Here is a 72,089-nt window from a genome sequence, read left to right as displayed (position 1 = left end):
AGTATTATGCATACAGTGCCACCTAGCGGCGAAAATGCGAGTTAGTGGGTTTTCTCCATGTAAATTGTCGAAAAATCCCATACAAACTTCAGGCTCGTTGGTCCGGTAGCTAGACATGTCCGATTTGCTTCAAATTTGGAGCAAGTACTCCTGGTGAGACAAGGAATCGACTCAGGCATGGGCCGATAGGGGTCATTTTCTTCTGTCACTCTACGAAGGAGGCACCTTACCGTTTGACTTGCTAGTGCTCCAAACCATAATCCGACTGTCCATTCGCATGCTGGAAAAAGTAGGAATAATGTGGATTTACCCCTAGTACAATTTACAAAGGCGGTCGGAATATTTTTACCGGTCCATTTGGTAAGACGATAATGCAGTAGGTGTGTGAATGTTTAGAGAACATCTCCAACAGTCAGCGTGTTCTCAGCTGAAACGTTTGCAATAAAACAGGGTAACAGCATACTGCATGTCCAACGACCTACTGATAATGACAGACTCAGCCAACTGTTTATCAGCAATTGAAGCTGGCACATCCAAGCATCCGTGGATCCAGAAGATTGAAGCTATGATCCGACGTCTTTCAGTTAATCTCTGCTGGTCACGCTGGCATCCGCGTGAACGAAGAGGCAAAATACAAATAGCCGTTCCAGGAGCAGACGCCGACAATCAAATGAAAACAGCTATCAGAGGTACCGTTGATGGTCTGCGAATTCGGCCGAGTGCTTAACTGCTTACCCAGCTACGAATAGGGCATACCCGGCTGACACACGATTTCATGAAAAAGAAAACTTCGTCACCAGTGGGCGACTGCTATGGGATCACTGCAGATGTCCGCAATGTGATTCTCCACTGCAGAAAATACGAAAAACTTCCTCAAGTATCAAACTATTAAGGGAGGGGTGAGGGTTTCAGGCTTTAAAAGCGGCGATTTTTTAGTAATTTAGGCGAAGCGAATTGACTGAAACTTTTGCACATTATAATGTATCATTTCAACAATATTCTGTAAATTTTCTATGCAAACCTATGCGCAAGCAACTTGAAGACGAACCTTCTGTAGAACATCTCTGGAAAAACACGATTCGCGGTGTTAACTGCCATTCAAAAACTACTTCACCGATTTATTTCAAACTTTGCATACACATTCCATGTATTAAATGCCCAGACCCGTGCGCAGAACTTATAAAAGAAAAGTATAGAGACCCGCGAACGTTAAACATTTGTTCTGAGGCCTGGAGGGCCGAGTTTTGTGTACCAATCAACTCAGCTCAACATATTAGATAAATGTCAGGTATCAAGAAGGAATCTGCGATGGACGCCGCTGCCTGCTGGCTCGTTTTAGTGTCTGATTGGTTTGTAGTAGTTCAGACTACAGGCTAAATCTATAACTTCAGTAGGGATTGTGCACTTGATCTTTTTATTTTATATTAATCGTTCAAGTTTGTCCCATTGCTTCTGTTGTTTGCAATCTGTCCAACCTTAGCGGTATATCTGACCTGCTCAACTCTGCTGCAAATATCGTCACCTATTTAGACACGAACTTTTGTGCTTCTTGGCGCAACTCGTTCCCATTTATCTGCTAGCTAGTACTGAGAGTTCCTCGTCCATTTTGGCGAGCCACTAAGCTACCAACCACTCCGGAGAGATCATCTGTAGTGAAATTTCTCCAGACAACGACATTCCAATTTTCTCCGACTTTGTGTTCTTCCTCCTTACCTTTCGTTCCTAGCCCTTTGGGCGACCTTGACTGTGTAACTGGTCCACTTGCTAATATCGGGATAGGTGAAAGCTTAAATTTTTATTCGAAAGAATTCTTCAAAACCAATATTGTATCCTTAAACTGAAATAAATACGACATATTTTCTTTTAAAGGCGTTTTATTCTAAACCAAGCAGATTATGAGATACTTCCGATTAAAAGCGTGCATACTATAAGTTTTAAGTATGAAACCTTTTCAGAAAATTTTACCTTCAAAAAAGTTAAGTAATGTTCATTTTTCAGACCGCCCTCTGATAGAGATCACTCCAGGGTGCATCAAACCAATAGAACCCACTTCATTTGGTGTTTAAATCTTGCCTCGCAGTACATAGATGACCGCCGTGAGGTACAGCCATTGGATCGGCCTACCACTCTGCTTTTAAAGCCTCGTAGCGAAAAGGTAGAGAGGGCGTTAATCGAAAAAAAAAAGAATTTCTTCGTCGTCGGGCCTAGCGCGAAAATATATGATTTAGGTAGGCGTTGACATTTAATTTGCTATCATTATCGTTATTTATCGCGTTATTGTTAGGATGCATTCAATCGCCGCCTGCTGCCCTAGCCAGTAAGTGTCCCGTGTGTGCAATGATCGTCGCTCGTTTGGCGGAAGATGCCGTGGCAGCATGCAGACATGCGTGCAGAGCCATTCCGGGGGCGCGCGAGTGCGACCTTTTGTCATTTGTCTAGAAAGTTGTAATGGGATGGAGGCGGGTTGCCCAAAAAAAACACCAACTATTATTTAATGAACGCGCACAGCAAACGAGATATGATACATTTTATTGTTGTAATATTCACACTTTCGCCTGAATGCCCTCTCGGCACAGGCAGTATTTTGCTCGACGCTCAAATACAATGGGGAAGAAAAATAACGTTTCCCTGACAGTTGGTATTGCGTGCGTTAATTATGAATTAATGGGATGAAATTTATCGCTTTATAGACATACTTTTTCACCCTTGAGAAAAAGTTGTGCGCTGGTTCTTAGCGACAGGACATAGGGAGCGAAGGCTGAACAAGAGATGCCGAGATTTATGGCGTTCGGATGGTTAAATCGTAGTCGGCGGAGCAGTATCAACGATGGAATTAAAGTCGTCGCAGTTAAAAACAAAGTTCCGAGCATCTTTTAATAAATGTAGGTATTAGAAACGTTATGCAAATTTATATCAGAATCAACGCATCACATCTAAGCTCTAGACCGAAACTAAGCAGCTAAAACAACACTGACGAAACAACACAGAAGCGAATTTCTTCTGGAAGATTTTTGTAGCATCATAAATTACATTACACCATGTCACTTTTAAGTGTATAAAATGCTCCGATCTACTGTTTTTTTTTCAATTTTGACATACATCGACTTTCTCGAGCGCAGATCTTTTCGATTCGAACTCTGATTGACACGAATGTTAACAAAGGAGCGCCACTAGCACCAACCAACATTCCCAGTTTATCTTGAAATCAGTGCAAGATCGTTCCAATGTCTACATACACGTGATATGATTTACGACTCACTGAATAATTGCCCGAGTGAAAGAAAATTAATTCATGTTCTGCCATTTTCAGAGTGGCGACGGTCAACTAAGGCTGCTACCGGCGCCGCCGCACTGATTGCTACAAATGAAGCAAGTTTGAAAAGAACTGCTGGCGCTGCGGCGGTGGTGATCCCTTCGATCGAGGTAGCAGAAAAACGATCGCTGCCGTTTCGTTCATTTCTTTGAAGAAGCTAAAGTGACAATTTTGCCCGCAGCAGCATTGCGTGACATCTGCGTATAAATTCAGTAATGGGTGGAACGGAAAAGGTGTTAAATAATAACTAACCGAAGGCACCGAATGATTCTGGTGAGCATGTCATGTCAGGTTTGATTGCCAAGGGTGTATGTAATTTCGACAGATCAGATTGGTTGAATGATTCCATACCGGACATGCTTGAGAGATGTTCGAAAATATATGAGATGGGTTTAATCGACTGTTTTTCTTTAACATCACTTCAAACTAATTCGTCTTTAACCTGATCCATACCACATGCCGTCGCTGTTGTGCTATCTTATGACAAGCGCCATTTAGCACATTTCGAGAAAAACGATTTTTAAAGTTTGAGATTGAATATTCTGAAACTTATAAATGGTATAAACAATCCAAAGAAGACAATTGATCCTCCTTACTATTCTGCATTAATCTCTCAAATATTACGAAGATCGGTTGACTATGTTGCGAGTTTTTACAACGAATGTAAACAAAAGTCGCACTCACACGTGTCATAGGCGTGTATTGATGACAAAATTTGTATGACGTGTCATAATCATGCATGGAAAATTTTCCATAGAAAAAAATAACCATTTTTAACTTTTATTCATATCTCTGCGTTCATATGGTCTATAAACAATCGGTGAAATGCATTTTGAAGGAAATGAGTCAGGGAATCTAAAAAAAATGTTATATTTGATTACTGTGTCGCCAAATATGCTTTATTTCCAGTTTAAAACTAAAACTGATTTTCTCACAACTCGTGAAATTTTCCTTTGAAAATGTGTATGCCATTGTGTTCCTCAGACATTTTCACACATAAAAACATCTAAAACTTCAATATAACTTGAGCAAATCCCAAGATAGAGTGATTTGAAGCAAAAAACTCACAATTTCTCATCATGTTTCTCGCTATATCTAAGTAACCAAGTAGAATTTCAAAATTCTGAAAACGCCACTTTGTAGAGATTTTTCAAACAAGTAATGTGGCATATCTAACTCAGTTTACCCCAAAATGGCGTTTGTCATAAGATAGCACAACAGTGACGATGCGTGAAAAAATTTGCCAAATTCAATTTTTAAATGTATTATTTATCTGTACATTTATTATTCATCATAGCATTCCCCGTAGGGCTTCTGGAGCCAATTACCACTCGATTGAGAAGCGTTCTAAAAAAAATCTCATCTTTTGTGCCGGTCCAATACCCTTGCTATGCCTATTTATTGTTCAATATAGTAATAATCCATTTAAATGAGCCAAATATTATTTCGATAAAACGAATTTTGTATTTAATTTTTCTATCTACAACCACTAGAATAACCATCGAACAATTCCAAGTTATCGGCGCAAAAATTATCATTTACGCGAACCTTCTGACTTATAACGATCGGATCGATCTGAAACATATCTCGGAAAATGGAAAGCGAAATGAATGACTCCAAGCAGTGGTGTAGCCAAGAGGATGCTTTGGGGTTTAACCACCCCCCCCTCTCACAAAAAAAAATTGGATTGAAGTTAAACATTTATCTTGATGCTGACTGATTTAATTCAATATTACAATGATAATTATCTGATCTGAACATTGATAACCAATTGTTTGAAACATCATGAGGACCTTTGAAAAATTGTGGGAATGCGATTCTGATCTGTAACTGATCTATTGGTCTTGATCTCACAGTTTTCTAATAACATCAATATCATATACTTGCCTAAAAACATTCCAATAGAAGCTCATTCCAGAGTTCTGAAATCAATGATAACACTAGTTTACAAATTTTGGGTTAATTACATGACGTTAATAAAAAAGGTGTTTTCTAAGTCAATTTTGGGTCGCTGAGCACGAAAATCATATCCATTTTCTTTTTCAAAGAACCGTTTTTGTGATTTTTTGGAAAAGGTGTTTTTGAGCACTTTTTGCAGTTTTTGGTCAATATCTCAGGAACAAATGTTCCGATTAACGACTAACCATTCGAAAGGTATTGATGTGCCGATTTCAAAAATGTATAACATGTTAGGATAAAATATCAACAATTTAGGGTTAAGAGCAACCAAAGTCAGAAAAAGTAGTGTTTGGTAAAATTACTAATTTTTGGTGGATTTTTCATAAAAAAATAAATCAACAAAAAAAATCATTTAAAATCTTATGTGACAGGCAAACTTCTCACGTGAATTTTGAGCCTAAGATCATGTAATTCCGACAAAAACTGGTGATGTTATTAGGCACCGAGTGAAAATTTCTCTGTTTTTCACATATCTCTTTTGCTCTTAAATAAGATTACACTAGTTTACAAGAAAAATGAAGTTACGAGAAAAAGTGTTTTCTAGATTAATTTTGGGTCACTGAATACGAAAATACTCTATTTCTCTTTCAAAGAAAATGTATAATATGCGTAGATCAAATCTCGACAAACATATGATTACGGCTTAAAAGCCAACTGTCAAAATTCTCTTTGAAAGGAAATTTCAGACAAACTGTTACCCGCCAATCACAGATGTTTATAGTAAACAAACAAAAAAAGTTTTCTCTTGCATTAATTGCTATGAACTGCGTTTAGCCAGTAACGGTTTGTCCGGAATCCGGAATGTTTGTTGAGAAATGTACATTTATTATGATTACAATCGACCAAAGTAAAAAAAAGTCTGATGTTCGACCTTTTTTAAAAAAATGCATATTTCTAGTAATTTTTTTATAATAAATCAAGGACAGCAGAAAATTCTAATAATCTTTTGGCATAAATTTTAATCCAATGGTCACAAAACTCGGATGAAAAATGTAGATGGTATGAAGCACTGATTGAAAATTGTAACTTTTTATTTTTCGCACAATCATACTTTCGGCTGAAATAATCTTCTATACTTGATATTTATTGTTTGTGTTGGGTACTGTCTTCTCGAGCTTGCTTCCATCCATCCTGCGGCATTTGAATGGTTTTGGATATTTCATTGTACAACAAAGTGCGCTTTTAAAAATGTGGAAATATCGTTGGAAAAGTTTTGTTTTGTCTGTGGTGAGTACATATTTTACGAATTAAAGGAATTTTAGCCTTCTGCTTCAAAAGGCTTCACAGCAGATTCTCAGTTCACAGAATATTACGTAGCTAGTGCTACGATCCCACTGAGACTCCTTCCTGATAGGGACTCGAATATTTGACGACTGGCTTATGAGACCAGTGCTACACCCTCTTAACCGCCGCACCAGGGCAGGGTCCACTAAAATCATAAAATTTCCATTTCGCTCAATGTGCCATAGCATCAACATTTTTCATCCGATATTAGTGATATTAGACTTAAAATTAACGTAAACATATTATCCGTCATCTTAGATTCTAAAAAATCCGAAAAAAAATGTTTTTTGGTTAAAAAATCATTTAAAAATGAGTAACTTTTAAAAATGGTCAAAAATGCACTTTTTTTAAACTTTGGTCGCTTGCTGCACTAAAATTTTTACATATTATCGATACATATTATATGTTTTTGAAAAGGGCATCTCAGCACCTTTCAACTTGCATATTGACTAAATTAATTGAATGATTTCGACACGAAATATTGACTAATAAATACAAAAAGTGCTCAAAAACGAGTTTTTTGAAAAAATCACAAAATCGCTTCTTTGAACAAAAATATGAATATTGTTTTCGTGTTCAGCGACCCAAAATTAGTCTAAAAAATGCTTTTTCTTGAAACTTCATTTTTCTTGTAAACTAGTGTAATCATAATCATAATTTCCTATCATATTGAGTTCAGTTTTGAAGGGGTGTACTGTAATATGGATTAGGGTCTTTTTTAATAGAAAGTGACACTGGAATTGCTTTAATGTCAATGAAACTTAGAACTGCTCACCAAAAAATTGCATAACTTCCAACATTTGCTGAAAATGTTTTTACTTTGGGAATGAGTCGAGTTGAGACGAAAACGTTATAGAATTAGTAACGAGAAAACCACCTTCCAAAAGTAGGGAAATTTATGAAAAATGGCGTTTTCCGTTCCGCCAATTTCGCAGGTTTAGTATCTTCGATGAATTTTACAAACTTTAAACAGCATTTGATAAAATAAGTTTGGCGTTATATCCTCCAAGAAGTGGCGAATTTACTCTTCAAACAAATTTAGTTCCAGACTTAATGTCTTCAGCAAAATTTTGGGGAGTGCTATTACAAATTACTTTGTTGAAGACATCTAGGTTCCATGTGTTCAAGGTATTAACATATTTTAGGCTATCTCTATTTAATTTTAAATTAAATTATTATGATTTTACTGTTTGTGATAAATCTCTTCTATTGTTTATAAACGATAAAATTTACATTTTATCCAAAGTTTGAGTTTGTGAAGCTCACAATGTAAAGTTATTTTAGAAAAAAAACTAGACTAAGCAACACTTCGTAATTATCATTTTATGACTCGATATACTCCATATACGAAGCTTCATTCCTACAATAAAGTTGTTTTAAACGAAAGTCTCAACAAATTCGCTAAAGACAAGAGCTCTGTTACAATTTTTTGAAAAACTGGTTCTCCATAATTTTAAAACTTCAACGATGGCGGTTTCGTAATTATGCCATTTGGACAGAAAGTTACATTTTCACTAAATCCCCACCAAACCGAATTTCTGACTACGCCGCTGACCCCAAGTAAGTAGAAACAAAGTCGTTCTACACTCGTCTACTAGAAACTTCTTCGAATACTATACTATATTATAATACATTGAAGACCCGATTTTTGCGCTAGAAGACTAGATTAAATAATCAGAAATAGTTATTACACTACCCTACCCATAATCGCAAAACAGTCCCATATTCTACTGTATTCCCTATATACATGGGACCGACTTGCGATTATAGCCAGTGCAACAAGAGAAGGTAAGAATATTTTAACAGTTTATTATGAAGAAAAAAATGTGGGGATTTAATCAATGTCCCCTTTTCGTCAGCCTAAAATATGTACACCTTTTTCTGAGGAACTACACCAATTTTTAAGTATTTTCAAGGGGTATTTTATCGACTTCCTCCAAAATTCGGCGAACCTGTTCCCATTCGTGCGATAGTTTATATAGTTTATGTTAAAAGGGTATCCTAAATTAATTGGTATACTTAAGGGTTTATATGTTGCAGATAGAGAAAATTCATAAATTTTCAGCTTTTCCTCTACAATATTACAATAGCTTCTTAAAAAACCTGTTTTAATCCACCTAGAGGTGCAATTGTGCCTTTCTCATTTCTCCAAACTATGATTTAATAGCAGATTCGTACAATATAACATTATGGAAATGTTTTTCATTCTTATTACACTTGGTAAGTATATATAAGAGCACCTTTTTGCATTCATCACGGTATCGGTTTGAATCGGAGTTTTCTATGTGATCACACTCAACAACCCATAACTCCGGAGCCGGAACTCGGATGGAGATGGAATTTAATATCAGTTTCCGGGGACGCAACACCTTTCATTTGAGATTAAGTTGATCAAATCGGTCTAGCCATTTTCGAGAAACCAATATAACCGTTATTCTGAATTTGGATGCTTTCGGATCCGTCGATGGTGGCCAGTGTGGCCAAAGAGACTTTAAATGACTGTTGGTGACCTAGATCTACAAATTCAACAGTCGTGTTTACATTTCGGAAAAAATTTCACCTTTTTACATTCATCGCAGAATTCGTTAGAATCGGGATTTTCTGCGTGATCGTACGTATCACCCTGTAATTCAGGAACCAGAACTCGAATTCACACAAAATTCAACAGCAGCTGATGGACCTTTCATTTAAAATCAAGTTTGTTAAAATCGGTTCAGAAAATTCCGAGAAACCGATGTGGACAAATCAACAAATTTTGTTTTGTAACCATACTCTTCAACTCGTAATCCGGAACAAGATGTCGATTGAAAATGATTGAATTTCACAGCATGAAGTAACAAGTTACTTTACGCTTGTTCGGACATTCCGTAGACTCAGGTGATTCGCATTTCTAATGCCAAAAGACCCTGACCCCTACGGTAGCAGACAAAAGGTTAAGTCGCCGGTGAGCTCTAAGCTTGCATATATGATCCTTCCACGCTTTTCTAAACTTTCTCCTTTCAACACCTTGCTCTCCCTTGAGTACTATGGCTCTAAATATTGAAAAATATACTTCACCTTCCAGTCCCTTGCTAATTAAATGCCGAAAAAACTGTTGACAAATTGACTCAATAGGTCGTTAACAAAAATGGTTAACAAAAAAAAATGGTAAAAACCGAAGAACCGATGTGACTTTAATTGTGGAATATGCCCGGAATTCCGGAATCGTCGATAGTGGACAATATATTCAAAGAATGTTTGATTGGCGATCAGTGATCTCGATCTGCGATTAGAAGTAATTTGGTGACCATTTCAATAGTTTTTAGAATCCGATTGTACCGATTTATATGGGAAATTCCAGTGTATACTTACTAACACCCCTGTAACTCCGGAAGCAAGAGTCAGAACCGAATTAAATTCAGCTGCAGTCAATGGTATTACTATATCTTTCATTTGAAATCAAGTTTGTAAAAATCGGTAGAGAATTCGTTGGGGAATGGGTATGATATTAGCTTAGGAACTTGGCGGGTTCCCCGGGGGCGTCATGAACTGTCATAGGTGGCCAATGTGGTCAAAGCTGCTTTAATTGATCATTAGTGATCCAGACCCGCAAACTAGAGTAATGTTACATCAATTTTAATATGTTTTACATCATTTTAACATCATGGTGGTACCAGTTCATATGGGAATTTGCTGTGTGACCGCACTCTTCAACCCGTAACTCCGGAACCGGAAGTCGCATCAACTATAAATTCAACAGCAGCTTATGGGAGCGTTACACCTTTCAAATGAAACTAAGTTTGCGAAAATCGGTTCAGCCATCTCTGAGAAAATTGTGTGAGTTTAAATGACACACACACATACACACACATACACACACATACATACACACACAGACATTTGCCGATCTCGACGAACTGAATCGAATGGTGTATGGCACTCGGCCCTCCGGGCCTCGGTTAAAAAGTCGATTTTTACAGTGATTGCATAGCCTTTCTTTATATGAGAAAGTCAAAACTATTACTTATAAGATTATGTAAATTATAAAGTATTTGAAATTTGTTAATAAAAGTGACGGAAGGTTATCGAAATGTTTCGTGAAAAAGAAAATTCCAGTAATGATAATGATTTTCCCTAACGGGTTTCAAGAGTTTTTTATTTGTTCTTTGGCATTAGGATTAGGGATAATAATTCAGATCAAAGATACTACTGGCAAGTCATTTTTAGAAAAAGTCGATATCAAAGTAAAGTTTGAACTATGCACGCACGCACTTCAGAGGTAGCCAGATATCAAGACCTGAAATTTCAGTTCTTAAATCTCAGCCGCGTTGGGAATTTGAGTAAAAGCTATTGAGTATGAACTTCAAATCCATTCGAAAATTTGTTTTTCGAATTTTTTGACTCAGCATAACATATATAACCCCTTTAGGAAAGTTCAGTTTTCCCTACACAATGCATTGAATGAAGAATTTATATATGTTATTAACGGAGCATTTGCAATAATTCGTTTGTATTTCTATTTTATGGGCCATTTTTCCGCTTTTCCATTAAATTGGTTTACCTTTGAGATTTCTTGTACTGATATTGTCCTATGCTAATTTGAGCGATTCTCTTAGTTTTGCCACTATCCCATGTAGTATCTGTTATCAAAAACATCGCAAAGCATCAAGTTCTAAATGTTCACAATTAATATAATACCCGAAGAAAGCGATAATAGTAATAGGAAATGTATCATCACGCTGTTAGGTGGATTAAAAGCGTTTTTCAAAAATTAAAAGGCATGTAACCCCTTAATTGTAAGACCGTCTCTTCTTTAGGTGTTTGTTTTATGCGTTTTATTCTATTGTTCACCAGAAAATTATCAAACATATTATTTTCTCGAAACACTACAATCTCCTAAAGCAGCCCATCGCTGTGCGTGATCATCGATAAGGTGTGGATGACAGAAGATCGTTGCGGAAAATCGCACCAATTGCGTCTGCCCTTCTTTCTGATTGAAAACTATTTCATTGATGTTTTCTTGTTTTCCTCTTATCGTGCAACAATCAAACATCAGAGGCAAAGCAGGCACGGGGATATGCGCCATCGATACCTACATGTTCGGTACGAAGCAAAAGATCACCAACCTCCAACCCGTTGCCGCCTACTGTCTGTGACTGCCCGTGACTGCAATTCCTTTAGACTACAAACTCGTTCTCGGGCGCGCTGTTTATGACCGTAGACATCAAAACATGTTCGAGTACAGGGCAGACCCGCTCACTCTAGTCTCTCTCTCGCTCTGTTACCCCAGACCAGACGAAGATCCAGCCTCAGCATCATGCTGGTTGCCGTTTCCCATTGAGTCTGGGCTGAGTTCCGACGATATATCGTTAAGAAAAGTAAAAGCCTTTCCTGACTTGGTCTGGCGTCTTCATCCGCTGGACAAAACACTGTGGCGGGATGTATCGCTCTGAAAACATTCAACTGGTGGACTTTGAAGCGTGGTTGGCGGGGGTAAATTGAATCTTCAGCCGTGGCGAACAAGTGAGTTAATAATGTTAAACGTAGCACTATAAATTATCTGAAATACAGAAGCTATTTCCAATTATTATAAATTTACTCTTATTGTATTTCATGCCGTGTTTTGATTGAACCAGAATATCGATGTTCGCAGCAGCCTCGTGGTGCGCCCGTTGAAAGGTAGGATGCTGAGCTGGCTTTACTTGCGTATCTTGGCAGGATAAAATCGCAATTATCCTTTTGTTGGGTGCTATTATAGCGAGAATCACGCAGGTGTTGTAGATTAATTAGTATGTTCTTTGCTTCCGGTTTTGCGTACTTCGAATAAAAATCAAGCACTCAGCTAGAAAGATTAATAGCGCAAAAATTCTGTAGGTGATCTTTGTAGTTTGCAGCTCATGGGTCATGATAGTGAATATGTATTAAGGGAAGCAACCAGGAGGACAAAAAAGTAATGGACAAGTTTTTCTTCCAAGAAGATCTCTCGATTTTATTAAAGTGAGAACTTGTTAAACATGCTTTTAATTTGGTTAAAGAGACTTTTACCTCGGGGTCATTGGCCTCTTATCGGGTTAAAAAATCTCTTTCCCTATTTAGGACTGGTGGTATCCAACGGGGAAAAACGATCGGAAATGGTGAGTGAAGCTAAGCAATCATGTGAAAAAAATTCCCCCCAGAGGCGAGACTCGAACTCGCAACCTTTGAGACTCCGGCCCAATGCACTAACCCTTATGCTATCCCTGGGTATGGCGACATCCCAGAAAGAACATATGATCAACCCACTGGCGACGGTGATGGTACTCTGCCTGCAAAGCGAGAATCACACACAACGGCACTTAAGTCAAAAGACAAAAAATTTGAATTATTAGTTTAATTCGAACGGGCGGGTTCGCTCCCGCCATACCTCTGTTCACTGGGCAAGGGACCAGAAATCGACAGTCTTCATTAGCTCTGTCACCCACCGAAGTACGATGGGTAATGAACTAAAAATTAGACATCACACGATAATAAAAACCCGGGCCTTGGTATCTAGCGGGGAAATTAAATAGATCAAAATGTGTTGGGGTTATCAGCTGCCGTTGTGTGTGATTCTCGCTTTGCAGGCGGGGTACGATCACCGTCGCCAGTGGGATAATCATATGTTCTTTCTGGGATGTCGCCAAACCCAGGGATAGCATAAGGGTTAGTGCATTGGGCCGGAGTCCCAAAGGTTGCGAGTTCGAGTCTCGCCTCTGGGGGGAATTTTTTTCACATAATTGCTTAGCTTCACTCACCATTTCCGATCGTTTTTCCCCGTTGAATACCACCAGTCCTAAATAAGGTATTGGCACTTAAGTCAAAAGACAAAAAATTTGAATTATTAGTCTCTTTCCCTATGTACTGGGAAAGAAACCCAGGTTTGATACGTACCATCTCCGCTCCTCTTTTTAAACAGGTTGTTAATACTTTTAACTGTATTTTTATTCCAAATTTGTTGTTGTTTCAAATTTGCATAGCCGTTCTACAAGATTGCTAACAAGTCGTTTTACGGTACACACGATGCCTGGAGATTGGACCAATTAAAAGGTAAAACAAACAAAACGTTTCCTTAGTAGTATCTATTATTTATTAATTGAAATTGAATAAGCTCTATACTGCCCATATATGCATAAGAGTCCCATATTGAAAAACAGCAAGCCGAGAAAAACGCTGTTCAAGATTTACATTTTTCATTGAGCCTTATGGATGGGACAACCAAGTTGTGGTATTTTTTCGATATTTTCTGAACAAACCTGGTAATCTTATTTGTGTATTATGATTTAGTGGTGATACAGAAAAAAATCCAATAGATATCTCATTTTCGACAAAATTCCATATGGGACTCTTATGCGTATATGGGCAGTATATTACATAAGCATAAACAAAAATGCAAACATGTATGATTTTTATAGGAAATTTATCATGAAAACAAAATCTCGAAACTATCTGACGATTGTGGAAAAAGTAATAATTCGAAAACCGATTGATTCTCTGAAGATTGATGAAAATGAAATTCTGAAGATTATGACTGGCAAAAATTAACGAAAAAATTAAATCGAATTAAAATAGGTGGCAAATATAGTTGCCACCGCCCGAACAGTTATACAATTTATAGCTACATTTTGCTGCCATTTTGTGGTTACAGATGCTCATGAACCAATGGTGAAATATTCACTATCTTATTTTAAATGGTTCCCGTTCAGTTTAGCAGTCAATTGAGAAAAACCAACAGTCCTGTGAAATAGTTCCCAAAGCGGAGGGGTTCCCTAGGCGTTAAAACTGACAGCAGAAGCGTGAACAAGATCCTTGGAAAGTCATATTTCATCCCGCATTTTTTGGGCCAGATGATGAAGGGTTAACCCCTTCATCGCTTCCCCCGCGGCTAAATACAAACCGACTGCCTGTCAGCTTCCCCTCTGGCGATTAGTTAGCAAACGGCACGCGAGACAGAGCGGAGGGACACACAGGAAGCGATATTTACTCGCAGACAATAAAAACGTTAAGTTAACTACACCCTCTAGACTATCATTAATCAAACTCTTATTATGCTGAAAATACTAATTCGTCATCATCTTCACGGAACGTGGATGCTTCTCCCTCTTTTTCTCCGGTTCGGAATTAGGCCGTTTCAGTAGCAGTAACCGAAGGACCCTAATGGTGGTGATGATGATGAAGTGAAAAATTCCGTTGAGCCACGTAGCTAAGGTGGGTGTGATAATTCTTGGATGACACCAAGAGCGAAGAAATAAATTTTCTGGAATCGTTTTTCGGTGGAAGATACGGCGGATCGTCGCTTAATTGAAGCCATTGGTCAAAATAAACGTGGCTAAGTTTTCAACTAAGACCGCTTAAGCTGGTTGCAACGATTCGTGGTTCTATCTCGCGCTGGCAGTCGGCTGATAAAGTGCGAGTGATTTCCATTTAGTGTCGTGCTGAAAAGAGAGGGGAGGTATGAGAATGAGACGGCAGGGCTAAAATTTTAGCGACCGAATTCTATCTTAATTCGCTGTCCGACAGAGATGGTTTGTTGATACAGGCCTAATGAGGACATCGTTTCAAATGGAATGTGTTTTCAATGGCACCGGATGTCTACATGCGTAGGTTGCACTATCTTCTTACCTTTCTTTCGTTTTTCGAGAAACATTTATCTGCTGAAAAGTTTGAAGCCGAACACAATTTAAATGATTTCGAGTAAGAAAATTTTGCTTTTGTAGGCAACAGAAAATGTAAAGCAAATTTGGCTGTTTGGGTAATGAGGGTCGATAGTAAGTAGCCATTTTGCATGAAATATATGATAATGATTTTACTAAGGATATTGGCCCACTCACTAGTCCAAAGATAAATTTTAAAGGAAAGATCTCTGCATGAAAATAAAATGATTTTTACTGCTTATATGAATATCTAAATATACTTCAAATTGACAGCTCTTATTTTCGAAAATATAGAGCGGATCACGTGAGAGCACCAAACAAGTATGCGATCGCACGGACGAACGTGGTCGTGGAGCATATCACCCACTCGTTCATTTTTGTCAGATCATATGTAAAAATATTGGAGAGATACGGCGTTTGACCATTGTGGAAAGCCTGTCTCATATGGCAGTATATCAGATTTAAATTCTGGCAGCTTACCTAAAGTGTGTACTCGGTTAAATTAATTGATATCATTTGAAAATTAGGAAATTAAAATCCCATATCTATTATTCCTTCACATTTTCGAACATTTCTCTATGTGCAGAAGAGAAATTTCAGTGAAATAGGCTTTTATTATGTTCGTGTCATTCTTGCTAGCTTGGAAAAATTAAGTCATCTGTAATAGCCTGACTAGAATGGATTACTGCTATCATCCTAAAGATATCTCGACAAACATATGATTACGGCTTAAAAGCCAACTGTCAAAATTCTCTTTGAAAGCAAATTCCGGAAAAACCGTTACTGGCTAAACATAGTTCATAGCAATTAATGAAATAGAAAACTTTTCTCTTTTGTTTACTACCAATATCTGTGGTTGGTGAGTAACGATTTGTCCGGAATTTCTTTTCAAAGAGAATTTTGACAGTTGGCTTTTAAGCCGTAATCATATGTTTGTCGAGATATGTGCAATCACACTATCCCAGTCAAAAAGGGCAAGTTGCTGGCTAACGGGGGTTATTTGCCAACTCAGTTGCAATTTGCTGGCAATTGGGGGGTTATTTCAAATGCAACATTTGGGCGATTTGCCGCAGTCATTTTCTTGCGGCCCTACCCGCCCTTAAATCGCTCAGGGAACGCGCCATTTAACCGCCCTTTATTGCCTAATATGAAAATTACAAATAATACTTATTTTCGTATTCATTATCTACTCACATAAACTTATCAGTATACTAGGTAATCACCACCAAACTATAGGAAGAATGAATGGTGAAGTTAGTATTTCACTTCAAAACTTACCACAATCTGACTTTCATTAAGACTTTAGGTCAGAGATCTTGTTCCACTATACTTACACGATTTCACAATTTCACACATTCGTTGGCTTAATTAAGTGCACTAGACAAACAAAATATAAGCAAGAATACGCCAATTGTTTAAAAAAACATTTTTAAGCTTAAGCCAAACATGAACCGCCATATTTGCAAAACGCAAAAAAACAACCAAGTGCATTTCAGCCGCCAGAAATTTTTTCTAAGAGTTGAAATTGCCTTTAAATCACATTCGCAAATTGCATTTGTTCCTAGGGGCAATTAGCACAGGCGAGTTGAGTCAAACGTCAAACTGTTCAAATCGGTCGACCATGTCCGTCCGCATTTTTTTTGACCGGGGTGTACTTTACTGGAATTGATCTTTAACCAATCGCTTTCACAAGCGACTCGTTGACAGATCCTTATTAGTAAATAAGGACCATGAGTCATATTGCTTTATCAACAAGTCAGGGTTCCCCAGGGAAGCAATCTCGGATCATTACTTTTTTTTTTGTACTTCAATGTCGTTTGCTTTATCTTACCGCTGGTATTCAAACTAATCTGACGATCTCAAACAATTTCTCATCATACGTTCCATAGATTGCATCGCAACTACAACGACACTTAGATGTTTTCTATTATTGGGTACACGTAAATTCTCATGGGCTCAGACACCATACAGCCCCTTCAAAACATCATAAATATGGTCCGCGCCAAGTTCCACAACCATCAAAACACCATAAAATGGTCTCAATAACCCATAAATACACAAAAATGGTTTTTCTATAGGATCTATCAGACCATGAAACAAAAACACCATGCAGTTGGGTGCAGAGGTTCCATTTGACGCAGTTTTTGTCCGGGCATGGATGCTTCCGGAAGTTCCTGCATAGGTTTGGACACGCTTCGTCGCCCCTTAGCCAGGACTATGTGACCGTGCAAGAGACACCGCAAACTTAGTTTCATTTGAAAGGTGTAACGCTCCCATAAGCTGCTAATGAATTTTTAGTTGATGCGACTTCCGGTTCCGGAGTTACGGGTTGAAGAGTGCGGTCACACAGCAAATTCCCATATGAACTGGTACCACCATGATGTTAAAATGATATAAAACATATTAAAATTGATGTAACATTACTCTAGTTTGCGGGTCTGGATCATTAATGATCAATTAAAGCAGCTTTGACCACATTGGCCACCTATGACGGTTCATGACGCCCCCAGGGAACCCGCCAAGTTCCTAAGCTAATATAACACCCATTCCCCAACGAATTCTCTACTGATTTTTACAAACTTGATTTCAAATGAAAGATACAGTAATACCGTTCACTGCTGCTGAATATCATTCGGTTCTGACTCTTGCTTCCGGAGTTACAGGGGTGTTAGTAAGGATACACTGGAATTTCCCATATAAATCGGTACAATCGTGATACCTCTGAGGCTAAAAACTATTGAAATGGTCACCAAATTACTTCTAATCGCAGATCTAGATCACTGATTGCCCATCAAACATTCTTTGAATATATTATCTACTATCGACGATTCCGGAAGTCCGGAATTCCGGGCATATTTCACAATTAAAGTCACATCGGTTCTTCGGTGATGACTGAACCGATTTTCTCAAACCAAGTCTCAAGTGGGAGGCAAAATATGCAGTTAAGTATTGCGTCGCCGCCCCTCCCCCCGCCTTGCCCTTACACATCACTCCTTCATTACTCCCCTCCCCTTGGACCACCGCATTTCCTTCATCCACCCCGTATACCGAAATAAGATGAAGGATTTCTGACGCATCCTCCACTCCCACTCTACTAACCCCCCATTCGCTCCACTTTCAAACCCATTCCACCAACATTTCAAAATATAATCACATGAAGATAACATTGAACTCATGCTGATTAAGCTAATTAAATATTATTCTTTTGCCTTTTTCATATAGAAAATTTATGCAATTGCTCCAAAAACCGGCTCTCTAACCGACGCCCGGAGGGCCGAGTCTCATATAATATTCGACTCAGTTCGCCGAGATCGCAAAATATCTGTGTGTATGGGTGTATGTATGTATGTCTGTATGTATGTATGTATGTATGTGTGTATGTGCGGATTTGTTAACAAAATGTCCACATCGGTTTCTCGGAGATGGCTGAACCGATTTTTACAAACTAAGATTCAAATGAAAGGTATAATATTCCCATAGGTTACTATTGAATTTCATTTTAAACTAACATTACGGATTACGAGTTGAAGAGTATGGTTACAAAACAAAATTTGTTGATTTGTCCACATCGGTTTCTCGGAATTTTCTGAACCGATTTGGACAAACTTGATTTTAAATGAAAGGTCCATCAGCTGCTGTTGAATTTTGTGTGGATCCGAGTTTTGGTTCCTGAATTCCAGGGTGATATGTACGATCACGCAGCAAATCCCGATTCTAACGATTTCTGCGATGAATGTAAAAAGGTGAATTTTTTTCCAAAATGTAAACACAACTGTTGAATTTGTAGATCTAGGTCACCATCTGTCATTCAAAGTCTCTTTGGCCACACTGGCCACCATCGACGGATCCGGAAGCATCCAAATTCAGAATAACGGTTATATTGGTTTCTCGAAAATGGCAGACCGATTTGATCAACTTAGTCTCAAATGAAAGGTGTTGCGTCCCCGGAAACTGATATTAAATTCCATTTCCATCCGACTTCCAGCTCCGGAGTTACGGGTTGTGGAGTGCGATCACATAGAAAACTCCGATTAAAACCGATACCGCAATGAATGCAAAAAGGTGCTCTTATATATACTTACCAAGTGTAATAAGAATGAAAGACATTTCCATAATGTTATATTGTACGAACCAGCTCTTAAATCATAGTTTGGAGAAATGAGAAAGGCACAATTGCACCTCTAGGTGGATTAAAACAGGTTTTTTTGGAGACGGACCACTGCGACCAATATTTAGATCTATTGTGGTTATGGCACGTATATTCTGATTGCTGAATCCTACCTCGCGTACTACTTAACTGGTCCACCGCCGGGGAGCTTCCTCCGTCGAAGAGCTATCGGTCGGAGTATGGTGAGTTTTCCGTTGGGGACTATCCAAGCAGATCGTGACAAGGTCGGGAGCTGAATGACTCACGGAAACATGAGCTAAATGGCTCAAGGAATCAGCACCTAAACGGTTCATGGGGACGAGAGCAAAACAGCGACGTAATAGATTGAGACAAGAAGCAAGAGAAGAGTCGAGAGTTAAATCAAAGCTCAAAGGTCGAACACAGTGAGACTCTGAGCAGAGGAAAGAGGTGTGACGAGAGCACAACCAACCCCCCACGAAGTAATACCTTGACGTAGTTCAGTGGTGAAGAAGGGCCTAAAGCTTGTTTTTAGTGGTTAGGCACGAACGTGAGTCGTGAGTTACACACAGTGCCAATACAATACTGGCCAGGCTTTTTAAGCTTTTTCAACCTACTATAAAAAAGAAACCATGCTGTCGGTTCTATTTCTCATTCAATCATAGAAAAAACTCAAATCTTTGGGAGTTAAACGATCTAAAGAAATCACTCGGAAGAGTGGGTCGTCAAACGGTGGGATAACAAAATTCTCACAAGTTTCCTGTTGCGACACCACTGGGGATGCTCTAAAGCAACATAAAATCAGTGCATAGAAGTTTGACAGTTAGCGTGTATGGATAGAAAACAAAAAAGATTAGTTACGGTAGAAAGGAAAAGTATAGCTTTTGGATAGTGATAGTTGGAAATATTTAAAGGAGATAATAAAATTAAACTGTGTGTGATTGCGACAGGGAGAACGAAACAGTTCAAGTTGTGAGAATACAAACCTGTAAGTACAGTGAGAAAAGCAGTGTGAGAAAATCGATTAACATACACCTTTGCCTCCCCTTAGCACGGCGACCTGAAATTGCGATTCGGCAGTTAAGGTATCTCACCCTAACTTGACCTAAAATACAACAATATAGCGGTAGATACGACAATCAGGAAGCGTGGAAAATAGGGAGAAACTACTTCTTGTAAGTGTAATTTTGCATAAGTGATCCAAAATACCGCTTATAATAAATGTTATTTACAGTTTGAGCGTTACCGTAAAACCAATCGGTTGCTACAAAAAATTTAGTTCCGTATCCGAACATTCTCAAAAAGAAGTAACACAGGTAGTGTTTACTAGGGATGTCGGACTTACCCCACGATACGCCTTCCGATTTCGAATCTGCATCACAAATGGATTTGACCTCAACTCCATGCGGAATCTGCGGTCCGTCGACTTGTGACGAACAAATGATTGATTGCGACGGTTGTTTAAAATGGTTCCACACTCGTTGCCTGGGAGTAAAGGAGGATTCAATTCCGGATAAGTGGTACTGCCAAAGCAAAGCCTGCCGGAAACAGGCCCAGGAGTACCAACAGAAGCGGAAGGATGCCAAAAGGCGCGAATCTGATAAATCCAGTGTAGGTACGCTGGCAGGTACTTCCAGCGTGGAACAAAGACTGAAAGCGTTGGAGGAAAAGCAGAAGCGACAGACTGAGGAGATGGAGGCGGAGATGATGCTGCAGCAAAAGGAGAGAATGATGCAGCGCGCATTCGAAAGGAAGAAAATGGAGATGGAGATGAGAAGGCGTGAAGAAGACGAAGAAGAAGAAAAGGCGTGGCAGGTGGAGATGCTGCAGAGAAAGAAGGCGCAGATCGAGCGAATGAAGGCGAATCGTCAGGCATTTGAAAATAAAATGGCCGAGCTGGACGATGAGCTGAAAGCATTGGCGGTCATGAAAGGTGCGTCGAAAACAGATGACTACAGCTCGCAAGCGCATTGTTCCTCTAGAGTCGGCAAGATGTGCGAAGACGAGAGCGATTCCGACAACTATTCCGACCACCAGAGTCAATACTCCCGACGACTGTCAGACAAGAAAGAGAACAATACTCCACCAACTTCACCAAGAATGAAGGAGAAGGTCGTCGAGGAGAGCCAATATGGACTGAGGCAGGCGCAAACTAGACCTACAAAGGCCCAGATGGCCGCGAGGAAGGGATTGACAACAAAACTTCCCAAGTTCTCCGGTAAGCCCAAACAGTGGCCGTTGTTCTATGCGTCGTATAAAGTGTCCAACGAAACCTGCGGGTACATGAACCACGAAAACTTGGTGCGACTTCAGGAGTGTCTGGAAGGAAGAGCCTTGGAGCTAGTATCCGGTCAGTTGTTGCTTCCTGAATCGGTCCCAAGAGTTATTGAAAAACTGCATCGACACTATGGTCGTCCGGAACAACTTCTCCAGGAGTTTTTGAATCAAATCGACGAATTAGAACCACCAAAACCTGACAATCTGCGGAGTTTTATTCCATTCGGAAACACTGTGGAACAACTCTGCGAACATCTCGAGGCCGCAGGACTACGACAACACCTTGTCAACCCGCTGCTAATAAAATCTCTGGTTGCAAAGATACCAGACCGCGACAAGCGTGATTGGATTCACTATCAACGAATCCACGCTTCAGGAGAGCCAACATTGCGAACACTGACAGATTTCCTGATGGATATCGTCGATGATGCGTGCGATGTAGATGTCGACATGCAACCGGCGCTCCAGCGTAAAGGAGGGGCACAACCGGGAAACAAAAGAGTAAAGGAGAAAGGCGCGTTATACAGCCACAGCGAAACTGGTACCTCGATTGCAGGTTCAAGCGACCCGGGAAAACTGAAGCCATGCAAAATGTGCGAAAGGACGGATCATCGCTTGAGGTATTGTGAGGACTTCAGGAAAATCGATTATGCCGACCGACTGAAGCTAGCAACCCGTGAAAAGCTCTGCATCGTATGCCTAAACGAGCACAGCGGACAGTGCAAGTTCAAAATCCGCTGTAACGTAGGTGAATGTAGGGAGCGCCATAACCCGCTAATGCATCCGGTCGGAAATGTGGTCAGTATGAGCGCGCATATCCGATCGCATTCGAAAATCTTGTTTCGGATGGTTCCGGTCCAGCTACAGTGGGGTATTCAATCGGTAACGGTGCTAGCGTTTCTAGACGAAGGCGCCTCTGTCACGTTATTAGAGAAAAGAGTAGCTGACCGGCTAGGCATCGTTGGTGTAAAGGAACGGCTGACGATTAGATGGACGGCTGACGTGACACGCGAAGAGAAGGAATCGAGACGAATGAATATTTGGGTATCGGGTGTCGGAGTAAGCGCAGGTAACAAGCTTCTGTTACACAATGTTCGCACGGTAGGAAAGCTGACATTGCCGTACCAAAAATTGGACTCCCAGGAACTTATCGCACAGTTCAAACATATGCAGGGTTTGACAATCGAGTCTTACGATGGACAGCCGGAGTTGCTCATTGGGTTGAACAACATCCATTCATTTGCTCCGCTGGAAGCTAAAATGGGCACACCTGTAGATCCCATCGCAGTAAAATGCAACCTCGGATGGACGGTTTACGGGCCAAAAAACCCTATTACAGCTTCAGTGGGTAATTACCTCGGTTATCACAAGGAGATTACCAACGAAGATCTGCATGAATTACTCAGAAGCCACTACGCGCTAGAAGAGTCGGTTGTAATAGTACCACGGGAAACGGAGGAAGACCGACGGGCACGGAAAATACTCGAGCACACTACAAAACGAGTCTGCGAGCGTTTCGAAACCGGACTTTTATGGAAGACCGATGATCCACACTTCCCAAACAGTTATCCCATGGCATTGCGACGATTGAAGCAGCTAGAGAAACGATTGGAAAAGAATCCGACATTATGCGCGAACGTTAACATGCAGATAGACGAGTACCAGCGAAAAGGTTATGCACACCTAGCTACTGCCGACGAGTTGGCCCAGACTGCACCTGAAAAGGTCTGGTACCTCCCGCTCAACGTCGTCCGAAACCCGAAAAAACCTGATAAGATACGGCTCGTATGGGACGCTGCAGCAACCGTACAAGGAGTCTCACTCAATTCACAACTGCTTAAAGGGCCAGACTTACTTGTTCCGTTGGTGAAGGTCATCATCGGTTTTCGTGAACGACGAATAGCATTCGGCGGGGATCTAAAAGAGATGTTCCATCAGCTGAAAATCCGTGCCGAGGATAAACAAGCACAGCGTTTCATCTTCAGAAAGTCTTCAGACGATCCCCCAAGTGTCTATGTAATGGACGTAGCAACATTTGGCGCGACTAGCTCTCCGTGCTCGGCTTAATTCGTTAAAAATCGAAATGCCGAGGAGCTAGCCGTCCAGTATCCAGAAGCGGCTGCGGCTATCATAAACCGACATTACGTAGATGACTACTTCGACAGTACCGACACGGTTAAAGCTGCAGCAAAGCTGGCAACAGAGATCCGCTTGGTGCACTCGAAGGGCGGTTTCGAGATTCGTAACTGGGTATCCAACTCACCGGAATTTCTTAAGTGCCTGGGAGAGGAGAAACCCGTCGCACCGGTACACTTCAACCGCGATAAGGAAACATTCCAAGAGCGGGTTCTAGGAGTTATATGGAATCCGGAAACGGATGAGTTTTCCTTCTCTACACGACATCGCGAGGAGTTGTTGGAATACCTGTACGAAGGCAAACGACCAACAAAACGACTGGTCGCAAGCTGTGTGATGGGATTCTTTGATCCACTCGGGTTGCTGTCTCCGTTCACTATCCACGGCAAAATTATTATTCAGCATCTGTGGCGTTCGAAATGCGACTGGGATCAAGAAATCGATTCCGATTGCTGGGACCTGTGGAAGCGCTGGACCGATCTCCTGTCTGATGTGGAAGCAATACGGATACCACGTTGTTACATCGGCGAGGCCAAAACCGACGAAATTGAGTCGTTGGAGGTACACATCTTTACCGATGCCAGCGACCTTGCGTACGGTTGCGCGGCGTATTTGCGTGTGGTCGCTCGAGGTGTAGTGCGATGCAGTCTTATTATGTCTAGAGCAAAGGTAGCACCTCTGAAACGCCAGTCAATTCCTCGTTTGGAGCTGATGGGTGCGGTTTTGGGGGCTCGGCTATCACAAACAATCTTGAGCACACACACCCATAAGATCGCTCGTACTGTTTTCTGGACAGATTCTCGTACCGTGTGCAGTTGGCTTCGTTCAGACCAACACAAATATAAACAGTTTGTTGCATTCCGAGTAGGAGAAATTTGGGAGCTTACGAATGTGAAAGACTGGCGATGGATCCCGACAAAACTCAACATTGCGGATGTGCTAACTAAGTGGGGACAAGGCCCACCACTGCAAAGCGATGGAGAGTGGTTTACCGGAATAGCGTTTTTGTATCTTCCGCAATACCAGTGGCCGTCGGAAGAGGCCACGTTTGACGAAACAGAAGAGGAAGTAAGAGGTGCTATCTTGTTCCACGGATTGATCGACGCCGAGGTGCTTTCCCGCTGGACGAGACTGCTGAGGGTGACAGCGAGTGTTATTCGTTTTGTTGCTAATTGTCGACGCAAGCAAAAAGGTGAGCCAATAATGACATCACAAGCTACGGCAAAGCAACAAAAGATGATCGATAGAATTGTAATGAAGTGTGCGACGGTACAGGGACCACTTACAAAAGAAGAATTCCAGCAAGCTGAAGTAGTTCTATGGCGGCAGGTCCAGTGGGACAGTTTCCCGGATGAAATGAGTGCGCTCTCCAACAATTTAAAACGTCAACCGGGTGAGCCATTAGAAGCCGTGAAAAAGGGAAGCTGTATCTACAAGAGCTCTCCAATCTTGGATGAAGAAGGTGTGCTGCGGATGGATGGCAGAATGACGAATGCGAATGAGTGTTCTTTCGACAAAAGGCATCCAATAATTCTGTCGCGTTCACACGAAATCACGCAGAAATTGATTCAGCATCACCACGAGGAGTTTGGACACGCGAATTCGGAGACCGTCTTCAATGAAATGCGACAGCGGTTCCAGATCCCTAAGCTGCGGCCAGCTAGCAAAAGTGTGGTGAAGAGATGCGTTTGGTGCAAAGTAAACAAGTGCCGTCCACGAGCTCCTAGGATGGCCCCACTGCCCGTAGAACGAGTAAGTTCTAGCATGCGGCCATTTAGTTCTGTGAGCATCGACTACCTTGGTCCGCTCGAGGTGATGATTGGTCGACGGAAGGAAAAGCGTTGGGTGGCTATATTTACTTGTTTGGCAGTACGCGCGGTGCATTTGGAGGTGGTTCACAGTCTAACCACCGAATCATGTCGAATGGCTATCAGTCGTTTCCGCAGCAGGTTTGGCAAGCCGAATCACATTTTCTCAGATAATGCAACCTGTTTTCGAGGTACAAACAACGAGGTAGTGAAAATGGAGAAGATAAATGGGGAGTGCGCCGAACGTCTGGCTAGTCCTGTAACATCTTGGCACTTCAATCCTCCGGGAACACCCCATATGGGGGGAATCTGGGAAAGAATGGTGCGGTCTGTGAAAGACGCAATGCGGGCGCTCGATGACGGGCGGAAGCTGACGGATGAAATCTTATCGACAACATTGGCTAAAGTGGCGGACATGATAAACACACGTCCGTTGACCTATTTGCCACAAGACTCGGAAGAAACAGAAGCACTGACCCCAAATCACTTCTTACGGGGAACGGTGACCGGTGCGGATACGTGCCTAGAAGATGGACCGTCCAATTCGGCAGAAGCACTGCGGAATCTTTACAAACGCTCACAATACCTTGCTGAAAAAATGTGGGAAAGATGGCGTAAAGAATACTTGCCAACAATAAACCCACGTTCGAAATGGCACGACGAGCAGAAACCGCTGAAAATGGGAGACTTGGTGTTCGTGGTCGACGGAAAGAATAGGAAAGGCTGGAAACGAGGCATCGTCGAGGCAGTTATTCAAGGCATAGACGGACGAGTGCGACAGGTAGATGTGAGGACTGCTGATGGCAGTGTTCAGAGACGTGGCGTGGTGAATCTAGCGGTGTTAGAGATTGAGTAAATCCGGGAGTACCGGATGTTACGGGCTGGGGTGTTGCGACACCACTGGGGATGCTCTAAAGCAACATAAAATCAGTGCATAGAAGTTTGACAGTTAGCGTGTATGGATAGAAAACAAAAAAGATTAGTTACGGTAGAAAGGAAAAGTATAGCTTTTGGATAGTGATAGTTGGAAATATTTAAAGGAGATAATAAAATTAAACTGTGTGTGATTGCGACAGGGAGAACGAAACAGTTCAAGTTGTGAGAATACAAACCTGTAAGTACAGTGAGAAAAGCAGTGTGAGAAAATCGATTAACATACACCTTTGCCTCCCCTTAGCACGGCGACCTGAAATTGCGATTCGGCAGTTAAGGTATCTCACCCTAACTTGACCTAAAATACAACAATATAGCGGTAGATACGACAATCAGGAAGCGTGGAAAATAGGGAGAAACTACTTCTTGTAAGTGTAATTTTGCATAAGTGATCCAAAATACCGCTTATAATAAATGTTATTTACAGTTTGAGCGTTACCGTAAAACCAATCGGTTGCTACAAAAAATTTAGTTCCGTATCCGAACATTCTCAAAAAGAAGTAACACAGGTAGTGTTTACTAGGGATGTCGGACTTACCCCACGATACGCCTTCCGATTTCGAATCTGCATCACAAATGGATTTGACCTCAACTCCATGCGGAATCTGCGGTCCGTCGACTTGTGACGAACAAATGATTGGTTGCGACGGTTGTTTAAAATGGTTCCACACTCGTTGCCTGGGAGTAAAGGAGGATTCAATTCCGGATAAGTGGTACTGCCAAAGCAAAGCCTGCCGGAAACAGGCCCAGGAGTACCAACAGAAGCGGAAGGATGCCAAAAGGCGCGAATCTGATAAATCCAGTGTAGGTACGCTGGCAGGTACTTCCAGCGTGGAACAAAGACTGAAAGCGTTGGAGGAAAAGCAGAAGCGACAGACTGAGGAGATGGAGGCGGAGATGATGCTGCAGCAAAAGGAGAGAATGATGCAGCGCGCATTCGAAAGGAAGAAAATGGAGATGGAGATGAGAAGGCGTGAAGAAGACGAAGAAGAAGAAAAGGCGTGGCAGGTGGAGATGCTGCAGAGAAAGAAGGCGCAGATCGAGCGAATGAAGGCGAATCGTCAGGCATTTGAAAATAAAATGGCCGAGCTGGACGATGAGCTGAAAGCATTGGCGGTCATGAAAGGTGCGTCGAAAACAGATGACTACAGCTCGCAAGCGCATTGTTCCTCTAGAGTCGGCAAGATGTGCGAAGACGAGAGCGATTCCGACAACTATTCCGACCACCAGAGTCAATACTCCCGACGACTGTCAGACAAGAAAGAGAACAATACTCCACCAACTTCACCAAGAATGAAGGAGAAGGTCGTCGAGGAGAGCCAATATGGACTGAGGCAGGCGCAAACTAGACCTACAAAGGCCCAGATGGCCGCGAGGAAGGGATTGACAACAAAACTTCCCAAGTTCTCCGGTAAGCCCAAACAGTGGCCGTTGTTCTATGCGTCGTATAAAGTGTCCAACGAAACCTGCGGGTACATGAACCACGAAAACTTGGTGCGACTTCAGGAGTGTCTGGAAGGAAGAGCCTTGGAGCTAGTATCCGGTCAGTTGTTGCTTCCTGAATCGGTCCCAAGAGTTATTGAAAAACTGCATCGACACTATGGTCGTCCGGAACAACTTCTCCAGGAGTTTTTGAATCAAATCGACGAATTAGAACCACCAAAACCTGACAATCTGCGGAGTTTTATTCCATTCGGAAACACTGTGGAACAACTCTGCGAACATCTCGAGGCCGCAGGACTACGACAACACCTTGTCAACCCGCTGCTAATAAAATCTCTGGTTGCAAAGATACCAGACCGCGACAAGCGTGATTGGATTCACTATCAACGAATCCACGCTTCAGGAGAGCCAACATTGCGAACACTGACAGATTTCCTGATGGATATCGTCGATGATGCGTGCGATGTAGATGTCGACATGCAACCGGCGCTCCAGCGCAAAGGAGGGGCACAACCGGGAAACAAAAGAGTAAAGGAGAAAGGCGCGTTATACAGCCACAGCGAAACTGGTACCTCGATTGCAGGTTCAAGCGACCCGGGAAAACTGAAGCCATGCAAAATGTGCGAAAGGACGGATCATCGCTTGAGGTATTGTGAGGACTTCAGGAAAATCGATTATGCCGACCGACTGAAGCTAGCAACCCGTGAAAAGCTCTGCATCGTATGCCTAAACGAGCACAGCGGACAGTGCAAGTTCAAAATCCGCTGTAACGTAGGTGAATGTAGGGAGCGCCATAACCCGCTAATGCATCCGGTCGGAAATGTGGTCAGTATGAGCGCGCATATCCGATCGCATTCGAAAATCTTGTTTCGGATGGTTCCGGTCCAGCTACAGTGGGGTATTCAATCGGTAACGGTGCTAGCGTTTCTAGACGAAGGCGCCTCTGTCACGTTATTAGAGAAAAGAGTAGCTGACCGGCTAGGCATCGTTGGTGTAAAGGAACGGCTGACGATTAGATGGACGGCTGACGTGACACGCGAAGAGAAGGAATCGAGACGAATGAATATTTGGGTATCGGGTGTCGGAGTAAGCGCAGGTAACAAGCTTCTGTTACACAATGTTCGCACGGTAGGAAAGCTGACATTGCCGTACCAAAAATTGGACTCCCAGGAACTTATCGCACAGTTCAAACATATGCAGGGTTTGACAATCGAGTCTTACGATGGACAGCCGGAGTTGCTCATTGGGTTGAACAACATCCATTCATTTGCTCCGCTGGAAGCTAAAATGGGCACACCTGTAGATCCCATCGCAGTAAAATGCAACCTCGGATGGACGGTTTACGGGCCAAAAAACCCTATTACAGCTTCAGTGGGTAATTACCTCGGTTATCACAAGGAGATTACCAACGAAGATCTGCATGAATTACTCAGAAGCCACTACGCGCTAGAAGAGTCGGTTGTAATAGTACCACGGGAAACGGAGGAAGACCGACGGGCACGGAAAATACTCGAGCACACTACAAAACGAGTCTGCGAGCGTTTCGAAACCGGACTTTTATGGAAGACCGATGATCCACACTTCCCAAACAGTTATCCCATGGCATTGCGACGATTGAAGCAGCTAGAGAAACGATTGGAAAAGAATCCGACATTATGCGCGAACGTTAACATGCAGATAGACGAGTACCAGCGAAAAGGTTATGCACACCTAGCTACTGCCGACGAGTTGGCCCAGACTGCACCTGAAAAGGTCTGGTACCTCCCGCTCAACGTCGTCCGAAACCCGAAAAAACCTGATAAGATACGGCTCGTATGGGACGCTGCAGCAACCGTACAAGGAGTCTCACTCAATTCACAACTGCTTAAAGGGCCAGACTTACTTGTTCCGTTGGTGAAGGTCATCATCGGTTTTCGTGAACGACGAATAGCATTCGGCGGGGATCTAAAAGAGATGTTCCATCAGCTGAAAATCCGTGCCGAGGATAAACAAGCACAGCGTTTCATCTTCAGAAAGTCTTCAGACGATCCCCCAAGTGTCTATGTAATGGACGTAGCAACATTTGGCGCGACTAGCTCTCCGTGCTCGGCTTAATTCGTTAAAAATCGAAATGCCGAGGAGCTAGCCGTCCAGTATCCAGAAGCGGCTGCGGCTATCATAAACCGACATTACGTAGATGACTACTTCGACAGTACCGACACGGTTAAAGCTGCAGCAAAGCTGGCAACAGAGATCCGCTTGGTGCACTCGAAGGGCGGTTTCGAGATTCGTAACTGGGTATCCAACTCACCGGAATTTCTTAAGTGCCTGGGAGAGGAGAAACCCGTCGCACCGGTACACTTCAACCGCGATAAGGAAACATTCCAAGAGCGGGTTCTAGGAGTTATATGGAATCCGGAAACGGATGAGTTTTCCTTCTCTACACGACATCGCGAGGAGTTGTTGGAATACCTGTACGAAGGCAAACGACCAACAAAACGACTGGTCGCAAGCTGTGTGATGGGATTCTTTGATCCACTCGGGTTGCTGTCTCCGTTCACTATCCACGGCAAAATTATTATTCAGCATCTGTGGCGTTCGAAATGCGACTGGGATCAAGAAATCGATTCCGATTGCTGGGACCTGTGGAAGCGCTGGACCGATCTCCTGTCTGATGTGGAAGCAATACGGATACCACGTTGTTACATCGGCGAGGCCAAAACCGACGAAATTGAGTCGTTGGAGGTACACATCTTTACCGATGCCAGCGACCTTGCGTACGGTTGCGCGGCGTATTTGCGTGTGGTCGCTCGAGGTGTAGTGCGATGCAGTCTTATTATGTCTAGAGCAAAGGTAGCACCTCTGAAACGCCAGTCAATTCCTCGTTTGGAGCTGATGGGTGCGGTTTTGGGGGCTCGGCTATCACAAACAATCTTGAGCACACACACCCATAAGATCGCTCGTACTGTTTTCTGGACAGATTCTCGTACCGTGTGCAGTTGGCTTCGTTCAGACCAACACAAATATAAACAGTTTGTTGCATTCCGAGTAGGAGAAATTTGGGAGCTTACGAATGTGAAAGACTGGCGATGGATCCCGACAAAACTCAACATTGCGGATGTGCTAACTAAGTGGGGACAAGGCCCACCACTGCAAAGCGATGGAGAGTGGTTTACCGGAATAGCGTTTTTGTATCTTCCGCAATACCAGTGGCCGTCGGAAGAGGCCACGTTTGACGAAACAGAAGAGGAAGTAAGAGGTGCTATCTTGTTCCACGGATTGATCGACGCCGAGGTGCTTTCCCGCTGGACGAGACTGCTGAGGGTGACAGCGAGTGTTATTCGTTTTGTTGCTAATTGTCGACGCAAGCAAAAAGGTGAGCCAATAATGACATCACAAGCTACGGCAAAGCAACAAAAGATGATCGATAGAATTGTAATGAAGTGTGCGACGGTACAGGGACCACTTACAAAAGAAGAATTCCAGCAAGCTGAAGTAGTTCTATGGCGGCAGGTCCAGTGGGACAGTTTCCCGGATGAAATGAGTGCGCTCTCCAACAATTTAAAACGTCAACCGGGTGAGCCATTAGAAGCCGTGAAAAAGGGAAGCTGTATCTACAAGAGCTCTCCAATCTTGGATGAAGAAGGTGTGCTGCGGATGGATGGCAGAATGACGAATGCGAATGAGTGTTCTTTCGACAAAAGGCATCCAATAATTCTGTCGCGTTCACACGAAATCACGCAGAAATTGATTCAGCATCACCACGAGGAGTTTGGACACGCGAATTCGGAGACCGTCTTCAATGAAATGCGACAGCGGTTCCAGATCCCTAAGCTGCGGCCAGCTAGCAAAAGTGTGGTGAAGAGATGCGTTTGGTGCAAAGTAAACAAGTGCCGTCCACGAGCTCCTAGGATGGCCCCACTGCCCGTAGAACGAGTAAGTTCTAGCATGCGGCCATTTAGTTCTGTGAGCATCGACTACCTTGGTCCGCTCGAGGTGATGATTGGTCGACGGAAGGAAAAGCGTTGGGTGGCTATATTTACTTGTTTGGCAGTACGCGCGGTGCATTTGGAGGTGGTTCACAGTCTAACCACCGAATCATGTCGAATGGCTATCAGTCGTTTCCGCAGCAGGTTTGGCAAGCCGAATCACATTTTCTCAGATAATGCAACCTGTTTTCGAGGTACAAACAACGAGGTAGTGAAAATGGAGAAGATAAATGGGGAGTGCGCCGAACGTCTGGCTAGTCCTGTAACATCTTGGCACTTCAATCCTCCGGGAACACCCCATATGGGGGGAATCTGGGAAAGAATGGTGCGGTCTGTGAAAGACGCAATGCGGGCGCTCGATGACGGGCGGAAGCTGACGGATGAAATCTTATCGACAACATTGGCTAAAGTGGCGGACATGATAAACACACGTCCGTTGACCTATTTGCCACAAGACTCGGAAGAAACAGAAGCACTGACCCCAAATCACTTCTTACGGGGAACGGTGACCGGTGCGGATACGTGCCTAGAAGATGGACCGTCCAATTCGGCAGAAGCACTGCGGAATCTTTACAAACGCTCACAATACCTTGCTGAAAAAATGTGGGAAAGATGGCGTAAAGAATACTTGCCAACAATAAACCCACGTTCGAAATGGCACGACGAGCAGAAACCGCTGAAAATGGGAGACTTGGTGTTCGTGGTCGACGGAAAGAATAGGAAAGGCTGGAAACGAGGCATCGTCGAGGCAGTTATTCAAGGCATAGACGGACGAGTGCGACAGGTAGATGTGAGGACTGCTGATGGCAGTGTTCAGAGACGTGGCGTGGTGAATCTAGCGGTGTTAGAGATTGAGTAAATCCGGGAGTACCGGATGTTACGGGCTGGGGTGTTGCGACACCACTGGGGATGCTCTAAAGCAACATAAAATCAGTGCATAGAAGTTTGACAGTTAGCGTGTATGGATAGAAAACAAAAAAGATTAGTTACGGTAGAAAGGAAAAGTATAGCTTTTGGATAGTGATAGTTGGAAATATTTAAAGGAGATAATAAAATTAAACTGTGTGTGATTGCGACAGGGAGAACGAAACAGTTCAAGTTGTGAGAATACAAACCTGTAAGTACAGTGAGAAAAGCAGTGTGAGAAAATCGATTAACATACACCTTTGCCTCCCCTTAGCACGGCGACCTGAAATTGCGATTCGGCAGTTAAGGTATCTCACCCTAACTTGACCTAAAATACAACAATATAGCGGTAGATACGACAATCAGGAAGCGTGGAAAATAGGGAGAAACTACTTCTTGTAAGTGTAATTTTGCATAAGTGATCCAAAATACCGCTTATAATAAATGTTATCTACAGTTTGAGCGTTACCGTAAAACCAATCGGTTGCTACAAAAAATTTAGTTCCGTATCCGAACATTTCCTATCTCATGCCTCCACGCGAGTCTAAGTCTATTGATGACATTTGGTCCTTAGACCGGTGACGACTGGGTGCTATCAGCCTTCTGCCGATAGTAGCAGAATGAGAGGGTGTGAACAGATCTAGTCGAGAAAACATGGCCGTAAAAATGAATAGTTGATCGGAAATTAGACCCAATAAGACTTTAATCTGACTAGTATCGATGATCACGGAAAGTATTGAAAGTTCGTCGCGTCTGTTTTTATGAACCTAATTTCAAGCTCCGTTATTGCTAACAAGCCCATGCATCAGGTTAACAATCCTTTATATTTCCCTTCAGTGTTCGTTATTATCGCTCGTATACTTGTATTCCATAAACAATACGATATGGAAAATAATAAATACTTTCCTGGATTTATAACATCTCGCGCTATCATAAGGGATCATCCATAAATGACGTAGCATTTTTTGAATGATTTTCAACACCCCCCTCCCCCATCGTAGTATTTCGTCACAAAACTCTAAATACCCCCCTGATAATTAGGTAGCTTGACGGTAACCCTACCCCTCCCCTTGACCCCGTAAAAAATGAAAAAATAATAAAAAACGATGTCAGTTAGATGAAACTCGTAAAATTGTCGTGACATCAGGTCAACCCCTATTCCCTTTAAAAAAGCTACGTAGCATGACATGACCCCCTACCCCCCCCCCCCCTGTCGTCACACATCATCACAAATTACAAAACTCCCCCTCCCCCATATAATGCTACGTCATTTATGGATGGTCCCTAGCTCTTTGCCTGTATAATGTGTTATCACTCGGTAGTTTTCAACCTAATAAATATATCGTAGAGAAGAAATAGCGAATTCTGTCTAAATACTTTGCAATAAATAGTAATCCGGCCCATTACGCAGATAAGATTAGCTTTTCTAGGCAATACTCCCACGGTCGGCCGTGTGGAGTTCAAATTGCTTTTGTTTGGGGAACATAGGATACTCACGGTGGCTTGCTGCCCAGAGTTTAAAAAGAACCAAAAACTAAACAAGATCTTTTTCGAGTGATCGTGTACTCGAAGACTAACTAAACAACTACCTAATAAAATTTGCTTTACAGGTCGCATCGCTTGCTTGGATCGACTCCTGGACCTTATACCCTTCCAAACCACCAATTCCGCGACACCTCGATAGAGCTGAGGCTGTTCGAAATAATGAAGTAGTGATCTGTGGGCAGAGTGTCGATGATTCCAAGGGTGTACTGAATTGCAGCTAACTCTGCGACGTAAACTGAATTTTGCAATTATTGTAACTTTCCTAAAGTATGCATACAAATGTAGTGAACGCTGTGGACTTAACCATATATTGAAACTATAAATATACAAGAATCGAAAACAATTTTATGTATGGACTTAGATGCGTTTTGCAACGGTTTTTCTAGGGGCAGTGTAAATAGGCTTTATAGTATGTACCTTATGTATGTTATGCATGTTAACCGATTTTCCATACAAACTTCCATACAAACTTTGAAATTTTTGGAGGGTCCGTAGACACAATCGATCGGTACCAAAATTTGCACAATTACTACGGACCATAAAAGGAATCAGTATAGCCTGGTGGAGCTAAAAGTCAAAAATTGAACCAGTCTAATGTACCTATTAGTTGTATCAAAATAGGATAGGCGGCGTGAAAATTAATCAAGTGAAGTGGAAATGAGTCCATGAATTGGTCGAACGGAAATAATAAACCTTCGTTGTGCTTTTCGTCGATCCACGTAAATTTGTTGCTAAGAAAGTTTTTGTCTTTGCGCAACGAAAGCACAGATTTCTGTCATTGAGATATTTAAAATACGCACACTGAAATCTCTCATTTTTATACTACCGCCTTCTCCTCAGGCCCAGAAGAGTGGTGTTTGCCTCCCAATTCGCCGTGTAAAATTCTTATTTTCCTCCTAATTTAAACGTCAAAGCAGCACAATACCAACCCAGCTGGATAAGTCTATGCAACCGTTAACAATTTAGTAACAAATTAGATACATTGTCCGTGCTGTTCAAAAGGAGGCGCGACGATTATTTTTCGTCGCGGCAAAATTCGTAGCGCTATTCGGCGCACGATTCGCCGCAATGTATTTCTTATGGGATAAATGACACTTTAATAAAAGGTGGTGCAATTTTGAGTAAAAACCTTATTGTAAATAAAACATACGAAAACCTGAAACTTTAGAAGCACAGTTTGCAGTCAGTTTTATTGACAAATTCGGCTAAAGTAAATAATTAGCACGCATTAAACTTGGGTAATACATATTTTTCGACGTTTATCAGCATTTAATATCAAATGCGCCAATTCTCTTCGTCGCCTCAAACGATTGAATGGCTCGTTTCCAATGAAACGCACAACACCTACCTACACATTCGCCTCAAACATTGAACCCAAGCGAACAAATCAAAAGGAATCAACGCTGATGATGATGGCGAAAGAGACAACTAATACAACGACACTATGTTAACCTTGTTTGCAAATGGAGCTCGCATGTACAAACGATTTTGTGTACGAATAATTGTACATAAAAGTGTGCTGGAAACGAGCACAACACAAATAAAGCATAGTATTTGAACGGACAAGCTCAGTCGCGTGTTAGACAGCATTGGGTAGCGTACCTCCACAGCCAGTGCAACGAACTTCTAACTCATCTACACTGGCTGTGAAAACACACAGTGCAGTGGTCTGCTCCGCCTGCCGTGCAACAGGCAACTGAGCTTGTCCGGCGAAATCCGTTCTTTAAATAGTCGATGATGACGTCATTCATAGAAGCATAGCGCGCTAGGTACACAAATCTGTCGTACCGAACTTGGGAAGCGCTATCTTCTGTGTGTAAATTTTGACTAGGTTGCACAATATTTAAGTTTTTAATGCCATGATATCAAAAATCTTTGGATTTATCTATTGGAATCTATTCTTAGAAGTATTTCGGGGCGATATGAGCAAAAAATTTGAAAATTTGTCGTGAGATGGCTGAATTATATGCATTTAAAATTGGACCACTTTTCGTTACATACCATTTTTGTAGAATTTGCAACGTGCACCCCCATATCGAAAACAAAAACATAGTCCTACGTCAAAAACCCAATGTTGCAAAACCTTTAGCCGTTGTAACTGTGATGTTGTCGGCAAAGCGAAGTTTTCTGTCAAGCAACACTCCCAGGTCTCGAATAGATTCCACGTGTTCGATGTATATTCGCAGCGTCTTAGAGTTGTCGAGCGCCCGAAACTTATCACCCTACATTTATCGACGTTGGTCTGCATTCCATTCACCGTGCACTGGAGATTCAAATCTAATGACATGTATAACTAGATAAGAGTTTCTAAAATTTTCAACCCAGTAGACTGATTGTGAAATACAATGCTTCTTCCGTCGCCAACAAACACCTAGCGCGTCAACCGGTTTCACGAATATTTGCGATTCGCGGCTTACGTGTTGATGAAATGATCTACAGTCAAATACGGAGACTTCTGTTCAATCTTTTGGAAATCAGGTTTTTCGCATCTTTCCCGGTTTCAAAAAAATTATTCGGGTTGTTGTACGACAGAGGAGGGTTGGATTCACTAATTAATTGTCTGCTCAGTAAACTGGCCTGTACGTACAATATCCCGATACAATCCGTGGCACAGTTTCCTTTGAATAGCCCAAGAAATTTCCCTGCTAATCCCGACTAATGTCGACTGATCAGTTTAAAAAGTCTATCAACATGACAGATTAGATTGCAACGTTTGTTCGTGTTCGATGTCATCACAGGAAGTATTGACCAAGACGTGACAATCTACTTCTTATGTTTCCTTCGATAGGGTGACTATACGTCCTGGTTTCCCAGGACATCTCCTTGTTTTCCATCGACTGTCCTGGTGTCCTGGGAGGTCGAGAAAAACGCTTGTTTTGTCCTAGTTTTTTTCCTCTAAGCCCAATATGTTTCTGTATATTGAGCCTTCGCTTTATTCACTCTGCTCCAGATCGCAGTTATTGCAACCAAAACTGCAACGTATACTCATCCTCGCTCGGAGTACGACAAACAAAACTTAATGCACTTGAATCTCCCAGTTGTACCTTCCGATGGTTTTTTAAATTTCTCAAGAGTGCCGCGTTATTTATCTTTTCAACTTCCTTTTCTTACATGGAAATTGAAAATAGAAAGAGGTATTCGTATGTAAAGAAAAAAATTGAAAATTGTTTTTTGGAAAGGAAATTTGACATCCGAAAAAATCGAACCGATTCCAGTTCTGGACCAAACTGTATCGATGAAACGATGATTTTCAGAGCTTCTTCTCGGTTTAAATCGTCTTTCAATCTGGGACCCGAAGAATTTCCTTTGGTATCTCTGAGAAGGCACATCAACGATTTGGTGATTATGCTTCATTCCTTAAGTTGCTAGTGGCATTTTTTCGTCTTTCTGGAAATGTATTCCATAATAGTGAAACATCAAAAACTATTGTGGAATAATTACATTGAGCGCTCTCTTGAGCTGGTGATTATGGAATCACTTCAAGGTCAATACCAGTACCTAAACAGTCACTCTGCTTGTTAACAACGCAGTGAATCAAACGAATTTTCTACCTGCAGTCTGCTGTCTACATGTCCCATGCCAATGCGATAAGCAGCGTCGTTGAGCATGACAACGTTAGAATCAAGATACCCTGCACGATTTATACCCGGGTACTACCAATAAATTCATTTCAACCATTATGTTGGAATACGTAATGGTGGAATCCGCTAAGTTTGAAAGACGGAGAAAAATTTATCTTGGTATTTCCAACGGTGTTCGTTTCGTGAGAATGTCAGTAACGGAACCAATTCCTTCATAGCTGAACTTTCAATACAAAATAACCGTAACCACATCTCAAATAACGCTATGCACATATGAAGAACAGACCCCTCCGTGCCAGTTCTGTAACAATAAGATACACTATGAGAAACCATGTACATAAACCTGTAACGAAAGAATATCAACTACAAGTAAACCCAACACACAGCCCTCATCAACATCAACTAAATCACAAACAACCGGAGTTGCAGCTCAGGTACCAACGAACCTCCGCACAGCGTGTCCGATCATTATGATCCGCCTACTACTTCTCAATCAAATGCCAGTACCACCGATAAAAAAGTAAATGGCAAAGGCAATACGGATACACGATCTTGACCCGTAGGTCCCACAAACAACTCAAACCAGGTAATCGTGAACACCCATTCAACATTAATAGCTAGGATAGCACGAACGAAAACGATAAACCAAGAGAAAGCAGACTAAGTAATCCCCAAGCAACAACAGGCAATGCAATAAATGGATCTCCAACAACAAATATGATCTTCCTGTCAAGTTACAAATCGCGTACACAAGATCCGATGGATATACAACAATATTCGATTTATTTTTATTTACACATTGTTAATATAAAAAGGTCCACGGTTCAGGTAAGCTAATACATTGAACCGTGTCAAATAAATGAAATAAAAAAGTACCTAATAGATTATTAACATGACTTCACGCCTGTACGCTGAACAGCGATTAACCTGCCGAGTCTAGCACATACATAACAGGGGGTATATAACAATTCGAAAAATGGAGAAATTTGGAAACAACGATAGGTTTTGCAGCTGTTTCGATTCTAGCTCTCAGATCGAGAAATAACGGTTGTCATTGGAGTTTACCAGGTATAGAGCAAGTAAGCTATTTGGGACCATTGATGTTTCTGATTTACGTCAATGACGTGCATTTAGTGCGCCGGTTCTGCACATACGATCTCACCATAAAACCTTCGCTGAGGGTGGTGTAGCAAGAACTGCGTGTGTGTAAATCCGAAAAAGTGCTTGGTGATCGAATTCCGACGAAAAACTTTCTGACAGAGCTCCAGAACTTTTTTACTGCCGAAGCTCTACCTGCCAGACCCCAAAACTTTTTAACTACCAAAAGAGAAGTCCCAGTCGATTGATAGGTAACGGGGGGAGGCAGTACCCTTTCGAATTTCCTGGTTTTTTACTCGTCTAATATGGTCGCCCTACCTTCGACATTCTTCTTTTCGCACATTTTCACCCTGCAGAAATCTTTCGAACAGTGTTGTTGATTGTATTAATGAAAATGGATTCTTGTTAATTACTTTTATGCCTGCAATATTTTGTATCTTGAACTCACTATATTTTATGATGGGCACCGTTTTTCCATGTCATTCTAAAAAAAATAATAGATTATTGTTTGATTGCTGTCTTGTTTTTGTTAAAGTTAATCAACAACATATACGGCAAATGTGTGGTAGAAACTTGTTCTACTTTGCCGCACAATTTCTGTTCCATTTAATAATTTTTATTCTTTTAACGACAATAATTTAATTTATCCAAAGTAGTGTCAATATTTTTCTATGAATATAGCAACACTGCCAAGCATCATTTCGATATCCCTGCAGTAACATTGCGTATAGTGCAAAAAGTCAGAATCAACCAATCAGGAGCTGGACTATTCTGACGCAAAATTGGAACAAAAACGACCCCCTCCTATTGACTTGACTAAGGTATTGACTGAATAACTCGCATGCGTGTCCTGCGCTTATTGAGCAAATACCGTTTAACGAAACTCTCTTAGCAGTTGCTTACCACAGGACTAACTACAGGCACCACAATCCACCTGATTCGTGTCTTCGTGTTTTAACGATGAATTTAATTTTGATATGCCTAAACAATTATTTTGTAGATATACTAGATACCAAACTTAGTTGGTACTGAGCAGTTCAGTCTGCGTGAATCAATTGAAGACGGCGAAGTTAAATAATTATTCACGTTGACAAATGCTGCATCTTTCAACAATTTTATTTTACCAGCACAGGCCCTGCTTCATAAACTAAAGGAATATATGTCATAAAATAAGTCAGGATAAATGTGCCATTTACATGTATACGCTAAATCTACACACAAAAAATAATGAAATTAAATCGACATGTAAATCAATACAAATGTAAACTAACGAAGCTTGAATCAAAAATTTGATTGAAAATTAAGTTAAATTCAATGCACTCAATTGGCCCATCAAAAAGCATACAATTTTACACTTTCATTCGTGTGATATTACATTTCATTCATTTTACAGCAATATTGGATTTAAAATACATTAAAGTGCATTTCCGTTTAATGAAACCGTAATTTCCAATGAACGTGTAAAAGTACAATAAAATTCGTTGAAGAAAGCACGACAACTTGTGGTGGAACTTAATTTTACATGTATATTAATGCTCCAAATATGTGCATGAAAATAAAAAAAAAAAATTTTTCTGTGTATGTACACACTTAATTATTGAGACACCGCCAAGGGTGTCGGTAGACTACGCTACGGCACTGTTTGTGGCACATTTGGAGGTGGACAGGAAATGGTATTTTTGGTCTATTCAGCCAATTCGTCGGGTTTTCGGTTTGAAAGATTCGTCCAAGCGTCCAAGCTCTTGATTCCTTCAAGAGCGTGATATTTTTCGATGGTTCAATGTTTCAATTTCGGCAAGCATTTATCTGCTTCGTCCGTTTCAGCTTTGTTTGGACAGGCTGTCAGGCAGATATTCGGCATATTTAACATCATCTTTTATTAATTCAATTCTGTGAGTAATTTTTTTTAATTTGTAATTTGTAATTTTATTGAGCACGATAACCTGTTAGTACAGACTTTGAATCAGGTCAAGGAAGTGTAATTCCCATAATTTCCATTCAATTTAAGATGCGAAAATGTAAAGTATGATTCATCATCCAAAATGATGAATTTATTATTCGTAAAGTGTTTACGGTGTAGTGTACGGTAGCAAATTGACATTTTTCAAGCTGTTCCGCTATAATTTTTGGTTTTCGCTTATGTTTATGATAAATTACGCTGTGTTTCTTAGAAATACAGTGGACAGTTGAGCTGGAAATACCACATTTTTTATGCAATTGGCGTGTTGATTATTCAACATTTTTTTCTGGCACTTGGTTTTGGTGGGTGACCGCTTTTCTTTTCTTTTCAGCCTCTTGTCATCACGGCAGATTGAAAATAATTACGCGCCAGATTAGTTTACGTAAATCCAGCTTATGCGATAATTTGTTCGTAAACAACTGCGCAATTAGAGGTTAACAGTGTAATAGGAGTGGAGTTAAGTGCGGCAAGTGCATTGGTTGGTATTTTTGGGCTTGTTCAAGTAGTATTTTAAACGCCTGAATTTAATTTATATTTTTCCGAGCAGATGTTAAACTACAATATGCTTACCGGACCGGGGTGTAGGTGATTGATTTGTCAAATTAGTTTTTAACAACTAAAGTGACAGTAGTACTTCCCATGCTTCTGGAAGTGGAAGCACTTCAGTAAAATTTTGGTTTTGTGTCATCACATCCTTTGCTAATAACAATTGTGGTTTTGTGGTGCTCTTGAAACCACTCTTAAAACCTAAACTGCACTTGTAGTGTGCTATAAAACTTGAATTGTTACATGAGTTATTTCTAATCTTTTCTCTTATCTAACATGGGAAGGTGCCATTTGAGCGTATATTTTTTGGTGTTTCGTCGGCGATTTATTTCACCAGGGTCGTATCATATAATGATTTTGATCGAAACTAAATCCATGAGACGTTGATTAGTTAGACAAACTTGGCATGACTAAACAATTTTTTATTTCTAGAAAACTTTTGCGTGTCGTAGTAAAACAAATGAATTATCACATCATCACATGTTCACATTTCACACAAACCATTTTCCGCAATAATAACCCATTCACGGTCATAAAATCGCACCTTATAATTTTCTCCTAATGTGATCTTTTCACTTGGATCATTTATCAATGGCAAGCAGCCTCATTGAGGTCCGTTTCGACGACACTTTGTTCGGTTCCACACAACAGGCTGGAGAACCCTTCACCCTTTTGACGTCGACAATATTATTGACAATCAGGAACAACTCTTGATTCTGATCAAACAATGTCACACAAAGGATTTCAGTACCAAACAGTCTCGTTTTCCGTTTTGCCCTATCATCATTTGCTCTCTACGCATGAGGACGACACCCTCCTGGACTGAATCGGAGTAGCCAAGCGACGGTAGCAGCAGAATCGGCGGAGACAGCGCAAAGCCCGGGCTTTGGTGAATGAACCAAACGCAGCTTCAAACAAACCATCAAGGGGAGAAGATGGTGTTGATTTTAATGCCAGAAAACTTTTAATACAATATAAATTATTAAAAAGGGGTAACACGAACGAGCTCAGCGCAGTCTCGTAAGGTCCGTGGAAGCTGATTTTCGTCTTTTTCTCTCACGGGGAACTTTTAAAATGACCAGAAAACTTTTTTTGAATACTGAGCACAGAGAGCTGATGTTGCCAGATTTTTTCTAGGAAGATGTATAAAGATTCACACGTTTGAATGTTAGCTCCCAGTGATGTAATTATCTGAATTTTATATTCAATTGTCTAAATTTCAAAAATATAATAAGGAAAAATGGAAGCATACTCCAGTCCTGATGTTACACCGAACTCTTCTTCAGACAGAAAATTTAAAATGAAACTGAACAGCTTCATACGATACTTGTTCCTCGTTTTTAATATTGTTTATTTTTCACATTGACATGTCTCCTTGTTTATATTCTGAATTACTATACTTATGTTCGAAGCAAACATCGCAGCACTGACCTGTGAGTGAACCTCGGTTGCACTATTTACTTTTCCCAACATAGTTATTAACAAAGTACCCTCCTGGAAGTGGTGACCTCTTAATTTAGGGCTATAGCCACCAGATAATCATACATTTTATCACGCATTGCATAATTGCTTATCGTTGTGAAGATATTTTGCACCGCCATTGAAACCGTTCAAAGTTTCAATTTCGTTGCGTCCTCTCCGGGTCCAGCGCAGCATCCTTCGTCGGAAATTGCCAGTTTAGGGACCTCATGTCTCGCTCTCGCAGCATCCGACAGTGCCTAATTATACCTACGGCAACCGCTTCCCTCGGCATTAATATTATTAAAATATTAAAAATATTACAAGCAATTTGTTATGATTTCGTTGCGTTTTTTTTCATTTCTGCTTAGGTGCTTTAGCGCTTCCTTTATTGACAATTACTGGGTGTATATCGATGCAATCGGTGGAGCTCTCCACTTCGGCAGGGTTGACCTAGCTGTTTATCGACATGTTTTATGGGCAGCTGTCGTACGCGAAGGAGCAGGACCACAAGAATGCCACATCGGAGACAAGGATTGCGACCCGCCCAGCCCAATCTCGTAAATGGCTGACGATGCTGATACCGTAGAAGAATGGCGAAGTGGAACATTTATTAAAATTGATTATAATGTTCAATAGACACGATTTCCGACAGTGCACAGGAATGCAGCAGTTTTTCAAGGAAGCGTAAAGCTTGTGTTTTTTTTGTTTTCCAGTGCCTCAAGCACTGCCGGATTCAAACAACAACGTTCCCCGGTAAAGATAAATTGACATTTTATAAAGTGTTTGTAGTGTAATTTGATAAATTGTTTTGACCGCGTCTGTTGGCAAAGTATATCATTTAGGAGATGTCCGGTGAGTTCCATGTCTGCGATGTTGATATTGGCCTACTACACTCAAGAAGGTTTTCTGTCTTAATTGGTTCAACGGACTATCTGTCAATGTTCTAGGAATGACAATAATGGGAGAGTCCTTGGGCTTTTGAGTTTTCTTCAAAAGGTCAATCAATCAAATCTTTTGCGCCATCCATGTACCCCGTGGACCAAAAACTCTTCGTTATTCGTTATCCCTCTGCGGACTAACGTGGACACTTGATGTAACCCTACACCCCGCGCAATATCTTAAATCCCAAAACAATTACACTAATTATATTTCCAAACCATTGTAAAATAAACATTTTCTCTTTTGAACTTCATAAGGGCTTTCGTAAAATTACAGGAACATATTAATCTTGAAATTGATATCATAGTGATCCCAAAATTGCTTCATTTTTATTTTATTTTTAAATAAAATCAATAAAGGAATGAAAAGTCTTACGAAGTGACTAATCCCTAAGTTCGAAATTATCATTATCAGGGGGCGTAGCGTAGTTGGTAAATCGATTGCTTTGTACGCAGCGCACCTGGGTTCGAGTCCCGACCCCGCACATAGGGTTGGAATTTTTCATAAGAGATTAAGAAGGTTAAAACCTCCACAATCGAAATAAAAAAATCATTATCATTAAATGAAATTTAACTAAAAATCGAGCTCACATTTGTAGATTGTCCTTCGAATTTAGAGTAGGGAGATTTTTTTTTAAAGTAAAGTAAATAACTCATGAAAGTTTTACATGATCATACCACGAACAGATATGCGTCACATCTGCAAACAAAATTCAATCCAGGGAAAATTATAAACGAAAGCCATCGTGAACATCGTGGTCACACATTCCAAGTATTCCCAATCATTACAGAATGTTTTGAAAACTTTCATGCTGCTTGATCTTGAGCCACCACTCCCTATTTCTTGCACGGACGAGCACACACACAGGGCACAGCCTACCTCGAAGAAGCCTACTACTTCCAGGTTCTCTGCTGAGCATTACAGTAACTGGTCTTTTTTCGGCATTCGTAATACTAGACCAACTCACTGTAACGTGTGTTACGATCAAAATTTACTCATACAAGAATGCGTGTGAATTGTTTTAACGCACTGACAACATAAATTTCTAAAGTTGGTAATGTTGGTTAATGATACAGTGTGGTGCTAAAGAATGCACAAACCGTCAATAGCGCAAAACAAATGATTGATACTCGGTTATTACAAAAACCCGATTTTACGAATTACTGTATCTGAATATATAAACCGTAACATCAAAGTTTCAAACTTACAATCTAGATCTATCATCTAACAATAGAAAAGTGTTCAATTAAGGAGTTACACCAAAGTAGTAATTAAAAAATTGTGCTAAAATATGCTTTAGGGTATTAAAAATAATTTGTCTAAATATAGAAGGCTACAATAACATATAATTCTTTTATTGGTCATTACCGTGTTCTATTAGTTTCATAATTTTTTTTCAAAAATATTTTCATGCTTGTTTCGATCCCTTAAGGTAATTTTGAATGTAAAGACAATAAGCTGAAGAAAGATAAAAAATTCTGATATTTACTAGGCTGTGGTACTAACAAAGTTCATCACGTCATAAAAATCCCATATCAAACATCAGTGTTGGCGGATATCCTTTCGCCTAGAGAATCGTGTTAACTGTCCCGAGAAAATAATTTTCCCTCCTTTTATTAGCGGCGGTTGCTATGATAGTTTATAAGAGTTGGCAACCCAGGCAACCCACTAAAATAATCATGGCACAGCTGACAACAAAAAGGGACGACGGAAAGGAAAGATTAATGAGCTAGCTCAAGTTAGTAAAACGCAAACCTTCGTACCAGTAACAACATTTTTATAAGTGAATTAAATAAGTGTGAATTAATGTAAAATAATGGAAATATCCTGGGTGGGCCCCCACCATGTTCCAGTTATTGTTCGGAAAAAATTGATCCTTTGTTGGCGTTTCTGTTTCAGATACCTAATGTGACATCCCCAGGTACCTTTAGAGTCGAGCCAGACCCCGATATATTTGAATGTGAAGACCTGATTGATCGTTACACCCGTTAATAGAAGCTGGAGTTGCGCCGGCTCACGCTTCCTAGAAAAGACAACCAATTCAGTTTTCTCCGTGGAGAACTCGATATCCAGCTGGAGAGCCCAAGTAGACAAATTGTCCAAAGTATCTTGCAATGGTCCTTGCAAATCGGCAGCATTGGACCCTGTAACAGAGACTACCCCGTCGTCTGCAAGTTGCCTTAGCGTGCATGAATTGGCAAGACAATCGTCAATGATTAAAGTAGGGGACTTAGACATGAGCCCTGGGGAAGACCCATGTAGCTAAATCGCAATGTTGTTAAATCGCCATGCGAAAAGTGCATGTGCTTTTCAGACCACATGTTTAGCAAAAAGTTATTTAACATTGGTGAAAGACCATGCTGGTCCAGCTTTTCTGACAGAATATTGATAGAAACTGAGTCAAAAGCCCCCTTAATATCCAAGAAGACTGATGCCATGTGCTCTTTGTTAGCATAGGCCATTTGGATTTCTGTAGAAAGCAACGCAAGGCAATCGTTCGTCCCTTTGCCTTTGCGGAAGCCAAATTGTGTATCTGACAGTAAGCAATTTGCTTCAACCCAATTGTCGAGGCGAAACTTCCGAATACAGGACAGCATTGCAATCGGTCGATACGAGTTGTGTTCGGAGGCTGGTTTTCCTGGTTTTTGGATGGCGATGATCTTCACTTGCCTCCAGTCATGAGGGACAATGTTACCCTCAAGAAACTTGTTAAATAAGTTCAACAAGCGCTTTTTTGCAGTGTCAGGCAGATTCTTCAGCAAGTTGAATTTGATTCTGTCTAACCCTGGGGCGTTATTGTTCCATGACAAGAGAGCAAGTGAGAACTCCACCATCGAAATCGGTTTTTCGTTCGCGGTATCGTGAGGAGACGCGGCGCGGCACGTTTTCTGTACCGGGACAGAGTCCGGACAGATCTTCTTGGCGAAAGCGAATATCCAACGGTTTGAATATTCCAGGTTCTCGTTGGTACTATTTCGGTTACGCATACGTCGAGCCGTACCCCAAAGAGTGCTCATCGCTGTTTCTCTCGTTAACCCGTCGACGAACCGGTGCCAATAACTGCATTTTTTGGCTTTCATTAGACTCTTAATTCGCCTTTCTAACGACGCGTACTGTTGATAGCTAGCAGGTATTGTACGCGGGGCATGATTTAAGATCGTGAGGAAGGCCCCCGCAGAAAATACACTTTTTAGTTTCTCTACCGCAAGCGTCATCCTCATGCTCTCCCTCGCATTTGACGCATCTTTTCTTATTGCCACAATAGGTGGCTGTGTGGCCAAGCTGCTTGCAATTGCTGCAGTTCATTACCCGCGGTACAAACAGGCGAACAGGTAGACGAAGCTTATCCAGGAGGACATAGTTGGGGAGGGAAGACCAGGAGAAAGTCACCCGAAGCGAGTCTGACAATGGATAAGTTGTTTTATTATTCTCAGTTTTTGCTGAATACAATTGCTTGCATTCCAGAATCTTCACATGTTGAAGTGTGGGGTTCTTAAAGCAACCAACCCCGTACTTCAACACGTCTTTGCACTTCAAACCCGGTTCGGCGACGACTCCATCGATCTCCACTGCCATACAAGGTACATACGCCTTAAATTGCTTTGTAAAACGCTCGCTTCGAGCAATCTGGTTTGCCTGGTCGAGGTCGTTCACTAATATGCGTATCTTATTAGCTCTAACACGTGTTATCTGAGCTACGGACGGGTAGTTAGCAGTCAGCTCCCGTGAGATCTCTAAATTATTAAGCGATTTCGTGATGGGTTGGAAATAGACCATGTATGTTTTAATGCGAGGAGGATTAAGGGAATCAGGGGAGCGAGTAATTTCGGGTTTATCCAGTAAATCTATGGGAATATCATTCCCATCCAATGTTACTTCGTCCTCGGCCATTTAGGCACGAGGATAACACGTGGTGTAAACGATAGATGAAACTTATATTCAGGGGAAAGGGATCTAAGAAGTAGCGACCGACCGGGGGAAAGGGAAATGAAAAAAAAAAAAACTTAGCTTATATAGCGGCGTGTCCGGCTATTCCACTATTCACTTTACCAGCCTAGGCACCGGCGAACAAAGACTGCCTCTAACAATGGTTGACCTTCACTGGCAATGTATATATATTTATTCACTCTATGCACGGCACAAGAAAACGATCTGGTTCGTTCGAGAGCTCGGAAACGTATGTAGGAACTATGTTGTGACTCGCTTGTACAATGTCCTTTATCGGATGCGATCGTCTACTACAAATAAAATCACCAGATAAGCAAAACGGTTTGGTTCAGCATGTACCATTCGAATAGAGGTTCCATCCCAAGAATTTATTTGTGTTTCCTCATTCTCGGGATTCGGGAATCCCGGGAAAAGGATTTTTTAATTTATTCCATAAAATTTACCTCTTCCAAAAAATCCGCAGGCAATATCTCGACCGGCAAACACTTGGAGTGAGTAGTAATTGTAACATACACGTTTTCAACTGGTTCGTCGATCAATGGGCGATATATCTTTGAACTCCGTAATATGAAGACATTTTTTTTGTGATTTTTTAAGGTATAGTGTCCAAACCTTACGCAAGTCTTTGCTAAAAAATGTTTTCATGCCAAAATCGAGAAATTCGCCTACAATTACCGCGAAGTATTTCTTTACAGTAGCGTTAGTGGTGCGCATGATGTCTCCGCAACCATTGAACCAATTTATGGATTTTTAAATAGTTCTTTCTTATTTTAATAACTAGAACTTCAAGGAAAGTTTTTGCAAATGGAGATTAGCTACGGAAATTGGGCAGATTTCTTTTAAAAAATCGATTAGTTTTTGCATATTTTGTCCAATGTGTTATACTGGAGTTGTAATATAAATTTTATTATATGAATTTTACACACAATTTTGCATTCCGGGATATTTAAATTTTTATGAAAAGAAGTACAGAACCCCGTATCGGTCAAATATCCTGCACATCCAAACTTTTTCAATGTTGCTTTCAATGGTGCAGTATTTTAGAAGACCAAGCAATTCGGATACTCGCTTGTAACAGGAAATCGATTGGAGACTTCACCCATCGCTGCGTAGTTATCCGTTTTATTTTGATTCAATCTAAATTCGGAGTGATGCTGATCCAAATGTGCCGGGAACGGATTTGATCACGTATTTTCGCTTGGTCGCATACTACCCTGGGGCAGCTGAATCATTTCATCCAAAGTAACCAGATGCTTTGCATTAAATTGATCCCAACTCATCGAAATTTTCTGCAACGAATTCCAATTTTGGACAATAACTCCAGTAGCTGTGTTCAGGATATCGTCACAATCGTAATCGTGGTTACCAGAATTTAGGTTGTCCAAGATTAATCCAAGAAAAATCATTTAAAAGATATTGTATCAACTGAGTGACGAGTAATCGAATGATTCAATGCTGTGTAGTCCGTCAAATCGACATCTTATAACAATTGTTTTAGGGCAGATATACATGCAATCAATTAAGTTTGAAAACTTTTTAATATATTCTTTTATTTTCAAGGAAACAAGTCTTCCTTTTTTTCTTATGTATTCCCGGGATTTCCAGGGATTTTTTTTATTTCTTTCCCGAATCCCGGGAAATTGAAAACCGTCGAAAATTGGAAGCTCTACATTCGATGTTCATACTGGAACTGTGCGAAAGAAATTATTTGATTTATTATTAATCCAAATGTACTAAGAAATGAAATATTTCAAATTAAGTAATGTGGTCCTACGTCAGTAGTTGCACGCTATAGGGCTGTCCCTTGTATTTTTTTTTATTTCGGAACTGCATTATACTGCTAGGAGGATAAATACTATTATTATTTTATGGCACAACAATAAAAAATCATTTTTAGTAGGGTTCGTCGCGGTGCGGATGTGGGCGGTAAATGGATTGTCCGCACCGCAAAAAAAAATAATAAAACCGCACCGCTTACCGCAACCGCACTTTATTTACCGCACCGCACCGCGCGGTAATGCGGTAAAATTTTTATATTTTTAAAAAATAGTGTTGGAAAATTGTTCATTTGTGTAACAGTATATAATAAAATGTTATTTTTATTCACACGAAATTTAACTTTAAGAGACTCCTCAGAATGTATTGTTTATGAAAAAATCAACTTTTTCATTTTCTATTAATAAAATTCCGTTCATTTGAAGGCAAACATTATACATTAAAAAACGTTCTACTACAGTAATAGGAAAACTTTTATTTTAGCAACCCTTCAGTTAATTGAAAAAGGGGAATAAAAATGTAATAAGAAATGAAGTTGCATATTTTTTTCTTTAAATTTTCATATTTTCAATGCTTTTGACATATGAAAATAAAATGTATGATTTTCGCATTTACGTAGTAAAACCACCTTTCATTCTTAAAGGAATTTCACCAACAAAAATTTAAAGTCGAAATACCAGTACTTCTATATAGTAGCGCATATATTCCAATACAGTTGTTCAGAATACAACGAAGAAGAGAGCACTCTTTGAATCAGCTTGTTAGCAGATCAAAGCTAAAATAATATTTATTGAATTCAATTGTTGTTCAATTATACTAATTTGCACTTACATTACTTGGTGTTCCACTTATTTTCCTTCAGTAACAGATTACTACAGAGTCTGACTTGTCTGTGATAGCTATCTGTGATAATAGGTTAAGTTTTAGCCACATTAGTTTTATATATAATTCGCCGTACCTGTGACTTCTAACCGTACACTCAAAATAATCCACACGTTAATGCTACGTGAAAACATATGTGGTTTTTCTCCATCGCACTTTTCACGTAACACTTACATGGATCATTGGTAACACAGAATGAACTCATGAACACTCACCTGTGTTTCACGTAATACTTACATGACTTTTCACGTGTTTTTTACAAGGTGTCTTAATAGAACCTATATGATACGTCGGTAATTTTTATGAAAAAAATCATTTGGATTCTCATTCCACCGGAATTTCACGTAATACTAACGTGACTTCTCTCGTATCTTTTATTAAGTATTTTAATAGTAGCTATGTGGTGTACTTGTAAAATTCATTAGACAACTTGTAAATGGCATGTGATCCGCCATTGAATTTTATCTTTTGTGTAACATGAAAGATTGTTGAATATTGTATTGAGCAGACCACATGCGAGATAACACGACAGGACACATATTACATTGTGTCCTCAAATAATCACTTGAAGCTTGAATTCCAACCATTTTTGGTTTGCTTTATTTAGTTTGGCTATAGACTAAACCGACCTTAGTTTAAAGTAAACTATTTTCGAATTAGTTTGCCAAGGACTACTTATTCTGAGGCGAACGAGGAATTGCTGGAAAATAAAATGATAGCAAGAAACGAAAAACATCAAAGAAAAAAATAACAAAATGAACTTTTTAGAATTATTTATTTGGCTTTTGTAATATTGGAACACTATAACATCGATTCCAGGGACTACTATGAGAGGCTGAGACTCGACTGGAACATTACATGAGTCAGAAAACCCGATTAGCGTGCATATTCTTTTTGAAGATGGACTTACTAGTCGTTGCTTCGGTTTGGCGCCGATTGCGATTTTGATGCCGCTTATTCGGCCACCTGCATTGCATTGTTGGCACAAACTTGTTATTTGCTGCCTGCTCCTGAGAAAAGTAACTAATGGGGTCGTGAGTACTACTGAGCATGTCCAATGGCGGGTTACTTTATCAGTTCACCTGGACGAAAAGATGTACATAATTTAAACCATAACAGGACAAAAACAATATGTTCAATAATGAAAATGATAATCAGTAAACAACAGGGCTATCTATGATGACTGTTCATCTCACCTGGATTGCCGGAGGATATTCCAAAGAAGCTTATGCCGTAGTGACTTCACCACCTTGGCGTAATACATAGTGTTCATAAAGTGGAACTATCATTCAAAGTGTTAGCGACTGTTTTTAGTTTTATGAATTGAATCATAGACTTTCACCATTACTTTGTTGTCTTCTTTAAAACCGCTGACCTGAAATATTATGACATTGTTAAAAATTCAATATCGCTATGATTTCAAAAAAAACTTACTTTCTGAGGAGTATAATATTAAATTAAGCAATGCTTTTTGAAACAAACGCAGGATATGATGATGGAATCCTCCCTGCATTAAAAAGCATCCACACTGGTGATTTTGATATAACATGGAATATACATACATCATTTGCCGTGATTCCACTTTAAGTTGGAATGATTAATTGTTTCTGTCAACTGTCATCGGCGGTGTTACGTGGTGTACATACGAGAAACGGTCCGGCGTTCCGGTGCATCTACTGTTGCACAATCGTGGTCGATGTACGGGTTTTACCCGTTCCAGGCGGTCGTTCTATCGAGCATAGAGATCGTTACAATAGGAAGTTCTTTGGCTAATTGTTGATGTATGTAACACCATCAGCGTCATCTTCACGATTGTGCCCAAACAGTCACGAGTAATTCCAAGTAGAAACGCTATTATCACTGCAAACATTCCCAACACCATCTGAATACTATCGAAAGAAGCATCCTTCTAGATAAAATGGACCACATAATATGATGAGTTCTTGATCGGTTCCTAATGGTTATGTTACAATTCAACCGAAATCGATATACTTCAACACATCCGTGCTTAGTTGACGTCCGTATCCGTCGAATTGCAAATTAGAATTGTAGTGTTAGGCCCAATTTGAAAAGTTACAAAAATGTCAAGACAACATTGCCTCGTTTGGTACAGAAAGCAATCTATGGTTAGGCAGATTTCTCAAATTTGATTATGATGTTCCGTCAGGCATGGATCATTTTGTTTCACTTGGAAATTTTGACGCCGGATATTATAATCCATGCCTTGCAGATGATAATCTATATTATGACGCACATGGGGTGCGTCATACAATCCAAAACAGACTGTGCGTCATAATATACGAAATCGCCATAATGTTTCGGGCGTTATGACACACATCGATATCGCGATGGACATGCCGGACACTTAATGTAACGTACTTATAGTTTCTTTAATATTAATAATATCAGTGTGCGTCATATTAAACTGCCGGATATTATGATGCAGTTCCCAAAACCAAAACTTTATGTATCTGATCGGGTTGTGAGAACGTGTGAACATGTCCAATGGCAGGATTCTTAGTCCTTTACCATGCTACCGATTGCGATCAGCAAAGGGAGGAAAAAATTAGAAACAATTATTAGATCGTAGTAAAAGAGTAGCTATTCAATAATCAAATAGAAAGTAGCAGACGTAACATCCATTAAACTCACTTGAATTTCCAAACGAACATCCGGAGAAGTCTGCGCAATTGTGATTTATTTATGAGTTGTCATTATGCGATCTAGAATTCATGCGTTGACAATCAAATTCATGAATTATTTCAGCAGTATCAGCAAATGATTCCACAGGTGCTGCTTGGGATGCATATTTGAATTAGCAGCTATGATGATGACTTATTTGGCTCGACCAGGTATGCCGGAGAATGACGTACAATGAAAGCAAAGCGTTCCTTGATATTGCACAAAATAAGCATGCTAACTTTCATAGAGTGTGAAGATACCGATCTGTTATGGCTAAACCCGGCCAGCCTCCAGAAAATATCCTACACTTTTTCCACAATCAACGGTTTTGGTAAAAAAAGCATTTTCTTGATTCAGCGGTCTTCCTAACCCTCAGCAGATTTGTCCAAACCACGATGCATACCTTTCAATGCTTGGAATAAAGCGAGATTGGTAATACAGATCCCTCGAACGTTATAACCAATGAATTCCTTTCTTTTCGTTTCGACTTCGTCATTAGTGCGTCCTCGAACACCTGTTTGAGTATATTCAAGCTCAGTTTAACATCCATAGCCGACAAAGTATCGTACAGAATAATATGAATCAAAGCAGCCCGGTTCCGCTTTCCTTTTCGTACTAGTCTTGCTTGGTTAGTACCGAACCAGTGCGTATATTTCCTCAGATGATATTGTCCATATGGGACCTTTCGGATTCTCTAAGAAATTTTCCCGACCAGACAGTGTAGAGCAGAAGAATTGTGCTAGTTTGAAATACTTTGCAGATTACACAGATGAATCTCATATATCGATACTCTCTCTCTTATTCATCAAAATTGCTGATAAAGCAAACAAAAAGGTTATTTTCAAAAACTCCTCAGCTCGAACACGAACCTGAAAAAACATACATTTGACTTCGGTATTCGACTCGTTCGATCTTTTGGGACCGTGTTCCTACCGAGAGTGATCGGTTCCCAGCGACCAGTCCGTGATGAGCATTTCTGATCGCCTGCACATACTGGATTGCTGGCAATCACAAAGTCCAAATGTTGGAATCCAAATGGACAGACCGAGTAGTTGCTCCGTTCCTCGTTACATTTTATGCTCTCGATGACATTATGTGCGGCAGCAAAATATCCCTCGCACTCGTTGGTATAATCGTTCGGGTAGGTAGGTGTCGATCCGTTTATCTGGGGGTTGGAGGAAACAAAACATGTTGATGAGATTGAACTAAAAAACTAAATTAACCAACCGTGTTGAATATTTGTGGTGGGATTTTTGGGTGTGTGGGATGTGTGGGTGTGGGTGTGATCAGTGGGATTTTTTCAGTTACTGTGAGTGTGAGTGCTCGCGCCTGTTTATAGCATGTCCGACTTCATTCATACGAGTAACACTGTCGTCATTGAGAACATTAATTTGTTTCTTGAAAAGCAAGGGATAAAATGCCACGCGCTGCTAATACATCTCCGGCCAACCATTTCGATTTTGCACCCATTAACCAAAGAACTTCTGAGTTTGGACAGTGGGTAACTGCTTATTGTAGTGTGGCTTCTAAACATTTACGAGTTCCGTGATTATTTTCGAAGTAGGCTTCCCGTAACCAATTGCTTTTTTAGGAAGAAAACTCAGAAAGAGCATAGTTGTAGTCGGCACGGGTACATTCGAAGGCCCCTTCTTTAGCGCAGTGATCTGCATCATCAATCCAAGTTTGTTTTCGATCTTCCTCGTCAATTCCAGCTAATGATAACCTGACAACATTTGATGACACCGTCCTTTTCTCCTTCCATTGCTTCTTGAAGCCACTGATCTCGGGTGATCTCTACACCGTTAGCGCTAAGCGAAGTCATTGCTCGATCGATGATATTTTCCACCATATGAATGTTTCCATTGGCTTCCTCCAACTTAAGCGGTTGTCCAAATCTGTCGATCCGTCGGAATATTTTCTTTATTTAGCACCATTCGAGTATTTTCGCATGTTTCTAACCGGGCTAAAGCAAGCTAAAGTTCAACACTTGTGTTGCTATATTCTACAGCTCTTGAAAGTAAAATTTTAGCATATTCTGCATTTTCCATCTCTACAGCTGCCTTCCACAATCACACAGAATTTGGTATATGCTCGAAAGCTCGATCACTTTTGAGCAACAATTTAGCTTTTTTAATGTCATTGATGTCCGTCCCCACTGCAGGTTGAGATCATGTTCTGAAGATCAGTCAAATAACCCTTTGTATCCACAACCGTCTGACCTGCTACAGAATCTGAAACCTGTTCCAGTTCATTAGCATATTCCTAGTTTGACCATTTTTTCTTGAATCTAAATCACCGCTGGGAATGAGCATCCCGGGTGTTGCACTGCCAGGAATCATCGATGCCAATCCTGAATGAGCGTCGATCGTACTGGTGGTTTCATTTCCTAAATTCATAGACAGAATAATATCCGGATGCGCATTAAACTCTCGCTCGTGGATTACGTTGTTTTTTGTTTTGCTGCTCGTCCATACGTTTATCGATGCTCTCGTAGATGGCATCTGCATAGCGTCACATTTATCGTACAGAACAACGAACCGCTGTAACCACTAAACTCCTAGTCAACCTCCTCTTCTTGCGCTTGGCCGGTGCGTGTCTATCGTCACTGCGGAGTGCACTGAAATTAGTGATTGTTTTCAAGTGAGATTGAAGAGTTACTTACGGCACATAATTAGCATCTCGTGCAGGACCCATATCCGAACGGGTAGTGAAACCTGTCGCACAGTTACAAAGGTGAAAATTAATATTCATAAAATAATAATTCAAAATTAAACTTACCCGCGACCCAAACGTTTTCCAAACAAATCAAAACAAAGTAGTTTCATTGATGATGCAAATAAACCAAGCCGAATTTTTGAATACAGCGAAACTCGCATTTACCCCAAACATAGAAAATAATGGACGATGACATTTTCGAAGTTTTGGTTTTAATGTTATTTAAAAACCATACCAGCCAAAATGCTCACCAAAGGTGATTTTTTATTGAACGGAACGAAAATTTGCGATCAAGATATTCAAAAGAGTGCTATAAAGAAAAATTAAAGTTACGATGTTATTAGTAGTTTTGGTATGTTATTTCCACTTACGTTATTTTAGTTCCGCCGATTTTGGTGGCTAATCTTATCATTTGTAAATCAATTCTATGACTGAACTAGGCCTTATTTTGATGAGAAAAGGTTTGTCAATTTTGAGCAGTGTATTAAAGACAGATACAAGTTACGTTATGCTAAGCACCTTTCTCACACTTTCGACATTCCTCAATTAGTCGGTTTTAGTATATTTTTTGCGCTAGCATTTGCACAAGTAGTCAGCTATGATCTACGGTAGGATAGATTTAAATAATTGAAAATAAAATAAGTTGAAAGTCGTGCTTAGACTAACATGATTTGTACTCTTTTTCTCTACTATAATATTATTGTTCAGAATTAGGTAGCTGCACATCGAGTACATTCTTGTTCTCCTTATCGAAACATACCGATATTGAGCATTTTAGTAGAAGGGTTGTCGTTCAATTCAATAATTCAAGCGTAATTTTTGAATACAGTGAAACTCGCATTTGACTCAAACATAGAAAAAGCCTGTTGAGCAGTTAGTACCGCGGGATTTTTTTGGGTGTTTTGGTTCAGGTAATTTTGCGTTTTTTTGTTGCCACCGGTATGCGGCCGTTTCTAAGCACGGGTATTGTTCTCTTCTTCCGACTGGCTATTCTTCTCCTTCCCACTACACCAGTCGGACTGTCTTTCTCGCAGATAACGCATTAGGGTGCTTACAGAGTGGCGGCGAGAAGCTGAGCTGGGGCTGAAACTGACATTAAGATGCGAGAAACTTACTTGCTGCAAACCAAAGGGATGATGTCAGAGTGAAAGCTGAGCGGATCGGCGCCGACTGCCACTCTCTAAGGGCCCAGAATCGGCTTCACTATCTGAGCTAGTTTCATCATTATTAATAACCGATGTGGGTATGACATGTTTTAGACCTAGAAGCAGTGTTGGAACTATTAGCTTCCTCGCCGTTATTGACTCCTTTGTTTTCAATTGCTGTAAATATCTTTCCAACTTGTTGCGATTAATCAGGTGCAAATAACCGGATACGAGTTTCCCCGTTTTCGAAACGGAACCTATCAAGGGGGACGTTTCACTGACATACATTATCGTTCCAATGTCACTAAGATTACGACCGGTTATGCGGAAGGTAAGTGGGCAAAAACTTTTAGGCGATACAATTCTCGCACCGTCCTTAAGATCAGTGGTGCGTTCTTTCAACAGATGATCGACACTCGGCAAAATTGTTCACAAAAATGATCGTAGTAGAAGTTATTTTTCCCGGTGTTCATCTGCCAGATGATTTCTTTAATCAGTTCATAATCACCATAATTCTTTCCAAATCATCGCATTCACATTTTGAAGTTGGCAGTCTTTCCTTACCCGTATCGTGAGGGAACATCAGGTTTCTCTATTTCGTGGATCTTCAAAAAAAATAAGATCGAATGAAATTTCACCATAAACCTCCGGCGAAAACGGTTCTGGTTCAACTTTTCCGGTTCGATAACGGCTTCATTATATACTTGCTGTATTATGTGTCACAAAAGATCGCGAGAAGGGCAATATATAAAAAAAATATTTATTAATATAAAACAAGAGGTAATCTTAAATCGTTTTTACCCAAATCTAAAAGCAGCTCTTACAAATTGTTTTCAGCAGACGCCATCTTGCCTTGGATACATCACAGAATGAACACAAAATTTGGCTGTCATAATGAATTGAAACGAGTACGTGATTTTCACGTAAGAGAGATAGGACAATTGCAATGATAGTAACATGCGTTTCATTTCATATTTATTCATAGTCCGATGATTGTTATCTTTGTCAGGTAAACTGAGGTGAAGAAGCATTTTTTGGAACTTATGTGGCGTTTCACGTAATATTAACGTGTGGATTATTTTGAGTGTACTAACTGCTTGCTTTGAAGTATCAGTAGCAATATCAATTCACTGGATTACTAGGTTAGGTTTTATCTGTAATACCTACCTGTGGCGGAAAGTAATGTGTTAGATACAAATTCACCGTACTTAAATTTACTGCCGTACTATTTATTTGATTTTAACCGTATTAACTCCTTACACTATTGAACCACTTAAACCTTCACCATCCTTTTGATTTAAACTCACTATCCTTTTGATCCAAATTCATTAAATTCACTATCCTTTCGCTACTATCGCTTTAAATCTTTTATCTCCTTTGTTTTTATTTTCTTCCTTCGCCTAGGTGCCAGTTATGACAGATTAGCCTGAGTCTGTTTACTGGCGTGTTGCAAGACGCATCGTTATGGCTGTAGTGGCCAACAACCCAGTGGGGCTGTTCACAACATTTCCCCGGCCCGTAATCCTGGTTCGATGACCGCATCCGGATCAGTGTTACTGTCTCTTATCTCCAGTACAGCCAACTTAGCAGTAGCCCGTTTATGCGTTCCCGATCTCGTACGAATCCAAGCTTGCCGTATTCGTCCGTCGCTAGACCCAATAAGTTCCTCGACCACTCCACGTACCCATTGCTTCCGTTTATCTCCTTCAACGACGTAAACAAGATCTCCGACTTCCAATTGTTTCGTCTCATTGAACCACTTCGTTCGTTGATTAAGGGTCGGCAGATATTCTTTAATCCAGCGATTCCACAGCTGTGTTGCCAGCTGCTGCGATCGCTGATAAGCATTCCGCAGCGCTTCTGCCGAATGAGGAGAAGGAGGAGTTAGTTGAGGTTCATTCGGGGACACTCCCCGAAGAAAATGGTTTGGTGTTAACATCTCAGCATCATTTGCCAGCGATACATACGTTAGCGGCCGCGAATTAATCATATCCTCCGCTTCGTTCATTGATGTAAGAAGGATTTCATCGGTCAGTTTCCTTCCATCATCCATCACCTCCAACGCTTCTTTTACCGATCGAACCAGTCTCTCCCAAACGCCCCCCATGTGTGGAGCGGCTGGAGGATTAAAACTCCACTTTACACGAGCGCTGGTAAATTCGTTGGCACACTCCTCACTAATGTTTCTGACCATCTCCTCAAGCTCTCTGCTCGCACCTCTAAAATTAGTTCCATTATCGGAGATGAACTCCAAAGGCGGCCCTCGACGACAAACAAATCTTCGAATAGCCATCAAACATGCTTGCGTGGTGAGGCTGCAGGCCACCTCCAAATGGATTGCCCGTATCACCAGGCAAGTAAACAACACAATCCAGCGTTTTTCCTTACGGCGACCTACCACCACTTCGAATGGACCTAAATAGTCTACACCGACGTAGCTGAATGGACGTTGATATGGGATTAGCCGTTGGATGGGCAAAGGCGCCATCCTTGGAGTATGTGGACGACTACGATTAACTCGACACCAAACACAAGCCTTCGCCACCTTTTGAACGACTCCTCCAATACCGTGAACATAGAATCGCTGTTTTAGTTCATTCTTTACAGTTTCCCGATATCCGTGACCAAATTTCTCATGATAGTGTTGCACAAGCTTTGCTGTCAGAGGATGCTCCTTTGGTAAAATAATCGGAAAACGAAGATCGAAGGGCAGAAATTCTGCGTTTTTCGTCCTGCCTTCCATACGCACCATCCCTTTATCGTCTACAAGAGGAGCTAGTTTATATAACGGACTGGACGTCTCTACAGTTAACCATCTGTCCACCGGATGTTCCCGATTGTGTAACAACACTTTTAGTTCGTCCTCGTACACTTCCGACTGCGCAGCCTTAAAAAGATAGTATTCCGCTTTCTCGTACTCTTCCTGCTTCAAAGGCTTACGCTCCATCATCCAATCTACTTTCTTCAAGTACTTCGCCTGGCTCTTTGTTGCCTTCAGTGTTTCAATTGGACGGCCTTCGATTTTCCGCCGACAGTTGGACACGAATCTATAAACGCACGCCATCGTACGCACTAGAATTCGCCACTTTGAGATACGAGATATGTCTAAAAGTGCACACGATAGTGTGACATCATGGACAAGCAAATGCGCTTTCAGTTCTTCGTTGATGTTGGCCGGTATCACGGGCTGCTCTGGCCATTCCATTTCCTTGCGGAACAGAATGTCCGCTCCCTTAAACCAAGAGCTATTTGAGTGTAAGCTCGCTCCGCGCTTCCATTTCGTTACTCGATCCGCTTCATTATTTAGCGTCGGAACCCATCGCCAGTCCGATACGCTAGTGTGACTGAGGATATCACCTATGCGAAAGCCCACATACTGTCGGTATCGCCGTTGGTCGGATTTGATCCAAGAAAGGACATTCCGCGAATCTGTCCAGATGAACTGTTGGTTAATTTTCAAGCTATGATTGCGCCGAATAGATTCCGCCAATCGGGCACCTAGCACAGCAGCCTGCAGTTCAAGCCGCGGGATGGTAAGTTGTTTGAGTGGAGCCACCTTGCTTCGACTCATTACTAACGCACAGCAAACCTCCCCATCAATTTGGATCCGAAAGTATGCTACGCAGCCATATACATTTTCACTCGCATCGGTGAAGACATGCAACTGAAGATTCTCGTACTGATCAGATCGTGCCTCTCCAAAATAACTTTTCGGTACTTGAATTTTGGCGATCTCTGGCAACATTTTAGTCCACTTGGTCCATTTTTCGAACGACAGATCATCAATCAGTTCATCCCATCCACAACCCGTCCTCCACAAGTCCTGCACTAGTATTCTTCCAATTATCGTGAACGGCGATAGGAAACCTAGTGGGTCGAACTTGGCCATGACACAACTGAGAACGGCCCTTTTCGTTGGGCGCTCAGCACCAAAGAGCATTGACTGAAAATCCACCCGCGGTGTTGTAGAAAAGGATAAAACGTTTCTATTGAGGTCCCACACAATTCCCAAAACTCTCTCCATTTCTGTTTCCTTATCTTGATGAAAATGTATGGAGTGGTTACAGCATTGCTCGCCCATTGCTTGTAAAAACTCTTTGGAATTGGAAACCCAATTTCGAATTTCAAATCCCCCTTGTAAGTGGATCAGTCTTACCTCGCTTGCTCGCTTAATCGCCTCCTCGACGGTATCCACACTGTCGAAATAGTCATCAACATAGTGTTTTTCGATGATTGCTGCTGCTGCGTCCGGATATTGTTTTTCAAAATTTTCGGCATTCAGATTTTTCACGAACTGCGCAGAACAGGGTGAACAGGTCGAACCAAACGTTGCCACATCCATCACATAAATCTGCACAGGCTGCGCTGAATCAAACCGGTATAGGAACCGTTGGGCTTGCTTGTCCTTAACCCGGATTCGAAGCTGGTGGTACATTTCTTTGATATCACCACCGAACCCGAAACGTCGTTCTCGAAAACGTTGAATTACGCCAGGAAGACATGTCAGCATATCAGGACCTTTCAACAATTCGGAATTCAGTGAAACTCCATTTACCGACGCAGCCGCATCCCACACCAAACGTAATTTTCCCGGTTTTCGTGGATTCAGTACAACATTTAGCGGGAGATACCAGACACTCGCTGGATCCGTTTCAGAGAGCTCCTTTGCGGTAATTTTGTGTGCGTAGCCCTTTGTCTCGTAGTCTTGTATTTGCTGGTTTACCCTGCGGTGTAGTTCCGGATCTCTCTCCAGTTTTCTTTCTAGCGCCTTCATTCGCCTTTCGGCCATTGGATAACTGTTCGGAAATCGTCGTTGATCCGCACGCCAAATCAGCCCTGTTTCAAAACGACCATCCACTCGAATCGTTGTTGCTTTCAAGATAGCTCGAGCTCGTTCGTCTTCAACCGACTCTGGTACTACAGCCGAAATACCCGCCTCCTCCAGTACAAACTGGTTTCGCAAGATATCATGTAAATCCTGATTCGTAACAGGTATTACATCATGCAGATTCATATACGCATCTTGCATTGATGGTTGTTGTTTCACTGGTCCATATACCGTCCAGCCTAGCAGCGACTTCACGCCAATTGGGTCACCCGGTTGCCCTATCCTCGATTCAATGGGAGCAAATAGATGCACATTATCCAGTCCAATCATTAATTTTGGCTCCTCCAGGGTGTAATCCTTCACTGGTATGTCACGCAGATGAGGATAATGCTCGGCGATTTCCTGGAACTTTATACGTTGCTTTGGCAAATCAAGCTGCGTTACTGTACGCACGTTGAGCAATGGCAATTTTTCGGCCGCATCTCTCGCGGACACCGTTAAGTTCACCTTCTTCGATTGATTTTCGTAGCGTTTCACGTTTCCAGTCCAAGTTACAACCAGTGGTTCGGCCTCCCCGCTTATTTTCAGTTGGGTGACTATATCGTCCTCGATTAGAGTCACTGACGAACCTTCATCCAGAAACGCCAGGACGTCCAACATAGTGCTTCCAGCATGTATGGTCACGGGCACCATTCGGAAAATAACGGAACGACTCAAGCGAGAGTGAGTATTGCATTTAGCTTCTACCACCGGCACTGTATTGCTTGCGCGGTGGAGAAGCGGATGATGATTGCCTTGACAATTCATCACATTACAGCGAAGCTTGAAGTTGCAGCGGTTTTTTCCGTGGTTGTTCAAGCATAGAACGCACAAACCGAATCGTTCTGCGACTTTGAAGCGTTCCGAAACACTGAGCTGTTTAAACTCCTCACAAAACCTGATTTTATGTTCTGCTCCTCTGCACAGCCAACAGAGCAATTTGGACTTCCTGTCCGGTGACAACTCCCTTCCATTCGACGTGGAGGTGTGTACATGCATGAACTCCTTCTTTGGTCGCATTTTACTAAAGCGGGGCGGATCTTCCGAATCCACGATTGAGAACTCGCTTACTTCGGACACGTCGGAAACTATACCGGTCATGAAATCCGTAAAGACTCTGAGAGGAGTGCCAATTTTGCTCCGCTTGAAGCGAACCCATTCCAATTTATAGGTTGGAGGAAGTTTGTCTACGATTTCCTGCACCACGATTTCCAAGTTAGTGAATCCGCACGCCTTTGTGGTGTACTCTAAACTGCTAATGAAGATTGGCCAGACTTCTGTCTCTCCTTTGAATATCGGCAGATGTTTGGATACCGCCTGGCGAGCCGCCAGCTGTGCATTCGTAGGCCCGACCAGTTCGTGCCCCGACCCGTTTCGCCTACGGTTTTTTAGTAGATTCGCGACACGTTCTAGTTCCTCTCTGCTGAAATCACTATCATTTTCCTCAACTTCCTCCGTTTCTTGATTCGCGATTTCTTCCAGTTTCTCCATCAATCTTCCCATTTTAGATAGAGTGCTCGTATGCTTCTTCGAACCGATTTGTTTTCTGGATCCTTTGGGAACGACTCCCTGTGTACCGACCATAGCATCTTCTTGATTTTCCTGAGATTTGCCGTGATCAAACAACCAGTTCTGAATTTTCCTTTCATACCTTCCTGGCTCTCCTTCGACTGTAGGCAGAAGTTTGGATTCAGTCTGGCGAGCCTTCGTAGACCTGACCGGTTCATGCCCCGACCCGTTTCGCCTAAGACCTCTTATTAGATTCACAAAACGCTCAAGCTCCCCTTTGCTGAAATGATTTTCATCTTCATCCTCCGTTTCTTGGTTGGCGGTTTCTTCTCGTTCCTCCACCGTTCTTCCCTCTATGGATAGAGTGCTCGTAGGCTTCCTTTCAATGACTTGCCCTCTTGATTCTTTGGGATAAGCTCCCCGTGGATCGACCATCGTATCCTCTTGTTTTCCATGTGTTCTGCCTTGTTCGAACAACCAGTTCTGAACTTTCTTTTTGCTCGAAAGCCCTTTCGCCTGACTTCTTTCTTCAAAATCATCACCACCTACAGCTCCATCGTCATCTGCAAATTCCTTGACTGATTCCATTTGCTCCTGAAACTGTTGACGCAACGCCTGTCGTCTTTTTTGAAAAGCTACCTCATCAGCCAAACGCTTTCCCAGCATTTCTCGCTCTTGTTCTAACAGACGGTTTTGGAGCTCCCGCTCCTGCTGTTGTTCCTTATCTAAAAGCTCTTTTTCTTGCTGTAGCCTTTTTTCCTTGAGTACGCGTTCCATCTCCAAGCGTTTCATCCGTAATACGCGATCTTCTGCTAAAGCTCTTTCCTGTAACAACTGCTCTTCTTCCAGCTGCCGTAGCGAAGCATCCAGTACCGATACTGCACTCCTCACCGATCCTCCTTCACTTCTGGCCCCTGCCCTTTTGGCCGTCTTTTTCGACTGCTTTGGTATGCGCAACTGGTTGCAGCATTTTGCGCAGCTCCAAGGGCTGTCCTTAATATCATCCGAAACTCCAGCACAACGGAAATGAGCCCACATTTGGCAAATATCACACTGCACCATATCGTCTACGTCATCTGGGTCCTGGCAGTGCATGCAGTGGTTATTGGTCGAGAAGTCTTCCATCCTTTGAGGGTATCCGAATCGATCAAGTAATATTTGATTTTGTTCAGAATACAACGAAGAAGAGAACACTCTTTGAATCAGCTTGTTAGCAGATCAAAGCTAAAATAATATTTATTGAATTCAATTGTTGTTCAATTATACTAATTTGCACTTACATTACTTGGTGTTCCACTTATTTTCCTTCAGTAACAGATTACTACAGAGTCTGACTTGTCTGTGATAGCTATCTGTGATAATAGGTTAAGTTTTAGCCACATTAGTTTTATATATAATTCGCCGTACCTGTGACTTCTAACCGTACTAACTGCTTGCTTCGAAGTATCAGTAGCAATATCAATTCACTGGATTACTAGGTTAGGTTTTATCTGTAATAACTACCTGTGGCGGAAAGTAATGTGTTAGATACAAATTCACCGTACTTAAATTTACTGCCGTACTACTTATTTGATTTTAACCGTATTAACTCCTTACACTATTGAACCACTTAAACCTTCACTATCCTTTTGATTTAAACTCACTATCCTTTTGATCCAAATTCATTAAATTCACTATCCTTTCGCTACTATCGCTTTAAATCTTTTATCTCCTTTGTTTTTATTTTCTTCCTTCGCCTAGGTGCCAGTTATGACAGATTAGCCTGAGTCTGTTTACTGGCGTGTTGCAAGACGCATCGTTATGGCTGTAGTGGCCAACAACCCAGTGGGGCTGTTCACAACAACAGTGAAATAAAAACATATTGTATTTCATCAATAAGAACGGCGCCATATTTGACGAAAAAATTGCTCTATACATTACATCTAATCAGGTGTCTGGTCTCAACCGGTACAGAATTATTGAACATTAGAAAGACTGCAAAAAATGTATGATTTGTAGCATACAGCAGAAATGATTTTTAAAAATAGGGGGTTTTACGGACAATATATCTCAAAACACTATCTTCCGAATTCTTCAAGAAACAGATGTATTCTCATTCAACAACTAAGATTGCTTCCTTTGAAAATGTATGAAGTGTAATTTTCCTAAGGCTAGTTCGAAAGTTCTAGCATTTAATGTATTTTCCTCTAATATTTTGCCAATAAGCCAAAGGCAAAAACTTCAATTGCAGTGAACGGGAGTCAAACTATGTGGTATTTGGCAAAAAAAAGCTTCAAAAAAGCTACAAAATAGTCTTAACTGAAAAATATTAGGACTTAATTTGGTAGAAAATTATAGTAAATTTGAATGGAAGTTCGCGAAAAAAAAGTTATGTAGCATACTTTTTCAGAAAGAGTCCATTAAAATTGACTGTAGAAAAATTCACATTGAATTTACACAGCAATCAAAGAAGATAGAAATACGATGCTGATGAACGAATGATAGAATAATCATCCATATTTGGACCCCTCCTTATTTTGGACGCTTTCATACATTTGTATCCTTTACTGCCAATTATTGTAAATTCGTTTGGTTTGACGAAGATAATTATATTCTTTGGGTTGTGTTTAAGTCCCAGCATAATTAGTTCATCTCTAATTCCTTTATATTAGTCAAAATTCGCAATTGAAAAATTGATATCGAAAACGATTCACAATTCCACGATTACCAACAGAAATCGGGAGAAGTGATGCACTTTTAAATTGGATTTAAGAGTACAAATTTATTGTTTTTAAATGATCGAATAATTTTGTCTCTATTTGGATCTTGCATTTTATGTATTTGAAATGGTTAGTTTGTGAATTTTTACTTAGAAGTGTCAAATAACTAGTCCAAAATATGTCGTAAAAATAATAGCATCAAAATATTTCGGGCACAGCTAGATTTTCTTTTGTAATAGCAGTCTGTTTATCAATTTAGAATAATCAAAATTATCACTTTATCAATTTATTTTTTGCGGTGCGGTTGCGGTAAAACCGCGCGGTAAAAGCTCTTTCCCGCATCGCATCTGCGGGAAAAAGTGTCTCACCGCACCGCAGATTTTGCGGTGCGGGTGCGGTAAATACCGCGCGGTTGCGGTAATTATCGCAACCGCGACGAACCCTAATTTTCAGTACTCTTTGATATATAAAACATGCAAAATAATTTTAAAAACGATTTTTGTTTTGCTACGGCACTGTGCGTCGTGCCAACCGAGCTAACATACTCGGATTCTTGATTCCGGATTCCTGTTCTCTAACCGACCATGCTACTAAACTTTGGTGACAAAAGATTATTTCCTTCGATCATTCTCATATAAGCCTGCCCAGCTGTAGTTATAACTTTTATAACTGATTCGCTCTAGAATACTTTATTTCATTTTTAATACCATTCAAATCTCTTAGTCACCAATTTTCCGAAAATAGTCAACAAAGTCGATACAGAAGAACTTTGCGACCATTAAAACTTAGTAGCACACAAAATACTTCGTTATAGTTACGAAAATAATTTGTTCACCATATTTTAATTCTTGGAAAAAGCTGAACCTTCTTTATAAACGAAATTGTTTCGTTGCAGAAAACGACGGAAAAATCGTGCGTTGCACTTTCCTTTTCGTTCTATTTGCGATTTTTTATTCTAAGTCTGCCTTCTGCATCTTTATTAAAAAGTTATCTTTTAGAGTGATTGCATTATCTTTCTTCTACAAGATTGTCATTTTTTTCACTGTGAACGCTCAACCGAAATCGTTCCACGACGATTATTGAAGAGTCCCTACTTTTGATTATCGAGTTCCTCATCCCATCCTGAGGCGATTTGCTTTCAATTGAGGACTAATGATAGTTACCGGCAAAAAGGACCGATTGAAAAATTGAAGCAAAATATGTCGTCAACGAGCGATTGAATTGTCTACTCCCCCGCGTTTCAGCTTCGATCCAAGTCCTGGGATGGAAGTGTGCAACTCAATGGAAATGAGGGTGACAGCAAAACCAAACAACACAACAAAAATGAAATTCAACTTCAATGACGTCCTATTCGATCCTTCTCTTCATAACATTGTGCACGCCTGCATTTAGCGATTTTTTGTAGTGTTGAACAAATGACATTTTTATATAGAAAATTTTGCCGTGCCGCTGTTGGACTGGTGAAATCTTTCCCTGCACTCAAGCTGCCCGGGGCATCCATCGCTGGAGGTTCGCGCTTTGTTAGGAAGGGTTTGGCTGTTCCGAAAAGTGGCTGCCAATGCAGTGCAAAGACCGAGGTCTCACGTACGATAACTGAAAACCCATTCAAATTATTTGTTCATTTGGTCGTCTTAGCAGTGCCCGCGGCTGGTGTGGTTCAGCTAGCGATGACGGTCTGGAAGAGAGGAAACTAAAGGACGGAAAGATTATTTATGTAATTGTACGAACCAGACTCTGGTGCAAATTCTTGCGGAGCACCCGACCGGGGGGGCTGGTCCAGATGTCGAAGAGATTTTCTGTTTTTGCTGCAGCTGCCGAAATGTGCCCTCCCGGTTCGTGTTTACTTTGGCGTGTGCTTTGGCAATTATTCTGTCCACTGCGGCAGCAGCGCCATCAGCACGGAGAAAGAAAATCGAATGGAAATAAGCATTGAAGCGCAGCTCGCAGCAAACAAAAAAAAAACGAAACCATTCATAATGTCCTGTGCTCGAGCCCATTTTTCTTCGTGACACTAAATACTTCGATGTTAATTGTTTTGCTCGGGCACGTGAATAAAAGAATGATGGGAGTCTGATCAAAGGCGGGCATTTGGGTCGTGAAAATCATTACCCACTGGAATGAACTATGACTGTATGGCAGCAAATTAATAAGGATCTTTTATTCCTTTTACATTTCTGAATTAGATATCTACAAATTGCAGCGCAATGGAAATTCGAAGACAATTAAAAAATTAATACTAAGTTTGAAGAATACTGTATGAAAAAAAAGAAAAAGCATGCACAAAAAATATCTTCTTGTAATAGATAATAAAGTTCTCTGAGACAACTTTTGAATGGTTGCGTCTTTTGAATGTTGAGCTATCATAAACTGGACTGTATGCGAGTCCGTTCCCGTATCAAAAAGAGCTATCATAATTCTCATTCGGTTTCTAGCCACCTGTCTGGCCGGGGAAGATGTGTAACAATATGGCCACTAATAAAACACCGACAAAAAAGCAATTGCACAAGTGAGTCTCCCGAGGGCCGTTTATTTTAATCATCATCATTGACTCCTGCAGCGCCACTTGTTCCCGTGGAATTCTTGCAGATAATGGCAAAAAAGGAAATGCGTACATGTCGGATTACTCTATTTGAATATATACGCATCGCCCGGGCCATAATTCTTCCGATACTCTTCCCCCTGTCTACTAGTGGTACAGGAAGGGAATAAGCTTACCCTAATTTTCCTGCCTCCGACTGTAGATGGATAGATAGCAAAGATGGATTGGAATAGACAGGAGCGCATCTTCCTCCTATCCGCAGCATAACGAATATAAGCATCACCATCGGCGACGCACTGAGCAATTATGTTTATCTTTCTCAGGGTTGTTTTGCGTGTTTTCCGCTGATGCTGCTGCTGGGTGTACCATTTCATTTCCCGGCGCCACGCTTCATCTCTAACTTTGACAGGTTCAAAGAGCCGTGAAAAATAACATTTCAATCCGCGGCGACCTCCCCGACCCTCACGGAATTGTTTTTTGTTATTCTTTGTCTGTTGTTATGTGGCAACAACCGATCCTTCCACCCACTTCTAACCGTGCCCAAGCAGGATGAGCAGGATTCATCACTTCGGTGCGATTAATCAGCTTTCATATACACACATACATTCCTTTTACATTGACAGCAGTCTCGGTGGATAAAATTGCATATCTCAATCTGCAGTCGTGCCCGGGCGCAAATCCTCGTGGAAATTATTTTGAACTTTTTCAGCTGATTCCGTTCGTTTTTAAAAAGAGATTATTTTTTGGGGAATCGTGTATTGATTACATATATTGTCTGGTACCTATATTTAAGCGCGTCAAACAAGCAAGAATGCCCATAGGTTATAGTCTGGTTGGTACATAGTGTGGGGGAGGGGGGGTTATTCACGCATTTTCGGCTGAATATATCTTATACTACATGGCTTTCTTAAGGGACACAGGAGTTTTCCTGATTTGTTTTTCGTTTTGCGCAATCTGAAATATTAACGTTTTAGGAGTACATACCGTTGGAATAATCAGAGCAATTGACAAAGTTCCAGCTGTTGGTACCAAACATCGTGAAGGTGAATATTACTGAATGCGCAAATAGAACCGTTGAACCCAAAGTTGGGGATCAAATTAATCTTGGAAAAATCAAAAATCATTTCAAAAATACTGTCTGGTAATTTTAAACAAATCGGACTATTATTTAAATAAACAGCTCCAAAGGAACTGGAATTCGAATATTTGATAAAAAGATGGGTCAAGGACAAAATAATTGAATATATTTTAAGACCCTACTTTATTTCCCAATTTTCGATAACGTACGAGCGCCTATCATTGAAACTGCACTTCATTTATTTTTTGCACTGACTACTACTAGAAGGGGAGTGGAAAAGAAGGTTTGGCATGTCACTAAAAATTCTTCCTCGAAAATAAAGTTTGTTTTACAATATGCAAGAAAATTCAATATACATTTTGCCTTCATGTATTCGAAAAAAAAATTAGATTGGCAAACATTATAAAAAAAAACCCCTATGCCCCCTAAATATACATAAAAACCGAAGCATTTACAATCACTCATTCACTCATTGTTTACTGTTATTATTACTTTCATGTGTATCTTATATGCTACGTATCACTATTTGCAAAAGCTCCCAGTGAAGTTCTAGCAACCAGTTTTGCTACTTATCCACTGTACAAACAATAAGGTGAAGTCGGCCAATTTGGACCGCTGGCCAATTCGAATTCTCAGCTATTTCTCAACTATGGTAATATTTTCACTCAAAAAATTGAATTTTTTATTCTTCGTGTTTGGCTCATACTGTTTCGGAGCACTATTTTGAAAAATTCTTATGCAAAATAATTAGATTTTAGATTATGCAATATTTATTCCAAAAACCAAACGCCTGCAATTATGCGATATTAATTCTCAATAGTGTTAATCGGATTAAATTAGTGTGCGCATTAATGAATTAGATATTGTACAGTATATGAATACACCGACCACCGGGTTAATCACCTAGTAGTGCGATAATAGATTTCTCTTGTATTTCACATTTATATTGTTCTCATTGCATCACCGAGAGCAACTGTATTATTGAATCCCAAGATTCTCGTAAAAAATTACTTCTTTTGTAAGTTATAGGGTATATTGGTCATGGCGCGAAAATTACCAGTTGCATTATTTATAATAAGGATGTCCGAAGGAATCAAAACATCGCATACAATATTGAAATTAAGGCACGGCACTAACCATCATTTACCATTTCTTACATATCTTTCCTTCTCCTTATCTCTCTCTCTCCATCTCTTCGTGTTCGTGGCAATTGTCACGACTTACGTCTTGCTATTTCATTATCCATTTCTAAGTTGTGTCATAATATGCTCTACTAATCTAAAATATTTGCTAATGTCCAAGCTAATATGATATGTGGGCGTTATTGTGTAGGTTTGGGAAGACAAAACTATTTTATTTCTGATGTTTCTGAAACAAATTTAATATTACTTTCTATTTATCAGAGTCAATATTTGTAGTCCCGAGCAAATATTGCTTGTATTATGAGAACACTACAACTAATTTGTGTTGAAATCTTGTTTTCCATGAAGATGCGTTCGAAACGTTGCACTATGGAGAGGCATATTCACCTTTTTATTGGAAGCACTGAGAAAAGATATGTCCTCGAGCAGGAATCGAACCTGCAATCTCCCAGTCTCTAGTTGAACGCGTTAACCACTCCGCCATTGAGGAACTGTGATGATGCCATCACATATTCCCAACAGTATCGTGATCACCCCCACAGCCTCCAATACCTACTAATTGACCTATCGACCTCCGTTTCTTCATTCTCACTGTACAGGTAATTCTTTCTCTGTCTGTTTTCCAGTGGACACGTAATATTATATTTGAGTGTTTATTACAAGACTTATCATACATTAACATTAATAAATAAATCTAATAAATCGTGAATGTTATACTGGTTACAGCATCATTAAAGTTATCATTTCTTATTCGAAAAAGTTTATTATTATTATTATTATTTTTTATTCGAAAAAGTTGTTGATCATGCACAATTCCATAAATGTCTCAATAATACCTTAGAATAATATGATAAATTTCACATATGGAAAAATTTTCTAAGATAGAGAAAAATTATTTGACACCCAAAATACCTACACTGGTCAAGTAAAGGTTGAGATATTGATCAATTTAAAAAATGTGAAAAGGTTTAATGATTTGAAAGTATTTACTAAAAATGTATTCTCATCCCGATCGAATTTTCACAATATTTTTTCACGAAAACTTTTGTAATGCATAGAGCTTTCCAACATATGCCTTTGGTTTAACGAAAAAAAAATTATTTATTGTTGATTTTATTCAAAATTGACTAAAAAATATTGTTTTCGCTTTGTTTAATCATTGATCGTTTTGTTCTA

General features: G+C 40.8%; 3 protein-coding genes and 1 pseudogene across 3 annotated transcripts; 2 read left to right on the top strand and 2 right to left on the bottom strand.

Annotated features, from left to right (window-relative positions):
- The first annotated feature begins 20,192 nt into the window (after positions 1 to 20,192).
- On the top strand, positions 20,193 to 26,407 carry LOC131687894 (uncharacterized). Its single transcript, XM_058971985.1, has 3 exons — positions 20,193 to 20,505; positions 20,565 to 23,623; positions 23,702 to 26,407. The coding sequence occupies exons 2-3, from the start codon at positions 20,663 to 20,665 to the stop codon at positions 26,405 to 26,407; spliced, it is 5,667 nt and encodes a 1,888-aa protein (XP_058827968.1). The 5' UTR covers positions 20,193 to 20,505; positions 20,565 to 20,662.
- Positions 26,408 to 26,539: 132 nt separating this feature from the next.
- LOC131687893 (uncharacterized) lies at positions 26,540 to 32,754 on the top strand. The gene is made up of 3 exons (XM_058971983.1): positions 26,540 to 26,852; positions 26,912 to 29,970; positions 30,049 to 32,754. The coding sequence occupies exons 2-3, from the start codon at positions 27,010 to 27,012 to the stop codon at positions 32,752 to 32,754; spliced, it is 5,667 nt and encodes a 1,888-aa protein (XP_058827966.1). The 5' UTR covers positions 26,540 to 26,852; positions 26,912 to 27,009.
- Positions 32,755 to 54,605: 21,851 nt separating this feature from the next.
- Positions 54,606 to 55,726, bottom strand: LOC131687892 (pre-mRNA-processing factor 6-like; annotated as a pseudogene).
- Positions 55,727 to 58,577: 2,851 nt separating this feature from the next.
- LOC131687891 (uncharacterized) lies at positions 58,578 to 64,580 on the bottom strand. The gene has a single exon (XM_058971982.1). It carries the CDS (start codon positions 64,578 to 64,580, stop codon positions 58,578 to 58,580), a length of 6,003 nt encoding a protein of 2,000 aa, XP_058827965.1.
- Positions 64,581 to 72,089: the final 7,509 nt, after the last annotated feature.

The sequence above is a fragment of the Topomyia yanbarensis genome, chromosome 3, assembly GCF_030247195.1.
Source record: "Topomyia yanbarensis strain Yona2022 chromosome 3, ASM3024719v1, whole genome shotgun sequence".
In the NCBI taxonomy this organism is placed as follows: Eukaryota; Metazoa; Arthropoda; class Insecta; order Diptera; family Culicidae; genus Topomyia; species Topomyia yanbarensis.
This window is presented reverse-complemented; position numbering and strand designations above follow the sequence as displayed.

Bases quoted from the DNA above. Each gene is read 5' to 3' on its own strand.
- LOC131687894 (XM_058971985.1), top strand. From the start codon at position 20,663: ATGTCGGACTTACCCCACGATACGCCTTCCGATTTCGAATCTGCATCA. The intron at 23,624-23,701 runs GTAATGGACGTA...AATGCCGAGGAG, and splicing joins ACGATCCCCCAAGTGTCTAT to CTAGCCGTCCAGTATCCAGA.
- LOC131687893 (XM_058971983.1), top strand. From the start codon at position 27,010: ATGTCGGACTTACCCCACGATACGCCTTCCGATTTCGAATCTGCATCA. The intron at 29,971-30,048 runs GTAATGGACGTA...AATGCCGAGGAG, and splicing joins ACGATCCCCCAAGTGTCTAT to CTAGCCGTCCAGTATCCAGA.
- LOC131687891 (XM_058971982.1), bottom strand. From the start codon at position 64,580: ATGGAAGACTTCTCGACCAATAACCACTGCATGCACTGCCAGGACCCA.